Source organism: Arachis ipaensis, chromosome B2 (genome assembly GCF_059453495.1).
Source record: "Arachis ipaensis isolate K30076 ecotype BB chromosome B2, ASM5945349v1, whole genome shotgun sequence".
Lineage (NCBI taxonomy): Eukaryota > Viridiplantae > Streptophyta > Magnoliopsida > Fabales > Fabaceae > Arachis > Arachis ipaensis.
In genome coordinates this window covers 45,380,674-45,441,621 of record NC_142437.1, presented here as the reverse complement: position 1 = coordinate 45,441,621, position 60,948 = coordinate 45,380,674, and the positions used below count along the sequence as shown (strand labels likewise).

General features: G+C 36.9%; 2 non-coding genes across 2 annotated transcripts; both read left to right on the top strand.

Moving 5' to 3' along the window:
- The first annotated feature begins 16,590 nt into the window (after positions 1–16,590).
- Positions 16,591–16,677, top strand: LOC148573830 (small nucleolar RNA R44/J54/Z268 family). The gene has a single exon (XR_015906514.1). It is a non-coding gene; the product is annotated as a small nucleolar RNA R44/J54/Z268 family (small nucleolar RNA).
- A 347-nt stretch (positions 16,678–17,024) lies between these two features.
- LOC148573829 (small nucleolar RNA snoR122) lies at positions 17,025–17,104 on the top strand. The gene has a single exon (XR_015906517.1). It is a non-coding gene; the product is annotated as a small nucleolar RNA snoR122 (small nucleolar RNA).
- The last annotated feature ends 43,844 nt before the right edge of the window (positions 17,105–60,948 follow it).

Genomic DNA, 60,948 nt, shown 5'->3' with positions numbered 1-60,948 from the left:
AATCCAACACGGCCCCCGGCCCAAACAGCTAGATCAGCAACCAACTCTTCACAAACCAATCAATTCAAACACAATCACAATTAATGTGGTTCAAGCACAGTCAAGAGCAATTACAACAAGTATAACAGTTAGCAGTTAACATAAGTATTCACATAGGCAAACCAAATACAATATGCACACCCAAACAATATCACATAGATGCAAATGATGAATGCCTGTCCTACTGGCTGTGATATCACATTGTCGGTTTAATTGCCAACCCGACACATTCCCATGGGAATGTTGCCTTTCGATCACGTATAAATGGGAACCCTCTGGGATAACGTGCCCGCCACACGGTCTAGGATGTCAGTGCCTGCACACTCCTGTGATCCGAAAGGATGTAAGCGAGATACTTTGCCTCCGACCTCACATCTACACGTAAGCAGGATTAACCACCGTCCTTACGCGGGCACCGCAACCTCGACAAGCGGGATTAACCACCGTCCTTGCCAGGCGCAAACGACTTATCAACAATCTCGTCAATTATCAAATCTCTCAGCATAAGCGGGACGAACCCGGCCCTTACGCCTACCAAACAATAACTCATCAATCTTGATGATATCTACAATCAATCAGGCTCAAAATCTTAATTCAAAATCATTCTTGGCCCATTTACTTTTAGGTAACAAACGTAGTCAATTCACAGCTAGCCAAGAATCACTTTTCAAAACGGAGCCACTTTTCACATCTTTCCAATACTTCCAAAGATCTCAAAACCCGGCCAAGTTCAAAATCTCTTTGAAAGACTCAAAATCATTCATTTCTAAATCAAGATTTGGTCGTAAGATTCCTCAGCGGAGTCTCAAGACTTCAGGGGAGAATAACCTAACTCATTTCTTAAATTCCTTGAAAACCTCCGAAACTTTAACTTCTTGAGTTGAATAAATAGAATAGGGTTTAAACCCAAAACCAAATCATTTTTAAACCGAAAACCAATTTCATTTCATTCTTAAATCTGTTTCCAAGGGCTCGGGAAGTGTTTCAATTTTAATAAATCAAAGTTTCAGAAAATACTTCAAGCTCTTCCTAAATGTCGTAAAGTGAAATAGATTAATTGAAATCCACGTTTATTTTAAACCCATTAAAACCCCCTCCAAAATCTGTTTACGTAAATCAATTTCCAAAACATAAAAATTTCATATTTAAATTGATTTTTAAGGCATAATTCCTTTCTTAATAATTACATCCAAGATATAGAGATTTTCCTACTAAGGCAAGTTCAAACATAATTTATTTCTCAAATCTTTAAGTCAAAGCATAATTCATTCTTTTCCAAAATAACAATTCCAATCAAAATCTCAGATTTTCTAGAAATTTCGGCAGCATCTCCCCTAAAACTTGGACTTTGCCACCCTTTTCGGGTCCCAACAAAACCAATCATCAATCCTTTCTGACGGGTTCAAGAATAAATCAATTTCCAATAAAACAAAACTCAACTTTCAAATTATCAAAAATCATTCAAATCAACCAATCCAGAAATCTCCAATTTATCAAAATCAGACATTGTTACAATCAAACAAGCACCCATATTCATTCAAGATAAAACCAGACAATTCATAAGACTCACATAACCACCAGAAATACATTTTGTACAACATATCTATTTATAACAACTTCCACTTTAAAATGAATCAGTTTGTATAAAAAGCCCCTACCTCGATACGTTGAAATCACAACCCAAACTCGCTAACTGACTCCTTTCGTATTGACCCGAATCGACTGCAGTCAAAACCTCAGTTCCAACCTGCTTTCTCAGCAACCACAACCACTCTAATCGCAACATATAATAGCCGAGATTAACTCTCATAACAACGAATGCTACAACACCTCAACGTATAATGGAGCAGTAACTAGAGGGCTTTCAGATCGAGACGCTTACCGAACGAAGAAGGAACGGCTAAACCGAAACAGCGGCGGTCTCTGAACCGGCTTGGCGGCAGCCCGACAGCCACCTCAAACAGCAGCGGCTACTGGATTCCGACAACAACAACTGAAATTAACATGCAACGACAATGAAGCTTCCGGAAACCCAAAGGAAACGAAGACCACCTTAAACCCTTACCGACTGTGGCGTTCCCGGCGGCAGCAGCGGCGGCATGGAACTCCGGTGACGCAGCAGTAGCGCAAGCACGACAACGGCGAGGCCAGCAACGCGGTGGCGACAGCAGCTCCGCGGCGGTTCTCCCTCTCTTCTTTGCGAACGGCAACTGACAGTAGGGAGGGTGGATGGCGGCGGCGCAAGCAATGGGACGCGGCGGCGAACTCCTTCCCGTGGTGACTCCCTCGCGAGTCTTCTCTCTCTGTCCGATCTCTCTCTCTCGTCGTGCTCGCCGGCAGAGGCAAGATGGCGACGACAGAACCCAGGCGGTAGCTCTCCGGCGCGGATCTTGGCTCGCGCTCGCCTCTTCTCTCTCCTCCATGGTTGGCGATGGTGGCGACGGGAAGAAGCTCGATGGCGTCCTCTTCCTTCCCGCAAGCTTTCTCCCTCAGTGCGACGGCGTGGTGACCTAGCGGTAAGACGGTGCAACTCTGGAGTGGCTCCTCCCTCTCCTGGCGACAACAACGGCGACGGCGCTCCTCGCCGGCACCGCACCATCCCTCTTTCCCGATTCCTCACTCTCCCTCCGTTCCGACCTCCTGGCGGCGTCACGACGGCGGCGACAGTGGCAGTGACGCCCACCGGCGCCACCTCCTTTCCTTCCTCCTCTCTTTCCCCTCCGGTCCTCCCCCTCTTCTCTTTTTTCCCTTTCTATCTCTTCCTTTCTTCATTTTGTTTGCAGCTACTGCTGCTGTTGTTAGGGTTAGGTGCACTAGTGTGCACTGGGTCAGGGGAACCGGGTAACCGGGTAGGGTTTCCAGGGTTAGGGTTGTGTGTGTTGAGTTTTAGGATTAGGGTAAAATTAGGTACTAGGGTAATTTTGTAATTTCAAATAAAATAGGGATAATATGGTAATTGAAAATAAATTCTAATCCAACAATAATAATATATATAAAATACTATTTGATCATCCATTTTACAAATTATTTTTAATAAAATATTCAAATCCAAAAATTAGAAATAATATACTAAATTTTTTTATTTTCCAAAATAGTAGTATCAATATTTTAAAATATTAATTATTTAGTCCAAATCATATAAAAATCCTTATTATTTCACAACTACAAACTTTACAATTTAAATATATAAAATAACTCAATAATTATAAAATTATATAAAATCTTAATTTAAATAGCCCAAACTCATTATTTTTAGATTTCTAAAACTTTAAGTTGTAAATAGAGAAATACTCCATAAGTATAGAGTTTGGATAAAAACCTTAATTTATTTCAAATCCAATTAATCAAAACTACCTTTAATTACCTTCAATAAGATAATTTATGAAATTAAAAATATAAATAAATATATGACTTGAGATTAGTTCAAAATAGGACTTCTCAAAAGTTTTGGGTCTTACAAGGTTAGTTAGTCAGTAATTTAGTTTAGTTTTTATTTTATTTTCTCTTTTTCCTTATGAGTATTGGATTATTGATTTTTGTTTACTATATATTGCTGCTTATTAATAATTGAATGCTACCTTAGCATAATCATTGTTGTTATTCGTTGTTGGATTCCTTGATTGAGGTTATAATTTGTTACTTGGTTTTGAATTTTTCACGCTTAACCTTGTGAACACCAAGTGAATGACATTGCCTTCAAGCATTTTAATTCTTTTGAATTGCATGATTTGGCTACCATGTGATTTGAATCCTATCCTTTGATTAGGCAATTTCTTGATGGATGTTGATGTTGTGCATTTATCTTAATGCATCGTACTTCTTGATCATAAGCATCCATATGTGTTTAGCTTGAATGCTTTTATGCTTCTTTATCGCTTGCTTGGTTGTTTAGCCTATGAGTTTAGAGCATCTCAAGTACACTAGAATGAGTGACATGCATGCTTCTTTTGTGACATCACTTTTTATACTAGTGTGTGCTCTAAACCGCGCATAATTTAGAATTTACACGCCTATTTGTCCTCAATGTCACACTAATTCACTCACTAAATTCTAGTGACTTACCTCATTCCAACAAGTCACACTTCCTTGCTTTTATATTCTCTTATCTTATGGTGTTACTTTCTGTTTTTTATGATGTACCATAAGCAAACATGGAAGCGGAAGAAAGAACACGCAGCAACCGGTTGATCTACTAGCTGAAGGTGGCAACTCGGAGAGTCGTCGTACCCCCTTGCTCATCTATGAATGCACCGAGGACGGTGCAAACTTTTAAGTGTGGGGAGGTCGTCCGACCGTTCGACGTTCTTTGGTGACAAGATTCTAATCCCAACACTTTTGCATTTCATTTTTAGGTCTTTTAGAATTTTTAGTTTCATTTTCTTATTTTTGCATATGTATACATAATAAGCTTAGTCAAAATAATGAAATTTTTCAAGAATTTTATCTATTGGGCATCCCAATCGATTTGAGTGGAAATTTTTTGTGGAACTTGCTTGAATTATATATATTGTGGAACAAGTTTTTGAGCTAAGAATACAAGCTTGTGAGTTTTGAGCCTAATTGTGTGGTTACATCTTATAACCACTTATTTTCCTTCTTGTGTGCATTATTCTCTTTCTATGATTGTAATCTTTGATTCGTTTGATTCTTTATGTCCATTATTTGGTGTAGACATGCATTTATATGATTGAGGCCATCATTTTATTTAGCTCACTTACCCAAATAGCCTTACCTTTTATCTTCCATTGTTAGCCAATTTTGAGCCAACGATTAACCCACTTGTTCTTAATTTAGCACATTACAAGCCTAAAAGCAAAAAATAATAAATGTCTTAATTTAAAGCTTTGATTAGCTTAGGCTAGTATGTGTGTGTATCATTCACGTGTGGGAAAACTTGGGACATTGGTTGAGTAAAAGGGTAGTTTTGTATTTTCATTGAAAATATTGGGAATTGGGTACATGCTGATGTGTTAATGAAATGCAAAACTATATGCATTGATGCTTTTGTATAGATGTTATTGCAAAAAGAAAAAAATGAATGGAAAAAAAACAAAGAAAAATAAAAAGAAAAAACATATATATATATACCAAAAGAAAAAAAATAGAAAAAAAAATAAAAGTAATAAAAAGGGGACAGAATGCCCCAAGTGAAGCTCGATAATAATCAATGCATATGTGTAGTAATCAAACGAAAATGCATGAGTATGTGAAAAAGTGAAGAATGGGTAGTTAGGTTAGCACTTAAATTGTATAGGTTGCCATAGGTTAGGTGGGAAGTCTAAGCTTATCAAAGATTCAAATCTCAAGTCCACTTGACCAAATATGTATCCTACCTTGACCCTAACCCCATTACAACCTATGAATAAGACCTCATGATACTTGTATGCATGCACGGAATATTTGTTGATTGTTAGATGAAAAACAAATCTTGGAAAGCATGATTAGGGGAGAATTGAGTGAATCAACCCCAAACACTTGAGCGGATAGAGTGCAAACACTTCCGGTGAGGGTTTGATGCTTATTTACATGTTTTCACCTACAATCATCACTCTTCTTGCAAGTTTATAAAATCTTTAATAGCTCAATTCAATTGTGGTTTGGCTTGGTTGATTAATACCTTTAGCCCTTTGTGCTTATATTGATATTCTTGGGAATTGATTTATTTTGACCAAGCAATTGCATTCATGTAGATAGTTGCATATAGTTTAGGTTGTATATAGTTTATTTACCTTGAATAAATGTTGATACCCTTTGTTTCTCTCTTTGTTTAAGCATGAGAACATGCTTGGTTTAAGTGTGGGGAGATTGATATACCCCATTTTTAGGGTTTATCTTGTGCTTAATTTGGAGGATTTTATGACCTTTTACTCACATTTATTCAATGAAATAGTATGGTTTCATGATTGGCTCCTAAATTGTGCTTAAGTGTGAAAACATGCTTTTTAGACCTTTAATTTGATGATTTTAATTTACCTTTGATTCCACTAGATGCCTTGATGTGTGTGTTAGTGATTTCAGGTTGAAAAGGCTAGGAATGGATCAAAGGAATAGAGAGGAAAGCATGCAAAGTGGAGAAATTATGGAAAATCAAGGATTGGGAGAAATTCACTCCACGTGCACGCGCAGCAGATGCGCACGTGTGAAATGACGAGGTCGCAAGGCGACGCGTATGCGCACACGACGCATACGCGTGGATGGAAAATTGTCAAGCGACACGTACGCGTGACGTGCGCGTACGCGTCGATGTTTGCACGTGACCCACTTAAAGTGAATCCGCTGGGGGTGATTTCTGGGCTTTCCAGGCCCAAATCCAACTCATCTGTGATGCTATTTAAACCAAGGACTGAAGGGGAATCACATGTCTAGTTATCATATTTTAGTTTTAGTCTAGTTTTTGGAGGGAAAGTTAGTTTTAAAGAGAGAAGCTCTCACTTCTCTGTAGAATTAGGATTAGGTTAGATCTAGATTAGAATCTCTTAGATCTAGGTTAATTTCATGATTTGATTCACTTATCCTTTTGTAATTCTTCTTCTTCTACATCTCCTCTCTCTAGTTTAGCATTTAATTCTTGTAATTCTCTACTTTTATGTTGATGCACTTTTGTTTCTTCTATTTCTCTTTTAATGCAATTTATGATTCATGTTCCTTTATTGTTGAATTGCTTAATTTATTTTACTTTCCTTTTATGCCTTCCATGTGTTTGAAGAAATGCTTGGTTGGATTATAGAGTAGATTTTTCCCTCTTGGCCTAGGTAGAGTAATTAGTGACTCTTGAGTTATCTAATGCTTTTGTTGATTGATAATTAGAAGTTGCTAGTTGATTTGAATACCTCTAAAGCTAGTCTTTCCTTAGGAGTTGATTAGGACTTGAAGAATCAAGTTAATTCATCCACTTGACTTTCCTCCATGGTTAGAGGTTAACTAAGTGGGAGCAAGGGACAATTCCCATCACAATTGAAGAGGATAGCTAGGATAGGACTTCTAATTCTCATTCCTTGTCAAGAGCTTTTCTAGTTGTTAGTTTATTTTCATTGCCATTTACTTTTTTTGTTCCTTATTCCAAAAACCCCAAACATACCTCATAACCAATAACAAGAACACTTTATCGCAATTCCTAGGGATAACGACCCAAGGTTCCAATACTTCGGTTATTATTTTTAGGGGTTTGTACTTGTGACAAATAAATTTTTGTATGAAAGGATTATTGTTGGTTTAGAAACTATACTTGCAACGAGAATTTATTTGTGAAATTCTATACCATCAAAAATCTACTCATTATATTGACAACACCAGCATCAAACAATTGCGCGGAAAGGAAGTATCATAGGTGAAAGTAGCTTGGAGTCGGACTGGTATTGAAGAATATACTTAGGAGCTTGAATTGGATATGCGGAAGGACTACCCACACATCTTTTTAGGTAACTAAATTTGAATTTTGAGGGCAAAATTCTTAATTGGGTGGGTAGGATGTAAACCCCAAAAAATTTGTGATTAATTAATCAATATATTAATTTTTAATAAAAGAAATTAGAAATATGAATTTTATAGTTTAATAAGATAGAGCTAATTAAAATAAGAATTTTGACACGAATTTCAAAGAGTTTGGCCCAAGATTGGGCCAAACACGCTGAATCGGTCAAAACTGGGCCCACATTGGACCCAAGGCCCAACCCATCTGTCCAATAACTTAAGAAGAGTCAATCTTCTTCCTCCTTTTAGCCAAAAACATGCCGAAGCAATGCTCAAGGCAAGGGGAAGAAGAACAAACCCTTGGCTTTGATTTCAAACCACCATATCTTGCTACTCTGAGCTCCGATCGGTGCACTATTTGGGGCCACATGCCCGTGGCGTTGAGCTCTACAAAGTCCGGTAAATAATTTGGTAAGGAACTTTCATGTTCGTTCTCAACCTCTCTTTCCCTAAAATTTTCGAAATTTTTTACAGTGGTGTTGAGATTTTGCTTCCTTGATGTATTAGGACCCGATTAGCTTGAGAAAAATATTCAATCTTACTTCATTGGTGCCTGAACAAGGTAAGAATCCTAGAACCCTCGCTAGTTCTTTGATTAAGTGTGTTGGGTATTAAACTTTGGGTAGGTATATGTGATAAAGGTGTTAGGTGTATGTATATATGTGATATAAAGCAATTGGATATGTTGGAAGCTTAATTGGAAGCTTGGGATTTAGTGCTAGTTGCTAAAATTGGTGTTGAGGGCTTGCTTCTTGCCTAGTGAGTTGTCTTGGATTATACGAGAAAATTGGCCAAGGTATGGTTTATGTTTCTTGTATTTAATATATAATGTCTTGTGAAAACTTAGGTTAGATGACCATAGGATAGGTTGGAACACATGAGTATGTTGAATGTTTAGTGCTTTTGATGATATTGTTGTTATTGACTGAGTATTTGTTGGATGACTATTGTTTATGATGATACTAGGTTGTTAGGTGATGAGTTGATGATGGTGATATAAATAGATAAGAATAGGTGGTGGTATATTGATGATTTTGTTGACATTATTACAAAATTTATGCATATGGTTGTTTAAAATTGAGGAATGGTTGTATATGGTAACATGTGGTGGAGGTGATGTTGTAATTGGTATTGGGGTGCTGATTATATATATGAAGTGTTGAGGTTGAGTTTGATTTTTAATGAAAATAGAGGTTGAAGATTTTTGTGAAAATTTGATTTTTTTACCGTACTTCGGCGAGTCATAACTCGGCTTCCAGACCCCCAAATTGTTTCAAACTTTTTCATATGAAAATTGGGTTCGTGAGGTTTATGCTGTTTAAAAAACGGATGAAAAATATTTTAAAATGAAAAAGTTATACGCGTCGGAAGTTTGGAGTTCAAAACTGAAATTCTGCAGACTTAACCAATTTTTGACAAAACTTCTATGCATGCGTATGCATACCCTTCATACGTAAAGGGTCGTCTCTATTTCGCATGCATGCGTACATGGACGGGGTAATGCATACGCATCATGGACAAAAAGAGACCTATGCGTACGCGAGCATGGGGCTTCATACGCGAACGTATGATTCTGTCCAGCGTAAATGCGTACGCGGATCGGGTCATGCGTACGCACACCATGACATGCGTACGCAGAGCCCTGTTTTTCACCAAATAAACATTTTGTATTTTAAACCCAATTTTGAACCTCTAAACCTCTGTTTTCACTCTTTTAATCCTAGATCTTAGTTGTAGACCTAGTAATGAGATGAAGCTAGTAAATAGAGGTAACTTGGGGGTGAAGCAAGGTTGGAAAATTGATGAATTATATATTAAAATGTGAATGCTTGAAGTAAATGCGATGCCATGGCTGTAAAGAATGATTATGCAATGATATAAATGATTATGAATGTTTATTGGCTTATGCATTCAATTATCTGAGATATTAGTTTCCCTGGGTAAAGTACCGTGGCTTGCCACGACGTGTTCCAGGTTGAGACTCGATACTCTGTTGACCCTACGTCGTAAGGGTGACTGGCACGTATAAATTCCCAAGAAGGATACCCCCAATAAGCAAATTTTATATGAGAAAAAGCTATACATAGATTCTTGGGGATGCGCGATGGGGGATAGTCCAGGGTTTAGCAGCCAGACTTGTCGGGTTGGCTTAATAACCTACAGATGAGACTCATCAGCCATAGGACAGACATGCATCATATGCATATTGTTTGAATAGTTTGCTTGTGCACTATTTGGGAATGCCTAAGTGATTTTAATATGTTAATTGTTATACTTGCTATCTGTATTACTTGTATTCTATCTGTGTTTGCCATTGTTTGCTTGTTCGTCTACATGATTTCACCGAAATTGAAGGAACGGAGGAAAGACGGAGAGAGTAAGGTTTATAGTTAGGCTTTGGCTAGGAATCCTTAGAAAACCACCCGTTTATGGTTTCTGTTTTAGTCCCTTAAGTCTATTAATCCGAGTGTCGGCATTCTAGAATTGCCTCTGGCATTTCCGGGACCTTATATCTTATGTACGTGGCACCTTTACCATGCTGAGAACCCCCGGTTCTTATCCCATCGATATTGTTATTTTTCAGTTACAGGTTGAGAGGCACCTCGCTAGGCGTCTGGAGTTTCTGCAGCGAAGTGGATTCAATTTGGGACTTTAATTTTGGTCTTTTGCTATATATGTATAGACTCTCCTCATATATATATATATATATATATATGCTTTACTGTTGCACATCTTAGAGGTTTATGGAGAACTAGGGTTTTAAACATGTATTTTTTGGGTTATGGATTGTATATTTTGTATGTAAATATTCTCCTGCCAGCCTTAGCTTCGCAGGCTGAGTTAGGAGCTTATTATTTCGTACTTTTGACCCTATATTCCTACTTTCTGTTTAATTATGCTTATGAACCTTAGATTTCTTCGCACACAAGTAATCTTGTTTCTTGAGCGTTGCGCTTTTTATTTTGTGATTTTGCTTTATCCATTTTTCAAGGCTCCTCGAATACTGCATCATTTTCTATATATATATATATATATATATATATATTATTTTAGAGGTCGTAATACCACACAACCTCTATTTTACGACTTAAGTGTAAAGCTCTGTGTGATAGGGTGTTACAATATACATGAGTATTTGAATATTTAGAAAATCTATTATTAGCATGAAAATAATGTATTTTGAGAATTTAAGAGTATATTCAGTAGATAAATTATACATAAATGATACTAAGAGAATATTAACTTAGATATGTTGTAGAAATAATTCAAATTAAATCATAAACTAAATTGTATAAAGAAAAGACTAAAAAAATATATCAGAATTATCATCTAAATATTTTTGTTATAGAGTGAGAAATTTTAATAACAAATATATTATAACAAACATAATTTAACAACGATATTTTCTTAATATATTATTATCAAATATATTATTAAACATATATCTAATATAATTTTCTTATAATGATACAGTGAGAAAATTTTATATTCTAATAATATTATATTCGAAAATAATTAAATTACCTAATAATTAACATGATAAGTTTTTAAAGTACATTAAGATAATATAATAATATCTATAATAATATTATTTAGGACAATAATTAAAGGTTTAATGAATCAAAACCTAAGAAAAAATAGATTATTATTAATTAAATAAATATACATAATTCCTACCCATATTATAGCCATTCGACTTGGACCAGCTCCGCTGTTATTTTATCTGAATATTTAGCAAATCTATTATTAGCATGAAAATAATGTATTTTGAGAATCTAAGAGTAGATTCAGTAGATAAATTATACATAAATGGTACTAAGAGTACAGTAACATGGATATATTGTAGAAAATAATTCAAATTAAATGATAAACTAACAACATAAATTTATTAATTGGAAGTATAACTTAGAATACATGACAAAGAGTATTGATGAGCAGCGATTATAGATATATTTATAATATCTTCTACTCGTGTTGTTATATTAGTTGGACCACTCAATATAGCATTTTGTTTTCGTCGTTTAATACTCTCTCAGTAACAGGTGTTGCTGTATCTGTTCTTTGCTCATGTTTTGTCTTCGTCGTTTGGCATAATCTTGTCAAGTCGGTCAACTACTTCCACGTGAAACTTCTATTGGTATGTTGTCCACTGTAATTAATCAAAACAACCATATAAATATAGTTTTACACTTTTATTTAAGGACGAAAAATAAATTATATTAGGTTTTACATTATATGTAGGTGAAGTGAAAAGGATACATGAGAAGATAGATAAGAAATGAATGAAGTTTTTCTATTATGCAGTAAAGTAATTTGAGGTGTGAGAGAATAAGGGAATAAAGAGATAATTATAAAAGTTTCGTAAATGTATGAGATAAGAGAGAACGTGAATGTATGTGATAAGAGAGAAGAAGAGGTAGTGGGAGGTATGTGATAAGAAAGAAGATAAGGTAGTGGAATTTTTTTAACGTGAAATAACTAACATATAGTGGGGTACATAAAAAAGGACAAAATTGAAAAAAAAAATTTGGACACCAAATGAGGTTTTGCCATTAAAATAGACAATACATTCATAATTCTAATAATAGTAATTGTAATAAAGTCAATCGTTTGATAAAATCTATCAATACATATTAATAAAGTCTATGTTTATTAAAGTCGATTAATACTTTTATTTACATATTAATACGTATTAATCTAGAATGTCTTTAAAAGACGCAGCACATGAGAATTGTTTGTATGAACGAAGCAAGAATAGTTGTTGAAAACAATGGGAGTGGCAAGAATGAATGAAAAAATAATGAAATATTAGACAATGGTATATAATGGAGTTTGGATGCGTGGAGAGCAAGTAATAGATACCATGGGAAATATAAAAGGTTTAGACACAAGAATTGTATGAGCATGTATGTGCATTGAGTGACATGAAATCAACGTGCCAACAAATACAACATGAAATGAAACAGTAAAAAAGTATTCAGCAGGCGAAGAAATTTTAATGTGTAGCATAGATGATAATAAATACTACTGTTATTGTGCCTCATGTAGTATATTATTGGTGTCAATAGGTCCTATATGTTTCTTTGGAGTGATATTATTGAGTTGTATAATTATATTTGTTATTTTGTTGATAATGGATGTTACCTATTTTTTATGATACTGCTAAAGAGAATAGTTTAATAAATCATAAGATATTTGCTTATGCTTCCTTTCATGATTCGAATTGTATGAACAATCCAAGAAACTGTGAGGCACAGTAGTTGGTTAAAAAAAGTGACAACAAAAAAATGGATATGTTATCCTTATGAAAGTGTAAGAGGGGCTCCAAAAATGTGACACATATGCTATTATTTATTTTTTTTCACTTTCTAATTTCTTCTATCTTATTTTAATCCTGCCAACATAATCTGAAACTAATTTTGCAAATACTTATTTCACTAACAAATCAAAAAAGTTTACGCATAACTTTTTGCAAAATATTATTAATTTTGTCTTCTATAATATCATTTGTTTGGCATATGATACTGGTTATTTGATTGGCATATGAATGATGCAGTCTACACTTATAAATAATTTGTTAAAAAATTAATAGATTAATTTTCTAAACTATTAATTATGTTGAGTATTATATGTGACATCTAAATACATGAAAATTTGTTTATAATTAAATTAAATAAATTAATTATATTTCAAAAAAATTAATTGATTTATCATTGTTCATTTAACATATGGCACAAATTATTTGATTGGCTTATAAAGGACTCAAAAAAGTCTACACCTACTAATGATAGAGTAAAATATCTCACGCACATTTTATTAACTTCTTTTTTCTTTTTTAATCTGTTTTACCTTGGATAATATTATTTTTTACTGATTATTAGATTAATATATATATTAAAGATGTGGCAAGAAAAGAATTTTTGTTAAATTGATTTTTTAACTAATTTGAGGATCCAATAAAATAAAATCATTTTATTTTATTAGTTTTTCTAATTTGTTTTATTGTATTTTTTTTTACTTTAAAAACTTTAGGCTCTAAACATCTCAATTTAAATAATTTCAATTATATGATCAAAAAGTGGTTCGAAAAAATAGGTTTAAATTTGGTCAATTTATTGAATGTAACTAAAATAAACATATTAAAATATAATAAACAGAAAGTAAAATAATTACTAGAAGAAGAAAATGTTGCATAAATAATAGAAATAATTTGATAATATATAGACTAATTTAGACCATCAAAAGAAAATAAAATAAGTAACAAAAAGTAAGTATATAATTTTGTTAAAAAACTAACTAATATCATTTAACTTTAATTTTCACCTTTCCAAAAAAATACAAAAATATGAATCTTTAAGCATTTGATAATTTAGAAGTACTTATTGTAGAAAAAAAATTACAATAACAGAAAAAGTTAAAAATATTATGACCCACAAAAACTATTTAATAACAAAATTGAGTTTGTTCAAAATTGTACCAAAAAAAAAATGAAAAAAATTGAATTTTTAAAACTAATCACAAGGAATCACTACTATCAACTTATTAAATTTAAGTAATATTAAGTGATGATTAACATATGGCACAAATAACTATTTTTTATAAATAGTATTTATATGACAAACAAAATAGAATAAGATTCATAATAGATTATGAAAACTAATGTCATCCTTATTATAGTATAATCACATTATTTTAAAACATGAAAAATAAAATAATAAAGTACAAATTAATTAATGTGCACAATAAAATAAATATGAAACTTATATAGTGGTAATCAAATATGAAAAGCAATGATGTACTATGTAGCATCATAACTTTTAGCACGTCATGATCGTACCAAAAGTAGGAGTTACTAACCTGTTTTCCTTATTTACTACTTAATATTGAGCCTTTAGTTCCGTATCGTGTTTCAGTTTTATAGAAAATGATGAAAAATTTTGTTTGCTACTAATCAAAATCATATATCCAAGACCACCAAGTAATAATATTCACATAATTATTAATAATAATAAATATTATACAAAAGGATTCAAATAAAACTCAGATACAATTTCTATCCCCCTGTATAAAATAAAATCTTAAATAACAAAGGCGAGGGAATTCTATGGAAGCAACTCAACACATAAACTTAACTCAAATAAGACTAATAATCGCCCGCAGCTTCAAACTGAGTCTTCGAACCTGTGGCACTGAAAGGGTGGAAGATTTTGGGGTGAGAACAAACCACACATTCTCAATGGGAATGGGAATGCCGTAAGGGTGTGTGTGGTTGGGGGAATTATGGAACATTCCCAGGAAATTTAAGATGGGAATATGAAATTCCTATGTGTGGTTCAAAGTTGAAAAAAACATTCCAAGGTAACTTTTATTCCTTGGAATTGAATTACCACTCATTCAATTCCCATTTCCCCCTGGTTATCTTTCATTCCAATGGGAATGGAATGTAAATAATGAAACAAAAAGACTAAATTACCCCTATTATTTAATACTATATTTCACTTCTTCTTCATTTTTCTCTGGAGAACTAAACCCTAGCAGAGCAGTTTTTTCCCCCAAATCTGTGAGCTTTACCAATGCCACCAGCACTGGAGCCGGCACCGGCACCGCCGTTACTCTAATCAGAAGATTCGTCTCCTTCTCTTCTCCGATTCATGTTCGCACTGCTTTTCTCTGTGAATTTTTTTTTTTGAATCTTATATTAAAGTTTGAGTTTTTTCCCAAATCAGTGGAGGCTTCACCAATGCCACCGCCATCAGAGCTACACCAGCGCCACCGTTACCCTAAACGGAAGACTGGTTTCCTTCTCTTCTTCAAGTTCATGTTTGCATTGCTTATCTCTGCGAATTCTCTTTGAATCTCTCATTAAGGTTTAGGTTCTTTTTATGCTTTCTACATCATATTACACTAATTTCCTGCAATAGACTGCTAATTTGATTAGCTATTTTTTATTTTGCTTGATTTCGTATACGCTCTTTGTGATTATGTTGCATGCAAACAACATGTTTGATGATTTGCCTCAATAAAGAGTTTAAGCTTTTGACATATTTTTACATGTTTAATTTGGCTTGAATCTGACAAAAACATATTTTTACATACATGCTTAATCTTGTCTTAATTTGGGTTTCCGTGCTGTGTACTTCATGAGCCATGCTACAATGCACTACTAAGCTTGCATTACTATTGCTCTGCTTCTTTATCCTGTTGTCTTGATGAATTTTACATACTAGTAACAATATAAAGTTGTTTTGGTGACAATTTAATTTTCAGCTACAGGATCTGTGGGATCTAGTTTTCCAGTTTTAAAATGTATTTTGGTGTGCATGTTCTGGTATACTTGTATGTTCTGGTGATATTTGTTACAGTCTCGTATGATAGTGCAATGTTTGTTTGAAGTTTCTGTTTTTCTGAAATGGGTGTCTCCCATGATTTCTCACTTCATAGGTCAATGCTTGTGTCATTGAAATGTCTCCATTTGGTAATAATGTGTCTCTGTCTCTCTGTGTTTGTGTGTGTGCATTTTCAAGTAATGTTTGTTTTTCTTACTTTGCTTTTGGTAATTCATTTGCTTTGGTTTTAGTTCTTGATTGTCACTGTTAAAAGGGCTTCTGAATTTGAGTGGTTGGTCATTTTTTGAACTCTGTCATTTGTTCAGAGAAACGAGATTGGGTTGGTTAGAGAAAAATACAGTGAATCTACACCAGTGTTTCTGCTTCACTGATTCGTAAGTGTTCAGATCTGAACCACAATACATTATTCCTAATATACTTCGAGATTTAATTCCATGATATAAATTTTGATCTGAGGCACCCACTTTTCTTTCACTATTTTGTTTTTCCCCCTTTTTTTCACACCTTCGGAATAGGAAGCTCTATTTTTTTTAATCTATTTAGCAATGCATATTCTGCGTTATTGGATTTTTAAAAATTGAAACTGGCATTCTACTTGTGTGAAGAATTGAAGTTCAAGTTTTTTCTTTTTTTTTTCCATTTATTATTTCTCTGCTTGAATTATAATTATTTCTTTGAGGTATTGTGTGTGAAAAATCCATGTTTAAGCTTGCAAATGTAGTATTTCTTTCTATTCGCAAATGATGACAAATAGACAGGGACATCAGCACTCGAAGGAGAGTGATGACTTAGTCTAAAATGGGAATCTCTCTGATGCGTTCATATAAAATCTACAATCTGTTATTATATTTTTCGTATTAGCCATTTATTTCATTTAGGGATTAAGCATTTTGATTTTATATTGCATCCTTTGTAGCTATCATTGTATCACTCATTTTCTTATGGATATGGTTATGGCAATGTGTGTTTATTTATTTTGTTCCCTAATGTGTTAATTTTTTGCTGATTTTTCATTTGTCAATGAACCTGATGTTAAAATCTATTTTGTTTTTCAACATATGTATGTTATTGTTTTTTCTCTATTGAAGAACCCATCATTTTAACTTTTAAATCAATTTTCAAATTATACTTGGCCTTTGCTTAATGCAGACACCTTACTAGTGGTTTGGCCAATGATGTATTCTATTGCACGTATTATCAGATATATGTATCTGATGAAATCTTAAATTGTCACTACCTCTGAGGCCATCCATCTCGTATAGTTAAATCTTTTTACTGGTCTTTGTTATTTGCACGTGTTGTTAGCTCACTCCTGCTTACATTCCTCTGATTTCTTCTTCCTTGGTGAAGTCATTGTTGTTTTCTCTAACCATGTTGGAGATCATTTTGGTGTCTGGTTTCTTCTGAGCATTTTGGTGCCAAGGATGATTAGCAAAAGAACCATGGATGGAGCTGCTATTCAATGTGATACAAGCCTGATGATTGTAACTAAGAACGGAGATTTGAAGATTGCTTTTGTTGAAGTCTGACCACAGTTGGGCTCCAAAAGAATCTTATGAAATAAACCAATCTATGTTGGGGTAGATGGAGAGATTAACTTGCACAAGAAATGTGAAACCAATGGAGGAGAAGACATCACGCTCAATAATTGAAATAATTTTTCTATGTGTGAGGTTGTAATATTGATTTTATTTTGTTGATGTGTTTGTCTTCTTGTATAAGAGTTGTGCATGTATGCTTATTAGTGCTAGTAATTTTTTACTTTTGAGACTTCTTTGTAACTTTCATTTGCATAATAGTAATGCTTTTTTAGTAAATTAATTGTGATAATATTAATTTTAATTAAAGATATTTGTTATTAGGGGTATTTTAGTAAATTTAAAAAGATTAGCATCGATAATAATTTTAATTAAACATATTTTTATTAATGGTATTTTAGTAAATTTTTTATTAGAAGTATTTTTGTAAATTCAAAATGTAAAAAAATAATAATTTTAATTAAACATATTGTTATTAAGTGAAATTTAGAATCAATAATAATTTAACTAAAGATATTTGATATTGGGGGTATTTTAGTAAATTTAAAAAAAATTAGAATCAATAATAATTTTAGTTAAACATATTTGATATTGGGGTATTTAAGTAAATTTTAAAAAAATTTAGAATCAATAATAATTTTAGTTAAACATATTTGATATTGGGGTTATTTAAGTAAATTTTAAAAAATAGAATCAATAATAATTTTATTTGAACATATTTGATATTAAGGATATTTTAGTAAATTTAAAAAAATTAGAACCAATAAACAATTTAACTAAAGATATTTGATATTAGGGGTATTTTAGTAAATGTAAAAAAAATAGAATTAATAATAATTTTAGCTAAACATATTTATTATTAGCGATATTTTAGTAAATTTATTATTAGAGATATTTTTAAATTAAAAAAATAATGTAAAAAATAATAATATTTAATTAGCTTTATATTTAATTTTAGTCATTAATATTTTAATTTGAATGAGTAAGGGTAATTTTGACATATTACATAATATGACCAAAAAATTTAAACTCAACCAAACAAAAATTTAGTCATTCCTAGGATTATTACATAACATTCCAAGACATTAAAATTTATAACCAAACATAGGTATCCTATATTCCAAGTAATCTTATTCCTAGGCATTATATTCCTAAGAATGACATTCCTAGTAATAAAATTTAATCTTTGAACCACACACACCCTAAAAGTAATGAACATAATGCGAATAATTAACTTTCTAAAAAATTAAAACTATTTACTTTATATAATTAATTACCTTCTTTAAATTTTTTAACTTAAAGCAAATCTCAATCACAACCTCAATTTCCAATCATAGAGAAACAATAGCACAAGAAACAGATCAACACGCAAACAAGAAATAGCACAATCACAGAGAAATAAGATAAGCAAACACAATGAAATGAAAATGTACAAATAAGGATTATGCATGTCTAGTCCTATACAGGACATGAGCTCATGTGTCGGTTTGCTGCCCGATTTCCGACACTGGTCCTGAGATAAGCGTTTGTACCGTCATCCTTATCTCAGCCATCATCTCCTCCATGAGCGTTACATATCGTCGTCCTCTTGGGAGAAATTCCCTTTCGATCTCCAGTGAGCGTTACGCATCGCCGTCCTCACTGAGTCATCCTTATATTGTCAAGTGAGCGTTACGTATCGCCGTCCCCACTAGACAATTGGCACTAAGGTCCAAACATCATTCAATTTGTTTTCAATCTTTGCTCTCTACTCTACTGTGGTAGAGATTCCTTTAATTATCTCTCTTTTCTTTACTTTTCGTTCCTCTTTTCTTTCTCATCAAACCGAACTCAAAATATAACTTAAAACAAAATCTCAAAAGATTAGATTTAAAACTTTATACTTTTCTTAATAAATCGAATTCAAAATAGAATAAATCTTTTCTTAGCTAAATAAATCTCAAATAATTTTATTTTTCAAAACCAAATATTTTAAAAATAGCATTTCAAACAAAGTCTCAAATTTTATAAAATTTCAACAGCACATCGCCTGAAACTCGGACTTAGCCACCCTTACGGGTTCCCCCTTTCTCAACAATTCTCCAGCCCTTTTCTCAACAATTATCAAATCAGCAAAATTCTCAATAATCAACATATTTTATAGCCGTATAATTTTTTGGTAATTCTAAAATTATTTATAAACCCTCAAAATTATTGCTTCAGTTAAGGAATCAATTTTAAGAAATCAGTTTAGAAATCTAGGCTCAATCTGTTTTTGGTTCATCAAACCTTAATCTCCACAACTCACTTATCTTTTTCTCCACAACAACCAAAACAGCAAGGTTCTCAACCCATTCAGTTTAGTGACCAAAGTTATTGATAATATAACCAAAATTTATAAGCACTCATTCTCAATAGTTAGGAAACAGTCACAATCAAACCACCATCACAATAATTTCAAACTGAGCACAAGCCTAAATCAGTTTAACACTCAACACAATATTATTCAGTTAATTAACATATCCAGCAACCAATAATTCTAAAACAAACTTGCAACAATATCCATCATCATCAAACAAATCTCAATTTCACAACTAAATCAAGAAATCAGCGTAACCAGGAATTTGAGTAATTAATTACTTTCAAATAATTAAATCATTATTCATGAATCACAGCCTCAAATCAAAATCATTCTTAATACCACACTAATCAAAATTTCACAACCTCAATCCAAGCTTATCTCTATCAATTAATCACACAAAATGTTTATAAATTATTTGCAGTTACCTACTAAACCTTATTGGCATTCATAAATTAAAAAAGTTAATTTTGAAATACATCCCCTACCTCAATTAACCAAACTCAAGAATCAAACACGACAAACCCCACTTATTCCGAATTAACAGCAACAATGACAATGGCATTAGAATCCAGCAGTAGCAATAGCAACAACATCAACACCGAACAATAGATTATTCTAACCTAAATAAAAATTAACATGAAATGGATATTATGTGAAAATAAAACAAATTATCACGGTAAAAAAGGCAAAACAAATTCAGTCTCACCATGAAGATCAGCAAATCCTAATGGAGCAGGAGCGGGGTAGAATAGAGAATGGATCTGAGCTGAACAGGGCAGAACATGAAGCATGATCTCAGCAGTAGGAAGACGGCTCCACTCAAATTCTACGACGTTATCCTTGAGCTCCACTGTGAAACCCTTAATCAACTACAATGAGTCTTCGATGACGGCGGTAGGCACGACGTGACGGCAACTTCTTCTTGATAGTAGTGAGCTCGTAGCAATGACTCCTCCTTCTGCGTCCTTCTCTCTCGTTCATGTCAATAAAGAGCAACGATGAAGGTCCTTCTAGTAGTGGTGTGTGGTTCTGACGGCGACAGAGGCGCGGATGGCGGTGACGGACCTCTTCACCGATAGCGGTGGTGACTGGCGTGAGGAGGCGGCGGTCCCAAGCTTGCGACTCTCATCCTCCACGTCGCTCTCTCTCTCTCTCGCTCGTGAACTCTCTCTCCTCACGGCTCTGCTCCTCGATTGCGACATGGCGGGGGTGGCGGCGTGACAGATGGTGGTGATGGCGTAACAGGGCCCGACGAACAAGCCTCTCTTCTCTCGGATCCCAGTCTCTCTTCCCTTTCTTTTTTTTCTTTTCTTTTCCAGGTTCCAACCGTGTGTGTGTTAGGACTTAGGAGTGAAAGGGGGTGATGGTTGAGGTAAGAGGCGGTGAGAGTGAGTGAACTTGTCACATTGAGGGATGCACGAGTGTGGAGGAAGAGGGTTACGTGTGTGTGTGGGTTGGGTAGAAGGGATTAGGGTTAGTGAAATTAGGATTTAAAATTAGGGATTTAGGATTTGAATAGAGTTTTAATTTAAAATCATATTTAATCAAAAACCCAAATCACTAATTTCAATTAATTAAAAATATCTAATTGAAATTGAAATTTGTATAAATCCAAATTAATTTAAGACTCGAAATCTCATAACTTTGGTTTGTTTCCTTTTTAGTAAAAGCAACTTTCTAAAATAAAACCATATATATAAACATAAATAATTCATTATTTATTTTCTAAAAACTTGAGGTCTTACATCTCACTCCACTTATAAAAATTTTCGTGCTCGAAAATTGATACGAAACAAGAGAGGCTTATATTAACTATACTTTTTAAACATGATCAAGGAAGAGGCAAAAAAGGATCTTAGCATATATGCATATATACAGTTACAATTACTTGTATTTTCAGATGGTACAAAGGTATAAGGGTAGAAGTGCACAAAGCAGAAGTTACGAGGCAAGCTTGACACAAAATATATCATGGCTCAAGCATGTGATGACAAGGCAAGGCAGCGAAGGGTTACAAAACAGGTTCGGGTTAAAACAATGTGATTAACTTTCACAAACTAATCTCGTATCAGCTTCAGAGTTGCAACTTTCCAACTTCAACTTCTAACGTTTCCCAAACCCCACGATATGCGTTATCGATTAACTATTTCACCAACGATAACCCGTTAACTTTTCCGTACACATAACCATCAACATTAAGTTGGCAAAACTTAATATCAGCAGATATGCAACGGTAAGCTAACAGCATTAATCAATAGACAGTCATGTGCATAAAACTCTAATTCTCATCATTCAGACAAGACCTATAACATGACAGACACTCAGAGTATACAATGAAGCACAGGCAGTCCATTCCCAAGGCTCTAATCAGGATGAACTGCTCTGATACCATAATGTAATACCCTAACTTTTAGCACGTCATGATCATACCAAAAGTAGGAGTTACTAACCTGTTTTCCTTATTTACTACTTAATATTGAGCCTTTAGTTCAGTATCATGTTTCAGATTTATAGAAAATGCCGAAAAATTTTGTTTGCTACTAATCAAAATCATATATCCAAGACCTCCAAGTAATAATATTCACATAATTATTAATAATAGTAAATATTATACAAAAGGATTCAAATGAAACTCAGATACAATTCCTATCCCTTTGTATAAAATAAAATCTTAAATAACAAAGGTGAAGGAATTCTATGGAAGAAACTCAACACATAAACTTAACTCAAATAAGACTAATAATCGCCCGCAGCTTCAAACTGAGTCTTCGAACCTGTGGCACTGAAAGGGTGGAAGATTTTGGGGTGAGAACAAACCACACGTTCTCAGTAGGAAATGAGAATACCGTAAATGTAATTAATATAATGCGAATAATTAACTTACTCAATAAAACTATTTAGTTAAACCTTTGGAAATACTTTTTAGTTTTACTTTATATAATTAATTACCTTCTTTAAAGTTCCAAACTTAAAGCAAATCTCAATCACAGCCTCAGTTCCTAATCACAGAGAAACAATAGCACAAGAAACAGATCAACACGCAAACAAGTCACAACAAGACAAATAGCACAATCACAGAGAAACAAGATAAGCAAACACAATCAAATGCAAATTCACAAATAAGGATGATGCATATCTAATCCTATACAGGCCATGAGCTCATGTGTCGGTTTGCTGCCCAATTCCCGACACTGGTCTTGAGGTAAGCATTCGTACCGCCATCCTTATCTCAGCCATTGTCCCGTCCATGAGCATTACGTATTGCCGTTCTCATAGGGAACACTCCCTTTCGATCTCCAGTGAGCATTACGCATCGCCATCCTCACTGAGCCGTAACCTTTTTTTTGGTCTCTTATGAGCGTTACATATCGTCGTCCTCTTTGAGCCGTCCTTATAGTGTCAAGTGAGCGTTACGTATCATTGTCGCTACTAGATACTTTGCACTAAGGTCCAAACAGCATTCAGTTTCTTTTCAATCTTTGCTCTCTACTCTACTGTGGTAGAGATCCCTTTAATTATCTCTCTTTTCTTTACTTTTCCTTCTTCTTCTTTTCTTTCTCATCAAACCGAACTCAAAATATAACTTAAAACACAATCTCAAAAGATTGGATTTAAAACTTTATACTTTTTTTAATAAATCAAATTCAAAATAGAATAAATCTTTTCTTAGCTAAATAAATCTCAAATAATTTACTTTTTCAAAACCAAATATTTTAAAAATAGCATTTCAAATAAAGTCTCAAATTTTATAAAATTTCGACAGCATCTCCCCTAAAACTCGGACTTAGCCACCCTTATGGGTTCCCCCTTTCTCAACAATTAACCAGCCCTTTTCTCAACAATTATCAAATTCGTAGAATTCGTAATAATCAACATAATTTATAGCCATATAATTTTTTGGTAATTCTAAAATTATTCATAAACCTTTAAAATTATTGCTTCAGTTAAGGAATCAATTTTAAGAAATCAGTTTAGAAATCCAGGCTCAATCTGTTTTTGGTTCATCAAACCTTAATCTCCACAACTCACTTACCTTTTTCTCAACAACGACCAAAATAGCAAGGTTCTCAACCCATTCAATTTAGTGACCAAAGTTATTGATAATATAACCAAAATTTACAAGCACTCATTATCAATACTTAGGAAACAGTCATAATCAAACCACCATCACAATAATTTCAAACCGAGTACAAGCCTAAATCAGTTTAACACTCAACACAATATTATTCAGTCAAATTAACATATCCAGCAACCAATAACTCTCAAACAAGCTTGCAACAATATCCATCATCATCAAATAAATCTCAATTTTACAACTAAATCAAGAAATCAGTGTAACCAGGAATTCGAGTAATTAGTTACTTTCAAACAATTAAATAATTATTCACGAATCATAGCCTCAAATCAAAATCATTCTCAATACTGTTCATACCCTGGGTCGAGCTGTCTGACCCGGGTTGTTTGACGACAAGTCGACCAACCTCTTCAAGTCAGGACTACCCGACTTCTTCTCTAAGAGCTCGGCCAAATTACTACAGAGGCCCAAGAAGGCCCAAACAAAGGAACACAGCCCAAATCTAAAGGCAGCCAAAGCCTAGAAAGATAAAGGGCGGTTCCCATAAGGATAAGATGACTTCACTCAAAGATAAGATAAGATAAAATAATTATCTTATCTCCAGAAAGGTCACTCCACACCATTATAAATACACTGGAGCACCCAGGTATAACTCATACTCTGATTTTACCAAAAACCTGCTTAATACCCTTGCTAACTTAATCATCGGAGTCCCTTGCAGGTACCACCACCCTCTGGTGACAAAGGATCAGCAGATCGCCAGTTCAACAAGTCGGACACGACAATCCTGGCTGTCATTCACCAGCCGGACACGTCATCTCCGACCAGCAAAGAAGATCTCATCCGAGATCGACCTACAGTTTCAGGTAACCCTCAGAACATTGGCGCCGTTGCCGGGGAACCTGGAAGTCCTCCCATCCACATGGCGAACGACCATGACAACGATCACAATTCTAGTTTGGTAGACAGAACGCCAAACAAAAACACGGACACTACACCAGAAGATACTCCTCAACCTAACAAAGACAAGAATTTGCCAAATGCGAAAGCCATGGAGGCACTTCAAAACCACCTAAAACAACTCGAAAAAGAGGTGGAGCATCAACGAGAAGTTGAGAGAGACCTACGAAGGGAAGTTAGGTGACGCCGCGAGTTAAAGGACAAGCTCCTGAAACTCGAAGCAGATCTCAAGGCCAAAACTACTCAGTCCGGTCACGAAGACAGCTCCTGTAAGGACCAAAACTCATTCACCAAAGAGATCATGAGGACCAAAATCCCAAAGGACTTCAAACTTTCCGACATGACTCTATACGATGGCACAACAGATCCCGGTCATCACCTCAGTAATTTCAGAAGTCGAATGTACCTCACCGACGCCTCAGATGCAGTCCGCTGCAAAGCCTTCCCGACCACCTTAACAAAAATAGCAATTAAATGGTTCGACAATCTGTCCCCAGGTCTATCTCACGCTTTGACGACTTAGCCAAGAAGTTTTTGGCCAGATTCTAAATCCAGAAGGACAAAACTAAGCACGCCCCGAGTCTGTTAGGGATCAAACAGGGAGATCAGGAAAGTCTTTGCAGCTACATAGAAAGATTCAACAAAGCATGTCTAGATATACAAAGTCTACCAACAGAGGCAACCATTATGGGTCTCATTAATGGCTTGCAAGAGGGACCTTTTAGCCACTCTATATCGAAAAAATCCCACATCGCTGAATGAAGTGCAAGAACGAGCAGAGAAGTACATCAACATGGAAGAAAACTCTCGACTAGGAGGGACCTCAAAGTCCGAATTCTCCTACTCCTCCCGAGATAAGGATAAAGAGTCCAAGAAAAAAGAAGATCAGCATGGAGAAAAGATCAAGAAATATCACAATTACACCCCTCTTCGGGTGTCTCTCGTAGATGTCTACCGAGAAGTGTGCCATACTGAAAAGATACCCCCAGCTCGACCACTCAAAAGCAAAAAAGGAGGAGGAAATTGGGCTAAATATTGTGAATACCATCGAATCTATGGACACTCCACCAATGAGTGTTTCACCTTAAAAAATGTCATAGAAAAACTGGTAAGAGAGGAAAAATTAGATCGGTACTTAGCCAGCCGAGCAGACGAACCAAGAAAAAGAAAAAGGGATGAAGACGTCGGACGGACTGAACGACCACCTCGTACACTAGAGAGACATGTCCACATGATAACGGAGGATTTGCGGGATGAGGAATCTCTAAATCATCTCGCAAAAGACATCTTAAAGAGGTATATCATATTGAGGGAGGAGAAGAAGCACCCGACATCCCCACTATCACTTTCACTAAAGAGGACGCAGCCGGCATCATCTCGAGGCATGACGATCCCATGGTCATCACTATCATATTAGCCAACGCTAATCTCCACCGCACACTGGTAGACCAGGGAAGCTCGGCTGATATCCTATTCAAAACTGCCTTCGACAAACTCGGCATAGAAGAAAAAGAACTCAGAGCATATCCGAACAGCCTATTCGGGTTGGGAGACACTCAAATCCAACCACTTGGATACATCTCACTACACACAACCTTCAGAAAAGGAAACCAGTCACGGACACTCAATATAGATGGTGCACGAAATCACAATCGCACTTTTGCAATTTCGCACAACTAACCAGCAAGTACACTGGGTCGTCCAAGTAATACCTTACATGAGTAAGGGTCGATCCCACGGAGATTGTCAGCTTGAAGCAAGCTATGGTTATCTTGTAATTCTTAGTCAGGATATCAGTAATGATTCTCAGTTTTAATTGTAAAAAGTAAAAGAACATGAAATAAATACTTGTTATGCAGTAATGGAGAACAGGTTGAGGTTTTGGGGATGCTCTGTCTTCTGAATCTCTGCTTTCCTACTGTCTCCTTCTTCACGCACGCAAGGCTCCTTCCATGGCAAGCTGTATGTTGGTGGATCACCATTGTCAATGGCTACCATCCATCCTCTCAGTGAAAATGGTCCAAATATGCTATCACCGCACGGCTAATCATCTGTCGGTTCTCACTCATGTTGGAATAGGATCCATTGATCCTTTTGTGCCTGTCACTACGCCCAGCACTCGCGAGTTTGAAGCTCGTCACAGTCATCCCATCCTAGATCCTACCCGGAATACCACAGACAAGGTTTAGACTTTCTGGATTTCAAGAATGGCCGCCAATAATTCTAGCCTATACCACGAAGGTTCTAATCTTAGATTAGAAACCCAAGAGATATGCACTCAAGCTATTGCAGATAGAACGGAGGTGGTTGTCAGGCACGCGTTCATAGGTGAGAATGATGATGAGTGTCACAGATCATCACATTCATCAGGTTGAAGTTCGAGTGAATATCTTAGAATAGAAACAAGCATGATTGAATGGAAAACAGTAGTAATTGCATTAATCCATCGAAACATAGCAGAGCTCCTCACCCCCAACCATGGGGTTTAGAGACTCATGCCGTCAGAAATACAATATGAAGTGTAAAAATGTCATGAGGTACAAAATAAATCTCTAAAAGTAGTTTTTATACTAAATTAATAACCTATGTTTACAGAAAATAGGTAAACTAAGATAGATAGTGCAGAAATCCACTTTCGGGCCCATTTGGTGTGTGCTTGGGCTGATCATTGAAGCTTCCATGTGTAGAGACTTTTCTTGGAGTTAAACACCAGGTTGCTGCCTGTTTCTGGCGTTTAACTCCAGTTTTTATGCCAGTTCTGGCGTTTAACGCTAGAATAGGGTAGAAAGTTGGCGTTAAACGCCAGTTTGCATGATCTCAACTCGAGAAAAGTATAGACTATTATATATTGTTGGAAAGCCCAGGATGTCTACTTTCCAACGCAATTGAGAGCGCGCCAATTGGACTTGTTTAGCTCAAGAAAATTCATTTCGAGTGCAGGGAGGTCAGAATCCAACAGCATCTGCAGTCCTTTTTCAGCCTCTGAATCAGATTTTTGCTCAGGTCCCTCAATTTCAGCCAGAAAATACCTAAAATCACAGAAAAACATACAAACTCATAGTAAAGTCCAGAAATGTGAATTTTAAATAAAAACTAATAAAAATATAATAAAAAGTGAATAAAATATACTAAAAACTACCTAAAAACAATGCAAAAAAGCGTATAAATTATCCGCTCATCACAACACCAAACTTAAATTGTTGCTTGTTCCCAAGCAACTGAAAACAAAATAGGATAAAAAGAAGAGAATATACTATAAATCCCACAATATCAATGAAGCTTAGTTCTAATTAGATGAGCGGGGCTTGTAACTTTTTGCTTCTGAATAGTTTTGGCATCTCACTTTTTCCTTTGAAGTTCAGAATGATTGGCATCTATAGGAACTCAATTAAAATAGTGTTATTGATTCTCTTAGTTTAGTATGTTGATTCTTGAACACAGCTACTTTATGAGTCTTGGCCATGGCCCTAAGCACTTTGTTTTCCAGTATTACCACCGGATACATAAATGCCACAGACACATAACTGGGTGAACCTTTTCAGATTTTGACTTAGCTTTGCTAAAGTCCCCAGTTAGAGGTGTCCAGAGTTCTTAAGCACACTCTTTTTGCTTTGGATCATGACTTTAACCACTCGGTCTCAAGCTTTTTACTTGTACCTTCATGCCACAAGCACATGGTTAGGGACAGCTTGATTTAGCCGCTTAGGCATGGATTTTATTTCCTTGGGCCCTCCTATCCATTAATGCTCAAAGCCTTGGATCCTTTTTACCCTTGCCTTTTGGTTTTAAGGGCTATTGGCTTTTTCTGCTTGCTTTTTTTTCTTTTTTTTTAATTTTTGCCACTCTTTTTTTTTCGCAAGCTTTGTTATTCACTACTTTTTCTTGCTTCAAGAATCAATTTTATGATTTTTCAGATTATCAATAACATTTCTCTTTTTCATCATTCAAGAGCCAATAAATTTAACATTCATAAACTCCACTATAAAAAATATGCACTGTTCAAGCATTCATTCAGAAAACAAAAAGTATTGCCACTACATCAATATAATTGATGACAAGTCATCCTAGCCCATTTTAGCTAGTCTTTTTCTTGTGTTTTCATTAGAATTATGTACTTTCTTGAGCCACAAGCAAGCTAATTGAGTAGATTTTCATGTTTCCCTTGATTGAACCAACCATATATGAATTTATGCCATTTCATGAGGTTTTATGCTATATTTGTTGCATATTATGAAAGAATGAATATCTCATGATTTTGAGCATAGCTTTGATGAGTTTGGTTGATAAATGATAGGTGAAGAAAGCTTGGAGAAAGGTTGAAGCAAAGAGGAATGGCTAGGAGTGAAGAGAAGACAATGGAATAAGTGAAAATTGAACCAGGAAGCAAGAAGTTAGCCCCAACGTTAGCCCCCTAACTTGGAGGCTAACGCTGGCACATGAATTTCTCCCTGGCCATCCAACGTTTGCACCAACGTTAGCCCCCTAACTTGGAGGCTAACGTTGGAACTTGAGAGTTTCTCCCCTGGGCACCAACGTTTGCGCCAACGTTAGCCCCCTAACTTGGAGGCTAACGTTGGTACATGAATCACAAAGGGGGAAGGGCCAACGTTTGCGCCAACGTTAGCCCCCTAACTTGGAGGCTAACGTTGGCACATGAATTACATAAGGGAGAGAGGCCAACGTTTGCGCCAACGTTAGCCCCCTAACTTGGAGGCTAACGTTGGCGCCACTAGCACTAAGCAAGGCCAACGTTAGGGTCAAAGTTAGACCCCTAACGTTGGCTCCAACGTCCATACCAGAAGAATTTTGCTTGCTGCTATGAAAAGTTGGGGCCAAAGTTAGACCCCTAACTTTGGCTCAAACTTTTGGTCCAACTTTGGCTAACCTCAAAACCGGTTCAATTGGTTCACTTTGGTTCTTCTTCAAACTTCAAGAGCAATCAACCAAGGCCTCTTTCAACCCAATTCCACCAAGAACAAAGGCCCAACTCAAGGCTTGAAGATCATTTTTGAAAGTGTATAAATAGAATAGAATTCAAGTTATTAAGGGAGCTTTCCTTTTAGAATTTTCATAATAGTTTTGGGAGAGCTTTTGTTATTGAGTGAACTTTAATTTCTTGTTTTCATTGCTTTCAATTTTCATTTTACATTTGTCTTGGATCTTGGATTGGAGATTTGAAGAAATTCTGTTTCAATCTCAATCTTAGATCTCTCTGTTTCTTTACTGTTAATTGAATTCCATTTCCGGTTCATTGTTTGTCATCTCTTTTCTTTGCAATTTACAATTTCCTTGCTATTGTTCTTGTTGGATCTAGGAAGGCATTGAGATCTAGACTTAGTTTTCTAGTCTCTGGGTCCTGAGATCTGAATTTCTCATTTCAATTCCCTGTTTATTGCTTTTTCTGTTCATTTACTTTACTGCTTCAAGATCCGGTTCAATCCGAATTCCCTTTCCCTCTTCTGTTTGATGCAATTTAGTTTTTCCTTGTTTAAATTCTGCAAATCCATTCCCCAATTCCCTTTACGTTTCAAGCAATTTATATTCCTTGCACTTTAAGATTCCGCAATTTACATTTCTTGCACTTTAAGTTTCTGCCATTTAATTTCTTGTTCTTTAAGTTTCAGCAATTTATTTCTTGTTCTCTTTACTTCAATGCAAATTACATTCTGCAAGTCACAAATCACCCAACCAAATCTTGATTCGCTTGACTAAATCAACCACTAAACTAAAATTGCTCAATCCTTCAATCCTTGTGGGATCGACCTCACTCCCGTGAGTTTTTATTACTTGATACGACCCGGTGCACTTGCCGGTTAGTTTTGGGTATTTTGGGAGAGATTTATTTTTCCTCCAAAATATCTCATCAAGTTTTTGGCGCCGTTGCCGGGGATTGATTAGATTGACAATGATTAAGTGAGGTGGTGATCTAGATCAAGCACTTTTTCTTTAATTTTTGGCTAACCCACTAACTGTTTGAAGTTTTGCCTGAGCTGATAGAAACCTCATTCTAGCAATAGAGTGAAATTCCCTTGGCTCATCCTGCTGAATATGATTTTCATAGCTTGAAAAACAAACGAGAGGAGTGGTTTTCGTTCATTTCTCTCTCAAGTTTGCCAACTGTTTGATACTTTGTGTCAACTGATCCTTCAATCATATCCTGGCCTGAATATGCTCTATCTTCACTTGAATTGGTTGTGACTGTACAGATCATGGAAGGGAACTCAACAAATTCGAGCAATCATGGGAGTAATACCCCCACCATGGACGATAATGTAACCCATGGTTCGAAGCAACTATCCATAGCCATGAATGATGTTGCCCAATGGTTTGAAGCTTTTCCACAAGGAAGCATTATCGGATGGGAAGAACTGATGAATGGACTCCTAGTCAAATTTAACCCATCACAAAGAATTGTTAAGCAAGAGGCAGAAGTGCATCCATTAGAGAAAGAAATTGAAGGTGCTCGTGCAGTAATAAGCCAAAACAAGCAGATGCATGAGCAGACTCTACAACAATTAGATATGATGGCTAAAAAAATCACTGAGTTGAGACATGCTGTAGTACATACATACAACCTGACTCAAAGCTCATATGGGTGTAATCAAGCTGAACAAAGCTTTGGGGCCATTAACCATGAGCAACAAAGCTATGAGCAACTACAAGCTCCAAGCAATCACTCTAGTATGCTCCAGAACAGACCTCAGAATGATGTGTACAATCCACCTTGGAGAACTCATTCTAATGGGAGGGGGGTTGAGAACCAAAACCAAAGACCAAGGAACTTCAACTGCAACAATCCCAACTTCAAAAATCAACTTAAAACACACCCCCACAACAACAATCACACACACTTCCAACCCCGTCTTACCTCACCATTCGCTCAAAATGACCTTCATCAACCACCACAATTGCCACAACCACTTCCAACCTTTCAAAGGATCTATATTCTAGAAATGCTGATGGAGAGGTCCATCAAAATTCAAGAAATGATGGCAATAGAGCGGGAAGAAATAAAGAAGCATCAAGAGATGATAAGCAAGAACCAGGAGGCTTCACTCAGAAGACTTGAAAGGCAGGTGGAACAATTAGTGCAAAACCTTGCTGAATTGGGTGAGAAAAAGGGGACTTTGAACCCAAAGAGCCATGAAAAGGATGCTGTGTTGAAAGAGAAGGGAGTCATGGAGGAACACAAAAAGGCTATGGAAAGAGAAACAGAGGGAAGGAAGCCCATAGCAAGAGGAGGAAACCTAAGGCAACAGAAGCCTCAACTTCCATGAGCACAGAGTGAAGGATGTCAAGCTAGTGACAATAAAAGAGCGCTTGTTGGGAGGCAACCCAACCCGAGGTAGTTTTCTGTTCATAACTATTTTAATAAAAAGGTTAATTAGTTTTATCTATAATGCAAGAAGCTAAGTTTGGTGTTGCACACCAAAACAATCTAAAGGAGAATGCAGGATTCTAAGTTTGGTGTTTCACCAAAATCCCATTATAAAACACATTCTCACTTTCTGCATAATGTAGGCTTCAAGCATACTGGATGAACTAGTTAGCCATCTTGCTGTTTCCTAGTTTTCAGTTTTATTGCTTTTGAAAAAAGAAGAAAAAGAGTTTCACACATGGTTAATCTAATGCATTGGCAAGGTACTAAGTTTGGTGTTCCCACACCAAAGTAAGTACAAAGGCCCACAAATAAATCATGCAAGCTAACCATTTTTCAAGTGCTTGGGGAACAAGCAACTTTCAATATCATTGCAGAATGACATACAAGCTTTTGGAGGTTTGAACATCATCAAAAAGGAGAAAGATGAACATAAAGGACAGCAATGATGATGATGAGAAGAAGGAAAGCAAGTGAACTCCAGCAGGTTGTATTGTTAAGTCATTGTTTTGCATCAAATATTGCTGTAATTGAAAGTTGGATTGTATCCTTAATTGCCCTGCCTGTCTGCATAGTATAGTTTTATTTCTATATACCCCTGCCTGCATAGCATAATCTTTTTTTATAATTCAATAAGTAAGATGTTTGATCATTCACAACATTCTCATCTTCAAAACTTGTTTGCACTCAATTTCCAAGAAATGCATCACATGAAAGTTCTTTGAAAAGAAAGATTGAGGAATTAAACAATTTTGAGGCAAGCAAAAGATTAGGAGAAGTGGTGGTTCTAGTTGTATGACTATGTATTGAGGTTGCATGCTTGTGAAAACTTGCATGGGAGCTCATAGACGGGACATGAAGTTCAAAGAAGTATTGTGGAGATTCTCAAAAATCTATTGATCCAAGAAGCAGCAAACAAAACAAAAAGAAAGAAAAGAAAATGCAAAAACAAAAAGAACATGGCCCAAGGCTCTGAGCATCAATTACTAGGCAGCAAAGAAAGAAGAAACAATGACTCAAAGAGTTGGTAGCCTAGTAAAATGCTTGTGGTTGAGTTGTGTCAAAGAAAGAGGCTTGAGCAAGTAAATCCTTAGGGGTGCTTTAACACCTAATACCTTAAAACCAACTGGTTTAGGAGTATTGATTGAAAGCTTATCTAAAGAGCCGCTTTGAGACATGATACTTAGAGTCAAGGCCAAAGCACAGAAACTATAAGCTGCTTCAAGGTGATTACATATAAAGAGACCTCCATGATACCATTTGGATGAAAATCCTAAGACCTATGACTCCCAATATGCAAGGACTAGTGAGCACTGAAGCCCTTGCATGAGCATATGATTTAGAATTCACCCCACTGATACTTGATCACTTCACTCACTGCACTTTACAATTGTTCCTCAATCCATCTTAATTGAAAGAACCTTGGAGCATAAATCTTTTCTTGCTTAGGGACAAGCAAGCCTTAAGTTTGGTGTTGTGATGACAAGTCATCCTAGCCCATTTTAGCTAGTCTTTTTCTTGTGTTTTCATTAGAATTATGCACTTTCTTGAGCCACAAGCAAGCTAATTGAGTAGATTTTCATGTTTCCCTTGATTGAACCAACCATATATGAATTTATGCCATTTCATGAGGTTTTATGCTATATTTGTTGCATATTATGAAAGAATGAATATCTCATGATTTTGAGCATAGCTTTGATGAGTTTGGTTGATAAATGATAGGTGAAGAAAGCTTGGAAAAAGGTTGAAGCAAAGAGGAATGGCTAGGAGTGAAGAGAAGACAATGGAATAAGTGAAAATTGAACCAGGAAGCAAGAAGTTAGCCCCAACGTTAGCCCCCTAACTTGGAGGCTAACATTGGCACATGAATTTCTCCCTGGCCATCCAACGTTTGCACCAACGTTAGCCCCCTAACTTGGAGGCTAACGTTGGCACATAAAGATTCAAGGAAGAGGCAAAAGTTAGCCCCAACGTTAGCCCCCTAACTTGGAGGCTAACGTTGGAACTTGAGAGTTTCTCCCCTGGGCACTAACGTTTGCGCCAACGTTAGCCCCCTAACTTGGAGGCTAACGTTGGTACATGAATCACAAAGGGGGAAGGGCCAACGTTTGCGCCAACGTTAGCCCCCTAACTTGGAGGCTAACGTTGGCACATGAATTACATAAGGGAGAGAGGCCAACGTTTGCGCCAACGTTAGCCCCCTAACTTGGAGGCTAACGTTGGCGCCACTAGCACTAAGCAAGGCCAACGTTAGGGTCAAAGTTAGACCCCTAACGTTGGCTCCAACGTCCATACCAGAAGAATTTTGCTTGCTTCTATGAAAAGTTGGGGCCAAAGTTAGACCCCTAACTTTGGCTCAAACTTTTGGTCCAACTTTGGCTAACCTCAAAACCGGTTCAATTGGTTCACTTTGGTTCTTCTTCAAACTTCAAGAGCAATCAACCAAGGCCTCTTTCAACCCAATTCCACCAAGAACAAAGGCCCAACTCAAGGCTTGAAGATCATTTTTGAAAGTGTATAAATAGAATAGAATTCAAGTTATTAAGGGAGCTTTCCTTTTAGAATTTTCATAATAGTTTTGGGAGAGCTTTTGTTATTGAGTGAACTTTAATTTCTTGTTTTCATTGCTTTCAATTTTCATTTTACATTTGTCTTGGATCTTGGATTGGAGATTTGAAGAAATTCTGTTTCAATCTCAATCTTAGATCTCTCTGTTTCTTTACTGTTAATTGAATTCCATTTCCGGTTCATTGTTTGTCATATCTTTTCTTTGCAATTTACAATTTCCTTGCTATTGTTCTTGTTGGATCTAGGAAGGCATTGAGATCTAGACTTAGTTTTCTAGTCTCTGGGTCCTGAGATCTGAATTTCTCATTTCAATTCCCTGTTTATTGCTTTTTCTGTTCATTTACTTTACTGCTTCAAGATCCGGTTCAATCCGAATTCCCTTTCCCTCTTCTGTTTGATGCAATTTAGTTTTTCCTTGTTTAAATTCTGCAAATCCATTCCCCAATTCCCTTTACGTTTCAAGCAATTTATATTCCTTGCACTTTAAGATTCCGCAATTTACATTTCTTGCACTTTAAGTTTCTGCCATTTAATTTCTTGTTCTTTAAGTTTCAGCAATTTATTTCTTGTTCTCTTTACTTCAATGCAAATTACATTCTGCAAGTCACAAATCACCCAACCAAATCTTGATTCGCTTGACTAAATCAACCACTAAACTAAAATTGCTCAATCCTTCAATCCTTATGGGATCGACCTCACTCCCGTGAGTTTTTATTACTTGATACGACCCGGTGCACTTGCCGGTGCAATTGCCCCCAGTGATTTCTGGCCCAGTTTTCGGCCCAAAAAATACAGATTAGAGGCTATAAAGCAGGGGAATCCATTCATTCAGAGGAGGACTTGGATATTCACATAATTTTAGGTTTTAGATGTAGTTTTAGAGAGAGAGGTTCTCTCCTCTCTCTTAGGATTTAGGATTAGGATTTCATCTTCTTCTCAATTTCCAGGTTCAATGATCTTTTAATTTAAGATTCTTATATTCTGCATTTATTCCATAATATTTTTCCATTTAAATATAATATTTGTTTAATTGTTTCCAATTGAATTTTAACTACCATGTTCCCTTTTTACTTCTTTTATGATTTATGAAAATGGCATTCATATTAATTGAGTAGACTCCCAACTTGATTTTGGAGTTGATTATTATTTGGAGACCCTTGAGTTAGAATACTCAAGAATTAATTGGTAATTGGAAGTTGTTGGTTAGCACTCTAGTTACTACGTTAATCCTTCCTAAGGGAGAGGATTAGGACTTGTGAACAGAAGTTGGCTCCCAACTTAATTTTCCTTTATTTAGTAAAGGATAACCAAGTAGAAACAACAACCTATTACTATTAATCTTGAGAAATCCAACAAGGATAGAACTTCCGATTAATCTTCTCCGGGTCAAGGCTTTTAATTTAATTACATAAAATCTCTTATTTATCTTTATTGCTTTAATTTATAATTATATCTGTGCCCATTGCCCAAACTTCAAAACTCCCAATTTACAAGACTCATAACCAATAATAAGAACACCTCGCTGCAATTCCTTGAGAGACGACCCGAGGTTTAAATACTTCGGTTATCAATTTATTTAGAGGTTTGTTACTTGTGACAACCAAAACTTTTGCACGAAAGGATTCTCTATTGGTTTAGAAGCTATAATTACAACGCGACTATATTTTTACAAAATTCTAAATTAGCAGAAATCCGATCGTCAAAATGGCGCCATTGCCGGGGAATTGCAAACGTGTGCCTTATTATTGGTTATTGTAAATATTTACTTTTAAATTGATTTTTTCGAAAAAAAAATTCAGATTTTTATTTTAAAATTTTTTTATCTTATCTTATCTTAGTTTTAAATTTCAAAATTCAAAATTCAAAATTCAAAATTTAAATTTAAATTTTTTTAAAAAAAAATCAAACCTTTTCAAAATTTAAATCTTTTTTTTCAAATCTTTATCTTATATTGTTGACTTTTTCAAAATTCAAATTTCAAAATTTAAAATTCAAATTTCAAATTTCAAATTTCAAATTTCAAATTTCAAATTTCAAAATTTAAAATTCAAGAATTTAATTTTCAAATTAAAAAAAATTAAATTTCAAAACCTTTTAATTTAAAAACTTATCTTCTCTTACCTAACTTATCTTATCTTTTCTAATCAAATCTTTTTCAAACCTTTTCTCTTATTTTATTTTATTTTATTTTATTTTCCTTTTCTTGTTTATTTATTTTTGTTTTTAATTTTTATTAGTTACTATGAGTTCTTACCCCCATCGCTTTGAGTATGTATCTAATGTTGTTGCAAGGAATGGAAATTATAACAGGAACATGCATCAAGGTCAAAACAATCAGAGATGGAAGGAGCCACGAGGATCTGATCAACCCTTTCGGCAACAACACCTTCCACAGTACCACAGACAAAGACCATTCCACAATGCATGCCGAGACAATAGTTATGGTGGACCCTTTCGTGACAACCAACCTCCACCAAATTACTATAGTCAAGAGCCATTCCAGGGAGCGTACCAAGATGATGGATATGGTGGACCCCCTTATAGTTACCAACAAGGCCCACCATATGATTATGAACCGCCTCCTCAACACAACTCTGGACCACCATACTCACAAGCCCCGTACCACCAAACATCATCACATGATTCTAACCTTTATCTACCATATCAACCACCTTATGAGCCATATGAGCCATACATAGATCCACCCCAATTCCGACCCATTTACTCCCAAGGACCACCACCTCCATATACACCACATCCATATCCATAAATCCAAGAGCCTTATGATCCTACTTATGATATCCGAGCAGAACAAGAGTCAAGGAATCGTCTCAAGGAAATAATGGATCAATTTCAAGCAACCCTGCGTCAATTGGACCGAGCGATAAACCAAATAGCACCCGAAGCTTTCATGGCTAAGGAATCTCAATTTGAGAGCAAGGAATTGAAGTGTGCTGTGCAACAAGTGGAAAAGATGGAGAGTGATGAACCACCCTCTTATCATGAATCTTTCCTCCCAAATAATGAGCCCTCACATCCACTTCAACCTTCAATGCATGATACTATTGGTGTTCTTCTTCAAGGGCAAAGAGAAATGAAACGGGGAGTACTAGAATTTGCGACTGCCTTTACCGAGGTAGTAAATTGATTAGCTTCTCAACATCTGAGCACTCAAAGTACTCCCATGGCTACATGTGGAGAATCAAAAGAAGAGCGTAGCATGAAAGAGACACTAAAAACTCCGGTGGACAACGAGGAACGCTTTGTGTTGGAACAAGTGGAGGAAGCCATAACAGTTGTAGAGGAAGAAGTGGTTGAAGATTTAGGAGATGCTGAACCTCCGTTGGAATCTAGAATTGTAGAGTACCCCTCCAATAAGATTGAAATTGATGTCAAGAAGGCCAATGCACAACTTCCATGGCATATTCCTTATGAAGACTTGGATGGGATAGATCAAGAAGTAAGTTCCCTTGGTGATGAGAATCATGCATCAAGTCCTCCCAGTGATAAATCTACATCTGCAAACGAACTCCTTGAGTATGAAGACTCTTCTCTGATTGAGTCTGCAAATGATGTGGAAGTAGAAGCCCTTCGAAAAGGATGGACGGGAGTTGAGTACGCTTTGTCAAGAACGTTGGAGACTTATCCACCTAGGTTGTCGTCTACTCCTTCACTTGAGTGGGTAAAACTTATCTCTGTTCGTCTTCCTATCCCACTTGAGTACTGTATTCTTGAAACGAATGGCCAACTTAGGAACCTTTGTGGCATTAAGCGTAAGAAAAGAATGTCTAGTGGTTGGAGTTGCAAATCAAGGCTTATCAAGGTTGATACTTCAAGAGAAAGATGTAAGGGCTCAACTGGTGATAATTTGGTTAGATCTAAAAGAAGATTTTGGTACTCCGTAGAGAATTCAGAGTACTTGCCACCCGGATGGAACCATGATGATCAACTTGAAGACGGGTGCAGAAACAAGATTTGGGATCCAGTCATATATGAGGATCAAATTTGGGAGCTCAAAACTTGTGACAAACTCCATCAAAGCTTGAGAAATTTACTTGGTATTGATAGAGCTTATTAGAAGTCCAAGCATTGGTGGAAGTTTCAGGATGAGTTCAAGCACAAGCCGCCATGACAAGGAGCTCACCAAATGTCCAACTTAAGGACTTTAACTAAAAGTGCTAGGTGGGAGACAACCTACCATGGTATGATCGTTCCTTTTCAATTTTAATTTTATTTCGTTTTGTTTGTTTTAAAGTTTTGTTTTATTCTATTGAACCTAGAATTATTCATAACCTCCATATCAGCATTTGCATTCTGCATTCTGCATTTTTGCATTAAAAAAAAAAACACGCACGCGACGCGTTTGCGTCATAGGTGCCTTGGACACGAGAAGGAAAGAAACAGAGAGTCACGCGAAAGCGTGGCTGGAAGCGTGCCTTAGGCACAAACATGACCACGCGACCGCGTCGCTGACGCGTTCGTGTCGTTTGTGATATAATCTTCCCACGCGTCCACGTCACCCACGTGAACGCGTGCCCCGAAAAATCGACATAAAAGAGGTGTATGGCAGCAAGTTATGATGGAGTGGGGCTGGTACTGTGCTAGAGGCACAAAATCACCCCATGCGTACGCATCCCTGACGCGTGCGCGTCATTTCGCTTTTAGACCACCCACGCGTACGCGTGGGCGACGCGTACGCGCCACATGGTGAAAACAGATCTCACGCGCACGCGTGCCTTGCGCACGCACGTCACATCCCGATTTTACACTCCCTTCTCCTTTCTTCCTTCATTCTCTTTATTGCATTTAATTACTTTTCTTTCTTCAACAATTTTTCTCTTTCATACTTAGTTATTTATGGTTTCTTTCTTTTCTTTTTCTCCATGCATTATTTTATATTGGTGTTGGAGATTTATTTGGGTCATATATTATTATACTTGAGCCTTTGGATATCATCAAGAGTGCTTTGACAATTAATATTAATTTTTTAGGTTGCATGCATGTTCAGATTTAATATTTTCCCAAACATATTTTATATGCGTACCAAGTGTTTGTGAAAAAGCCCGTATGGTATTGTGCATTTTTAATTACCCTATTCTTCTACTCTACTGCCTCTTTTTCACAAAACCCTTGCAACTCTTTTTTTATTCATTGAAATTAATTGTCAATACAAACGTGATTAGTTTGTTATGAGTGATAATACATTTTTATTGATGCTTGATCTGTGCTACTCATGCCCTTGCGAGCATGCTAATCAACATCTTGCATCTACTTACCATAATATGCCCTTGCTATATTTCCATTGATGAACTGATTACATGTAGTCGTGACCATGTGTTCACGACATCCTTCTTTACCTTGGCATTAATTATCACTTGTACTGTCCTCCTCCTTGCTTTAACCCTTGATTTTACATGTTACCTTCATTTTTCCTCTTTAGGATGGCCACCAAGAAGGGTAAAGAGAAAGCTACTCCCAAACCACCGGCAAGGAAAGAAACAAAAAGAGCACTAGCTGCGGAGCCACCCATCCACTTGTACATCTTAGCATGCACCGAGGATGGTGCAATCTTTAAGTGTAGGGAGGTCGATACCGATCTCCATGGGTTAGTTATTTTCTTTTCAACACCAATATATTACTATTTGTTAGTTCATTGTTGCATTTGCATGTTTGATTGCATGTTTGTTTGATTTTATGTATTTAGTTACTACTTAGTTAAAGTATTTAATTTCTTTTCAAGACTCTATTTTATAACACTTCACTAATTTAAATTGAAAAAAATGTTTGTGTTAAATTTGTTTGAAGTTGTATTTGGAACATAGTTTAAAAAGCTAAGAACACACAACCTATGAGATTTTGAGTTTATTTATATGGTTACATTATTTAACCATAAATTTTAATTCTTGTGTGTTTTCTTCTCTATGATTGCAATCTTTGCTTTGTTCCATTCTATATGTCCACTATTTAGTGTATTTACATGCTTGCATATGATTGAGGCCATTGTTTGATTTTAGCTCACTTATCCCAAATAAGCCTACCCTTTTAATTACCTTTGTTAGCCACTTTGAGCCTTTTAAATCTCATTTGTTCCATATTTTACCACATTACTAGCCTTAAGCGGAAAAACAATTAAATATCCCAATTGAATCTTTGGTTAGCTTAAGATAGAAATTGTGTGTTAATTAAGTATGGAAAAATTTTGGGAACAATGGTTAATAAGGGAACATGTCATGATAAAATAGATGGGAATTTGGGTACCTACTCATGTGAAACTAGAAAAAAAAATTGAAAATCCATATGCATTGATAATGTTATGTTTACTTTTACTTTTACTTAAAAAAATAAAAAAATATTCAATAAATAAATAAATAAGGGGACAAAATTACCCCAATGCAAAGTTAAGTTAAAAAGATCAATGCATATGTGATAAAATTAAAAGAAAAGTTGATGCATGAGTATGAGATGAAAAATTGAGAATTTTGGGTAGCTAGGCATGAATTAGAATTATATAGAGTATATGTATGTTAGGTGAAAGCTTAGGTTAATTAAAGAGTCAATGTATAGCTCACTTAGCCATATATATACCCTCACCCTTACCTTATCCCCATTACAACCTTGAAAAGACCTCATGATATTTGCATTGGTACATTAAATACTTGTTGATTGGTTAGATGAAGAACAAAGTTTAGAAAGCATGATTAGAGAAGAGTAGAGTGAATTACCCTATACACTTGAGAGATTAGAGTGCCTATACACTACCAGTGAGGGTTCAATGTTTGATTCTATGTTCCCTGCTTTTATGAGCTATCTTCTCACAAGTTTACTTGTCTTTTATTATATGATTTGAATTAGTGGAATTTGAATTATTTTTGTCTTGGAGAACTTGTTTACTTTTAACCAAGTAGATAGAAACATCATAGCATATAGTTGCATTCATATACATAGGTTACATTTCATACATTTTACCATTCCTCTTCACTTTTATAGCTTCTCTTGAGCTTAGCATGAGGACATGCTAATGTTTAAGTGTGGGGAGGTTGATAAACCACTATTTCATGGTTTATCTTGTGCTTAATTGAGTGGTTTTTATTAACTCTTTACCCACTTATTCATACTATTCGCATGTTTTATGTTTTCCTTCCTGATTTTGTGCTATGATTGAAAACATGCTTCTTTGGCCTTATATTTGCTAAGATTAATCTTTTCTTATTATTATTCAATGCCTTGATATGTGTGTTAAGTGATTTCAGAGATTACAGGGCAGGAATGACTCAGAGGATGGAAAGGAAGCATGCAAAAATGGAAGGAATACAAGAAGTTGAAGAACTGCAAAGCTGTCAGCCCGACCCTCTCGCACTAAAACGGTCATAACTTGAGCTATAGAGGTCCAAATGAGGCGGTTCTAGTTACGTTGGAAAGATAACGTCCAGGGCTTCGATTTGATATATAATTTGCTATAGTGGCCGTACAGATAGACAACGCGAACACGTGCTCTATGCGGACACGTCGTAGTTACAAAAATCAGCGTGGCAGATTTCGCCCCCAGCGATTTCTGGGCTGTTTCTGGCCCAGTTATTGGCTCAGAAAACACAGATTAGAGGCTATAAAGTAGAGGAATCCATTCATTCAGAGAAGGACTTGGATATTCACATAATTTTAGGTTTTAGATGTAGTTTTAGAGAGAGAGGTTCTCTCCTCTCTCTTAGGATTTCTCTTAGGATTAGGATTTCATCTTCTTCTCAATTTCCAGGTTCAATGTTCTTTTAATTTAAGATTCTTATATTCTGCATTTATTCCATAATATTTTTCCATTTAAATCTATTATTTGTTTAATTATTTCCAATTGAATTTTAATTACCATTTTCCCTTTTTACTTCTTTTATGATTTATGAAAATGGCATTCATATTAACTGAGTAGACTCCCAACTTGATTTTGGAGTTGATTATTATTTGGAGACCCTTGAGTTGGAATACTCAAGAATTAATTGGTAATTGGAAGTTGTTGGCTAGCACTCTAGTTACTACGCTAATCCTTCCCAAGGGAGAGGATTAGGACTTGTGAACAGAAGTTGGCTCCCAACTTAATTTTCTTTTATTTAGTAAAGGATAACCAAGTAGAAACAACAACCTATTACCGTTAATCTTGAGAAATCCAACAAGGATAGAACTTCCGATTAATCTTCTCTGGGTCAAGGCTTTTAATTTAATTACATAAAATCTCTTATTTATCTTTATTGCTTTAATTTATAATTATATCTGTGGCCATTGCCCAAACTCCAAAACCCCTAATTTACAAGACTCATAACCAATAATAAGAACACCTCCCTGCAATTCCTTGAGAGACGACCCGAGGTTTAAATACTTCGGTTATCAATTTATTTAGGAGTTTGTTACTTGTGACAACCAAAACTTTTGCACGAAAGGATTCTCTGTTGGTTTAGAAGCTATACTTACAACGCGACTATATTTTTACAAAATTCTAAATTAGCAGAAATCCAATCGTCAGGGATCCTGTGGGGTCCACAGATCCTGAGGGGTCAAGGACTTCTCATCCCTGCTCCATTTAGGCGTGCAAAACTCCCTTAGAGTGCAATTCTGGCGTTAAACGCCAGGTTGCAACCTGTTTTTGGCGTTTAACGCCAACTTTTCTTTCCTTTCTGGCGTTTAACGCCAACTTGGTGCTCTGTTCTGGCGTTAAACGCCAGCTTGTTGCTTCTTTCTGGCCTTAAACACCCAGAATGGTGCCAGACTGGGCGTTTAACTCCCATTCTGCTACTCTTACTGGCATTTAAATGCCACTAAGTCTGTCCTCCAGGGTGTGCTATTTTTGATGCTGTTTTTGATTCTGCTTTAATTCTGCAGCTGTTTTTATGACTCCACGTGATCATCAACCTAAAGAAAACATAAAACAAAAATGGAAAATGAAATGAAAAAGTAATTAACATAGATAAATAAGATTTGGTTGCCTCCCAATAAGCACTTCTTTACTGTCAATAGCTTGACATTACTGAGCCTTATAGTTTGCAATGTCTGCAAACCACGGAGCTTCCTGAATAGCAAACAATTGCTCATCCAGAAAGGTTTCCTAGATCTTAGTAGGAGGGAGGGACGCTCTTGCTACTGGTTCTATCCGAGACAGGTGATCAGCTACTTGATTCTCTGACCCTTTTCTGTCTCTTATTTCTATATCAAACTCTTGCAGAAGCAACACCTATCTTATGAGTCTGGGTTTTGAATCCTGCTTTGTGAGGAGATATTTTAGAGCAGCATGGTCAGTGTACACAATCACTTTTGATCCTACTAAGTAAGATCTAAACTTGTCAATGGCATAAACCACTGCAAGTAATTTATTTTCTGTGGTTGTGTAATTTTTTTACGCATCATTTAAAACACGGCTAGCATAGTAAATGACGTGCAGAAGCTTGTCATGCCTCTGTCCCAATACTGCACCAATAGCACGGTCACTGGCATCACACATTAATTCGAATGGTAATGTCCAGTCTGGTGCAGAAATGACAGGTGTTGTTACCAACTTAGCCTTTAGAGTCTCAAAGGCCTACAAACACCCTGTGTCAAAGACAAATGGTGTGTCAGCAGCTAGTAGATTACTCAGAGGTTTTGCGATTTTTGAAAAATCCTTTATAAACCTCCTGTAGAATCCTGCATGCCCCAGAAAGCTTCTGATTGCTTTAACATTGGTGGGTGGTGGTAATTTTTCAATCACCTCTACCTTAGCTTGATCCACCTTTATTCCCTTGTTCGAAATTTTGTGCCCAAGGACAATTCCTTCAGTCACCATAAAGTGACATTTTTCCCAATTTAAAACCAGGTTAGTCTCTTGGCATCTCTTCAGAACAAGTGCTAGATGGTTAAGACAGGAGCTAAATGAGTCTTCAAATACTGAGAAGTCATCCATGAAGACTTCCAGAAATTTCTCTACCATATCAGAGAAGATAGAGAGCATGCACCTCTGAAAGGTTGCAGGTGCATTGCACAGACCAAAAGACATTTTTCTATAAGCAAATACTCCAGATGGACATGTGAATGCTGTTTTCTCTTGGTCTTGAGGATCTACTGCAATTTGGTTGTAACCTGAATAGCCATCCAAAAAGTAGTAGTATTCATGACCTGTTAGTCTCTCTAGCATCTGGTCTATAAATGGTAAAGGAAAATGATCCTTTCTGGTGGCTGTATTGAGCCTTATGTAGTCAATATACATACGCCACCCTGTAACTGTTCTTGTGGGAACCAGTTCGTTCTTCTCATTATGAATCACTGTCATGCCTCCTTTCTTTGGGACGACTTGGACAGGGCTCACCCAGGGGCTATCAGAAATAGGATAAATAATCCCAGCCTCTAGTAACTTAGTGACCTCCTTCTGCACCACCTTCTTCATGGCTGGATTCAGCCGCCTCTGTGGGTGAACCACTGGCTTAGCATCATCCTCCAATAGGATCTTGTGCATGCATCTAGCTGGGCTTATGCCCTTAAGGTCACTTATGGACTACCCAAGAGTTAGTGCTGGAATCCTGGAATCTATTCTGACATTTCGCCGAACGCCACTTTTCTTTCATTCGTAGTTTGTTGCATATTTTACAGTTTCTGTTCAAATTAGGCTAGCTAGAGATGCATGTTTGTAGTGGATTCTAGGTGGTTAGGTAGCTAGGATGTAGTTAGTGGATTTAGGCCTGATAATTGCGCCGTACTTGTTGCTTGTTTTACCTATTCTGCAATTTTAGTTTGGCTGTGATGTTAATACTGTTCATATGTTGTTCTTCACTGTTTCATGCTGCTGTTCCATTGCTCTTTCATGATTCATATTACTTATGTCTATTTGTAGCTTTATTTTAATTTCTATGAACTGTTCTGCTTGCTGTTTATTACCCGGGAGCATCCAATTTTAGCCAGAATGCTGCCCAATTTTTTGCAAATTGTTTTATTTTCATTCCTGTTTTAGTTTTGGCAATTTTAAATTTTGTATCACTTCGCTATACCCAAACCATTTCATGGACGCACGGGCCAGCATTCTTATTCCTTTTGATTTCCTGGTTAATAAATTGCATTATTGATGATTAGATTTTAATTTTTGCTACTCAGGCATCTATCTGATTATCATCAACAACCTGATTTTCTTACTTGAATATGAGTTGTCTGTTGTTTAAAATTGTGAATTTATTGTTACTTAGGAACCATTTATCATGCCACTCACTTTAACATACTTTCTCCTAACTCACTAATTTCCACTTTCTAACTTCTTTTTCAATCCTAACCAATCTAACTTTCAAACGTCTCTTTTTGGTTTTTAACTATTTACTTTACCTTTCTAACTCAAGGCATGATTCTTGTTTTTCCTAATTAACATGAATTCTACTTATATTACATTTTGGATTGCGATTTTTCATCTCGGATTTCTAACTCAAATACAATCCATAATGCACATATACTTAACTCATTTCATCATTCTACTGCTCTTTTGCCACTATGTGCTTATATTGCTATTATTCTATTTGCCTACTTATTTTCCTGCTTTTGTTCTTCAATTATATCCTAGATTTCTATTTTTCAGGATGTTTGACCCTCAACGAAAAGAAAAAGGAAAAGGAAAGTCAACAACTGGAAAACAGAAAAGAGGTGAATCCTCTATGTCTATCCTGGACATTATGCATGATGACTCCTGGCGGGAGAAAAACTTTACCCCGCAGGAGAAGGCTGACCAGCTCCTCCCTGCCAATGATCCAGTAAAATTTGCAAATAGATACTGTGAGCTGAAGTATCCAGTGTTTGCCACCTCCAGAAACTTGTACCTGGAGAGAACTCTGAACATTCTAGATGAACTACAACAGTACACCTCCGATCAGATAAGACAGAGAGGCTGGTTCTTCTTGGAGAGAAACTTGACAGAGGTCAATGCTTCCTAAGTCAGGGAGTTTTACTGCAACTATTTCAAGACTACCCTAGATGCAGTGCACCTCAGAAGGAAACAGATATTGGTAACTGAAGAAGCCATTGAGGATATTCTGCAGCTTCAGCCTAAGTCAGATCAGCCTGACGGTTACCAAATGGCTGAAAAGGACATGCACTATCTGAGATTTGACTGGGATGCTGTCAAGCAGAGGATGGCCCTTGATCCTAATGTCCCCTGGGTCATGGGAAAGAACAAAGTAATGCCTAAGGAAATCAAGCTGATGTATCTGAATGATGAGGCTCGGCTCTAGCACCAGATCCTGAGCAACTTTGTTATGCCAAGCACTCATGAGACGAAGCTGCCTGCTGCTATGATCACCCTCATCTGGTGTGTGATGGAGGGTAAGGACCTGTATCTTCCACGATTCATCCGGTATTACATGGCCAGGGTCCATGTCAGAGGCACTCTCCCTTTCCCATATCTGATTACCCAGCTCGGCCGTCGAGTTGACGTGCCTTGGGAGCTTGCTGATGAGAAGCCACCTGCTGCAGACTGCAAGAAGATCATTCCTCACCGCAGGAAGTTTCAAGCTTTGGGTTACAGACCTCCATTCCTCACCGCTTCAGCTGAGGCGACAGCCACACCTTCAACTGTGCCTTCTTCTTCCACTGCTGCACCAGCCCCACCCACTGCACCTCCACCTGCCTCAGAGCTTGTTTACCACCTCGTGCACCGCTTATTTCAGCAGCTGGACCAGATGGAGCACCGCAACCGGCGGCGATATGAGAGATCTGAGCATCGCAACAAGCGACGCTATGAGCACCTCAAGTTGATGATCCAATCTGGCGGCAACATACCCTCCGAGCCTGACACACCATCAGAGCCATCTGAGAAGGAGGTGGAGGAGCATGAGGATGAGACACATGCACAGAGAGAGGCTGAGCAGGCAGGACCGGAGCAGGCTGCGTCACAGCAGGAGGAGCCACACCAGATTCAGGCTGCAGACCCAGAGATTCCTATCCAGTCAGCACCCCCACTGCAGCAGACAGATCCTCCTACCCTCATCCAGTCTGCAGACCTTCAGGCCACCTCAGAGACTCCAGCAGCCCATCCTTCCAATGATGACACTCCTTCACACCCAGCTTGAGTGAGTATTGAGGACGATGCTTTATTTTAAGTGTGGGAAGGTCGTCATCCCTGGCGTATTTTTTTGGTGAACCACTACAGACTCTTTTTTTTTATCTTATTTTATTTATTTTTCTGTATCTTTATCTTTATTTTTATATTTATTTTTCAGTACTTATACATTGTTCTTTTGCTATATTTTTATTTTATTTCCACATTTTGCACTTTAGTTCATATTTTAGCCATTTAGTTTGGTTTGCAATTCTAAACCTATTAGTTATAGAATATGTGGATTAATTAGTATAGTTTACCCTTTTAGCATATGATAGTTTGGTTTAATTGAAAATAAAAAGGAAGTAAACTAGAGACTTCAGTAAATTAAAACAATCCACACACCTTGTATATATAGCATTACATGTTAGTTAGTTAACAACATTTCATCAAGGAACAACACTAAGATTTTAAGGGCCACCCTAAGATTTACATTGAGAATAATGGGAACTCTTAATTTTTACTTGCATGACATGTATAACTGATATATGATTTTTGAGCTAGTGAACACACAACCTGTGAGTTTTGAGCTTAATTGTATGGTTACATTCAAACTATAAATTTCATTCCTGTGTGTTTTGCCCTTCTTTTTCATTCTGACGTTCTTTACTTTGTTTTAATCTATATGTCCAATTATAGAATATAGATACATACCAGGAGATGATTGAGGCCATCATTTGAATTTTTCCTCACTTATCCCAAATCAGCCTACCTTTTACATCACCCTTGTTAGCCCCCTTTGAGCTTTTTAATCCCCTCTTGTTCTATAAACCACATTACTAGCCTTAAGCAGAAAAACAAAATAAAAATCCCAAGTTGAATCCCTGGTTAGTTTAAGATAGAAATTGTGTATTATTTAAGTATGGGGAACTTTATGGGAACATGGGATGATAGAAACAAAGTAGAAATTTAAAGAATAAGATGTTTCAAAATAAAAATTTGGGAAACATGCTCATGTAAAATCAAAACAATTGAATTATCATGTGCATTGATTGAAAAAAAAATTTCCAGTATTTAAATAAGGGGATACAAAAATTCTCCAAATGCAAAATAAAAAGAATCAATGCACATGGGACAAAATTAAAATTAATACATGAGTTTGCAATACAAAGAGGGAAAATTTGGACAAATAGGTTAAGAGACTTTGATTTATAAAGTATGTATGTTAGGTGAGATCTTAGACTAATCAAGGATTCGCTTATTAGCTCACTTAGCCTTATACATATACCCTTACCTTTACCTTGGCCCCATTACAACCTTGAATAAGACCTCATGATTTTTGTATGTCTGTATTCTATAATTGTTGATTGGTTAGATGAAAAACAAAGTTATAGAAAGTAAGGATAGAAAAAGAATAGAGTGATTAACCCAATAAACTCTAGGACTTTAGGGGTTGACTAGGACTTTAGGTATTAAATTCTTATAACTCTAGTCTTTCCTTAGGGGTTGACTAGGACTTTAGGTGTTAAATTGATTTATCCACTTGACTTACCTTCATAGTTAGAGTTTGACTTAGTGGGAGAAAAATATAATTCTCATCACCATTGATAAGGATAACTAGGATAGGACTTCCGAATTTTCATACCTTGCCAAGAGTTTATTTTACAGTTATTTATTTATTTTACTTGTCATTTAAATTACTTGTTCCTTACTTTCACAACCCCCAATTTACATAACTCATAACCAATAATAAGAACACCTCCCTGCAGTTCCTTAAGAAGACAACCCGAGGTTTAAATACTTCGGTTATCAATTTTAAAGGGGTTTGTTACTTGTGACAACCAAAACGTTTGTACAAAAGGATTTTCTATTGGTTTAGAAGCTATACTTACAACGCGATCATATTTTTGTATTTCTTTACCGATAGAAAAACCGGTTCTGGCAGTTTTTATGCCAGTTCTGGCGTTTAACGCCATAATAGGGTAGAAAGTTGGCGTTAAACGCCAGTTTGCGTGATTTCAACTCGAGCAAAGTATGGACTATTATATATTTCTGGAAATCCCAGGATGTCTACTTTCCAACGCAATTGAGAGCATGCCAATTGGACTTCTATAGCTCCAGAAAATCAATTTCGAGTGCAGGGAGGTCAGAATCCAATAGCATCTGCTGTCCTTTTTCAGCCTCTGAATCAGATTTTTGCTCAGGTCCCTCAATTTCAGCCAGAAAATACCTAAAATCATAGAAAAAACACAAAAATCATAGTAAAGTCCAGAAATATGAATTTTGAATAAAAACTAATAAAAAGTGAATAAAATATACTAAAAACTACCTAAAAACAATGCCAAAAAGCGTATAAATTATCCGCTCATCAATAGACTACATCGTGGTCGATGTGAGTTCAGCCTACAATGCCCTAATAGGTCAGACAATGTTAAATTAGCTTGGCGTAGTAGTCTCAACTCCACACCTGTGCATGAAGTTCCCAACCACAGAAGGAATAGCTACGAAAAAAGCAGATCAGAAGATAGCATGCCGCTGTTACAACGAAAGTCTAAACCTCAGAGGCGGAGGAGAAAATTTCCACACCATTGAACTTGGAAGAGTTTGAGGGCGGGAAGAACTTTGTCCACAACTCGAAGGCAAAATAGAAAAAGTCCAGATCGGAGATGCCCCAGACAAAACAACCAATATCGGCACAATCCTAAAAGGAGACATAAAGGAGTCACTCATACAGTCCTTAAGAGACAATGTCAACCTCTTTGCATGGAAGGCTACAGACATGCCAGGCATAGACCCCAAGTTAATGTGCCAAAAGTTGGCAGTTTACCCAGGATCTCGGCCAGTACAGCAGAGACGCAGAAAGCTCAGACCCGAACGATCACAAGCTGTGGAGGAGCAAGTACAAGCTCTACTAGAGGCAGGATTCATAAGGGAAGTCAAATACCCGCTATGGCTAGCTAACATCGTCTTGGTGGAAAAATCAAATGGAAAGTGACGGATGTGCACCGACTACACTAATCTCAATAAAGCCTACCCAAAAGATCATTATCCACTCCCAAATATCGACGCCCTGGTGGATGCCTCCTCCGGATACAAATACCTTTCGTTTATGGATGCCTACTCGGGATATAATCAAATCCCAATGTACCCTCCTGACCAAGAAAAAACCTCGTTCTTAACCCCGAAAGCAAACTACTGCTACATTGTCATGCCATTCGGACTCAAAAACGCAGGAGCCACTTATCAAAGACTAATGAATAAGGTCTTCGCGGACCACATCGGAAAAGTCATGGAATTTTACGTAGACGACATAATAAAAACACAAAGTGAAGAGTCGTTGTTGTCCGACCTCACCCAAGTGTTCGACACTATAAGAAGGCATGGCATGCGACTTAACCCGGCAAAATGCACCTTCACGGTAGAAGCTGGTAAATTCTTGGGTTTTATGCTCACACAAAGAGGAATCGAGGCAAATCTGGATAAATGCCAGGCTATACTTGACATTAAGAGTCCGACCTGTGTCAAAGAGGTACAACAACTCAATGGAAGACTGGCAGCCTTGTCCAGATTCCTAGCCGGATCGGCAATAAAATCTCTACCCTTCTATGCCACTCTACGGAAGAGAAAGAGGTTCGAATGGACAACGGAGTGCGAGCAGGCCTTCCAGGACTTCAAAAGGTTCTTGGGACAACCACCTATTCTAACTCGACCACAGGAAGGAGAACCACTTGTACTATACCTCGCAGTAGGAAACCGGGCCATAGCCTCAGCACTGGTCCGAGAAGACAACAACGGACAACAACCTATATACTTCATTAGCAAAGCGCTACAAGGGTCCGAACTGAATTACCAAGAAATAGAGATGTTTGCATATTCTCTCATACTAACATCTCGACGACTTTGCTCGCATTTCCAAGCCCACATCATCAGGGTTCGGACCAATCAGCCCATAAAAAGAATCTTACAGAATACAGACTTAGTAGGAAGAATCTTGCAATGGGCAGTCGAGTTGTCTGAATTCCACCTTCAATATGAAGCTCGGATAGCCATTAAATCACAGTATCTGGCTGACTTCCTTTCTAACTTTACGGACACCCTAGAAAACCCTACAGAATGGACTCTATACGTAGACGGTTCTTCAAATAAAACGGGAAGTGGCGCAGGCGTGATACTAGAAAGCGACCAGAGAACCCAAATTGAACTTTCCCTCGAATTCGGTTTCCCCGCTTCAAACAATCAAGCCAAATATGAAGCACTACTAGCTGGTTTGAAGCTGGCCAAGGAGGTTGGAGCTCAAAAGCTTACCATCTTCAGTGACTCACAAGTAGTCACCTCACAAATAGCAGGGAGCTATGATAAACCATTATTTTATGGTTTATATTGTGTTTAATTGTGTGTTTTTATCAAATCTTTACCCACTTATTCATTAAATAAGCATGCATTTATAATTCCTTCCTGAAAATACTTTACAGTTGAAAACTTGCTTCCTAGAGACTTTTAATTTTGTATTTTAATTATCCTTTATTCTATTCGATGCCGTGATCTGTGTGTTAAGTGTTTCATGCTTTATAGGGCATGAATGACTTGGAGATTAGAAAGAAAGCTTGCAAAAATGGAAGGAACACAAGAAATTAAGGAGATAACCAGCGAGAAGTGACGCGGATGCATGGCTCACGCGACCGCGCGACATAGAAGAAATTGTAGTGACGCGGACGCATGGATCACGCGACTGCGCGGATTGAAAACTACACCAGTGACGCGAAGGCGTGGACGACGCGCACGCGTGGCAAGGCAAAACGCTGGATGACGCAAACGCCTGGATGACGCGATCGCGTGACATGTGCGATCTGCAGAATCTGCAGAATTTGCTGGGGGCGATTTTGGGCCCTATTTTGACCCAATTTTCGGCCCAGAAAAGCAGATTAGAGCCAGGGAACATGCAGAGACAAAAGGGAGAATATTCATTCTGCATAGTTTTAGTTTTAGATCTGATTTTACCTCTCCCCTAGGTTTTCTCTCTACACATTCATAGTTCTTAGGATTTTGATTTTATTGCTTTTTGGATTGGGACATTGAGAAGAGTTATTACCTCCGTCAAGACTTCGTCATTCTAATTTGTTTCCTTACTTGTCTCTTACTCTTCCATGTCTTTATTTATTCAGAATCACTATTGGATTATTTTTAGAATTTATTAATACAAGAATCATTTTTATTTTTAATTGATCTTTTGATTATTATTTATCATGTCTTTCTTTATTTCCCTTTCTTATGTTATGGAGTTTACATTCATAATGAGCGAGAAGTTCCATAACTTGATTGGGAGTTGATTGAAAGGAGACCTTGAGTTGGAATACTCAAGAGAAAAATTGTAATTGGGTTTATTGTTGGATTGTCCTCTAGTCACTGACACTAATCCTTTCCAAGGGGAAGGATTGGAACTTGTGAATAGAAATAACTTTCCAACTTGCTTGACTTTCCTCTACCTAGTAAGGAATAACTAAGCAAAACAACCTTTAATTATCAATTAATCTTGAGAGTATTCCAACAAGAATAGGGCTTCCAACTAATCTACTCCCAGTCAAGGTTTTTATTTAAATTACATAAATTCTCTAATTTAATTTCATGTTTATCAACTCAAACCATTTTTGAAAATATCTGATTAATAAATTAGCACATCTTTCTGCAACTCGTTGGGAGACGACCTGGGATTCATACTCCCAGTATTTTAATTTTAATTTTGTGACAACCCTTCTAAATTGATAAACGGATTTTTGGTTGGTTAAGAACTGTACTTGCAACATATCTCTTATAACAATTTTTTAACTCGCCAATTTCTGTCACGTCAAGCTACCAAGCCAAAGATCCCACCATGAAAAAGTACTTGGACAAGACCAAGAAAAATCTCGGACAACTTGGGAAATATGAGGTCCGCCACATACCCCGAGAACAGAATGCTCGAGCTGATGCACTCTCAAAATTAGCCAGCACCAAATCAGGGGGCAACAATAGAAGCCTTATCCAAGAGATGCTGTAGAACCCGTCAATCTCGGAAGAAGAAAAGGTCCTAGCCATAACAAGTCTGGATCAAGGATGGATGGCTCCTATAATTAATTACCTCAAAACAAAAACACTCCCTACAGATAAGAAGGAGGCAAAGAGGTTAAAATAGGAAGCACAATACTACACCATCATAAATAATACTCTATATAATAGAAGGATTTCAACACCACTATTAAAATGCGTGCCTACTTCCAACACAAAAAAAGTTTTAGAAGAGGTACACAGTGGTATTTGTGGCAACCATCTCGGAGCACAGGCAGTTACCAAAAAAGTACTCCGAGACGGATTCTATTGGCCGACTTTACAAAAAAAAGCAACAGAATTCGTGAAGACATGTCCACCATGTTAGAAACATGCCAACTTTCACATTGCCCCGCCAAAGGAGCTCATCAGCATAACCTCACCCTGGCCATTCGCAAAATGGGGACTCGATCTTTTCGGACCCTTTCCTCAAGGTTCAGGACAAGTCAAATTTCTCATAGTAGGGGTAGACTATTTCACAAAATGGATCGAGGCGAAACCCCTAGCTAACGCCACTGCTCAAAGAAGTCGAAAATTCCTATATAGAAACATTGTCACAAGGTTTGGGGTTCCATACTCTATAACCACAGACAATGGCACTCAATTTACAGACGCAGGCTTCAAAAAGCTGGTGGCCGATCTGAATATAAAATACCAATTTACATCCGTAGAACACCCCCAGGCCAATGGACAAGCAGAAGCTGCCAACAAAGTCATATTAGTCGGGCTAAAACGGAGATTACAGGATGCAAAGGGAGCCTGGGCCGAAGAGCTCCCAAAAGTCTTCTGGGCATATCAGACAACTCCACACTCCACCACAAAGGAATCACCCTTCCGGTTAGCTTACGAAATGGAGGCAATGATCCCAGTGGAGGTCAAAGAAGGGTCGCCCAGAGTGATCCACTACAATGAAGAGGCCAACTCCCAACTTCAAAGGGAAGAACTCGACCTACTTCCAGAGATCCGAGAAAGAGCTTGGATCAAGGAAGAGGTATTAAAACGTCGAATGGCTTCAAGATACAATCAAAAGGTAGTGCCGCGAGGTTTTGCCGAGAACGATCTCATCCTAATCCGAAATGATATCGGAACAACTCGACCTGGAGAAGGAAAGCTAGCAGTAAACTGGAAAGGACCCTACCGAGTCATAGAAGTACTTGGAAAGGGCTACTATAGACTGTCTGAACTCGAAGGGCGAGAGCTTCCCAGGTCATGGCACGCTTGCAACCTACGAAGGTATTATAGTTAGAGGTAATAAGGATCTTAGGATAAGGTGAACTCTTTTTTCTGAAAAGGTTTTTTAATGAGGCACCAGCCAAGATTCGTAAAATACCTAACTTAGAGGAGTAAAACTCTCACATGTATATATTTGCATATTTTCTATTTTGAATAAAGTTTTTCAGATTTTCTACAAATCCTTTATCAAGACGCATTAATCTGAAACGCAAAAAATTCATCGCTCGATTATAAAGCTACAAATCGGAAGAAAGTGAAAATCAAATTTACTGCACGATCACGGTCAAGACCAACAAAGATGAAAACCAAATTCATCAAAAGGTTGACCAACAGGGATCAAACCCAATTTATACGAAATTGGCAAAGATGAAAAGGCGACAAAAACAGAATAATGCAAGAAGTTATCGAAAGTGATCCATAGAAAGGACCTGACGAGGTCTTAATAAAAATGGGTTGCTAAAAATAACTTAATAGAAGAAGTCGGACTAGTCGACCACAAAAACCAAAGTTATAAAAAGTAAATCCCTGGAAAGAGGCATGGCCAGCCCTAAAAAAGAGGATTGCTAGAAATAACTTAGAAGGGACCGACGTGATGAAGTCGACCCAAAACAAAAAGTTATAAAAAGTAATCCCTAAAAGAGACCTGACAAAGGTCCAAAAAGAGGATTGCTAGAAATAACTTAGAAGGGACCGACGTGATGAAGTCGACCCAAAATAAAAAGTTATAAAAAGTAATCCCTAAAAGAGACCTGACAAAGGTCCAAAAAGAGGATTGCTAGAAATAACTTAGAAGGGACCGACGTGATGAAGTCGACCCAAAACAAAAAGTTATAAAAAGTAATCCCTAAAAGAGACCTGACAAAGGTCCTGATGAGCGGATATTTTATACGCTTTTTGGGGTTAATTTCATATAGTTTTTAGTATGTTTTAGTTAGTTTTTAGTTTATTTTCATTAGTTTTTAGGAAAAATTCATATTTCTGGACTTTACTATGAGTTGTGTGTTTTTCTGTAATTTCAGGTATTTTTCTGGCTGAAATCGAGGGAGCTGAGCAAAAATCTGATTCAGGCTGAAAAAGGACTGCTGATGTTGTTGGATTCTGACCTCCCTACACTCAAAGTGGATTTTCTGGAGCTACAGAACTCAAAATGGTGCGCTTCCAATTGCGTTGGAAAGTAGACATCCAGGGATTTCCAGCAATATATAATAGTCCATACTTTGCTCAAGGATAGATGACGTAAATTGGCGTTCAACGCCAGTTCTCTGCCCAATTCTGGCGTCCAGCGCCAGAAAAGGATTAAAAGTTGGAGTTCAACGCCAGAAATGGATCCAAACCTGGCGTTGAACGCCCAAAACATCCTTATGCATGTGAAATGTTTAAATCTCAGCCCCAGCACACACCAAGTGGGCCCCAGAAGTGGATCTCTGTACCATCTGTCATAGTCTACTCACTTTTTGTAAACCTAAGCTACTAGTTTAGTATTTAAACAACTTTTAGAGACTTATTTTGTATCTCATGACATTTTAGATCTAAACTTTGTACTCTTTGACGGCATGAGTCTCTAAACTCCATTGTTGGGGGTGAGGAGCTCTGCTGTGTCTCGATGAATTAATGCAAGTATTTTTGTTTTCCATTCAAACATGCGTGTTCCTATCTAAGATATCCATTCGCGCCTAACTATGGAGAAGGTGATGATCAGTGACACTCATCACCTTCCTCAATCCATGAACGTGTGTCTGACAATCACCTCCGTTCTACATCAGATTGAATGAATATCTCTTAGATTCCTTAATCAGAATCTCCGTGGTATAAGCTAGATTGATGGCGGCATTCATGAGAATCCGGAAAGTCTAAACCTTGTCTGTGGTATTCCGAGTAGGATTCAGGGATTGAATGACTGTGACGAGCTTCAAACTCGCGAGTGTTGGGCGTAGTGACAGACGCAAAAGAAGGGTGAATCCTATTCCAGCACGATCGGGAACCTCAGATGATTAGCCGTGCTGTGACAGAGCATTTGGATCATTTTCACAAGAGGAGGGGATGTAACCATTGACAACGGTGATGCCCCAACACACAGCTTGCCATAGAAGGACGTGCGTGCGTGAATCAGAGGACAAAGGAAAGCAGAGGTTCAGAAGACAAAGCATCTCCAAAACTCCAACATATTCTCCATTACTGCATAACAAGTAACCTTTAACCCATGCTCTCTTGTTCATTCGTAATTCAACTGATAAATATAATTGACTTCCTGACTAAGAATTGCAAAATAACCATAGATTGCTTCAAACCAACAATCTCCGTGGGATTCGACCCTTACTCACGTAAGGTATTACTTGGACGACCCAGTGCACTTGCTGGTTAGTGGTACGAGTTGTGAAAAGTGTGATTCACAATTCGTGCACCAAGTTTTTGGCGCCGTTACCGGGGATTGTTCGTGTTTGGACAACTAACGGTTTATTTTGTTGCTTAGATTAGGAAAAATTTTCCTTTTTAGTTTAGAGTCTCTTATTATTGTCGTGTTAAAATTTTAGAATCCTTATTTTCTCTTTTAAAATCTTTTTCAAAAATAATTTTTCTATTAAATCATGTGCCAAACTTTAAGTTTGGTGTTTTCTTATTGATTTTTCTGTGTTTTTCGAAAATTTTAGTTTGGTTTTCTAAAAATTTTAAGTTTGGTGTTCTTCCTTCATGTTCTTGTGTTCTTGTGAGTCTTCGAAGTGTTCTTGAGTTTTCCTTGTGTCTTGATCTTAAAATTTTTAAGTTTGGTGTTCCTTGGTGTTTTCCCTCCAAAATTTTTGAAAACTAGGAGCATTAGATCTAAAAAATTTAAATCTTGTGCTATTTTATTGTTTTTCTCTTTCCTCACTAAATTCAAAAATATCTTTTCTCTCTATTTCTAAAACAAATTTTCAAAATTTATTTCTAAAATTCAGATTTTTTTTCAAAATTTAAAATCTTTTCCAAATCATATCTTTTTCAAAATAATATTTCCTAACCACTTCCTCTCTCCTCAATTTTTCAAAAATCTTCACCATTTTTATTTATTTTTATCTTATTTTCAAAAAATAAATAAATAAATAAATAAAAATATTTTCTCTATTTTACATCATCTCCCTTTCTCCATCATGGACCTAAGCGAAAATGAACAATCCAGGAGGACTCTGGAGTCATATTCTAACCCCTCTACTGCTTCATATGGGAGTAGCATCTGCATACCCTCCATTGGAGTCAGTAGCTTTGAGTTGAATCCTCAACTCATTATCATGGTGCAGCAAAGTTGCCAGTATTCCGGTCTTCCACAGGAAGAACCTACAGAGTTTCTGGCACAGTTTCTACAGATTGCTGACACAGTACATGATAAAGAAATAGATCAGGATATCTACAGACTATTACTGTTTTCATTTGTTATAAAAGATCAAGCTAAGAGGTGGTTGAATAACCAACCTAAGGCCAGCATAAGGACATGGAAACAGCTGACAGAAAAATTCCTGAATTAATACTTTCCCCCAAAACGGATGACACAGCTAAGGCTGGACATCCAAGGCTTTAAACAAGGAGATAGTGAATCTCTTTATGATGCATGGGAGAGATACAAAGAGATGCTACGAAAATGCCCTTCTGAAATGTTTTCAAAGTGGGTTTAGTTAGACATCTTCTATTATGGGCTTGCTGAAGGAGCTCATATGTCTCTAGATTACTCAGCTGGTGGATCTATCCACATGAGAAAGACAATTGAAGAGGCTCAAGAGCTCATTGATACAGTTGCCAGGAATCAGCATCTGTACCTAAGCAGTGACCCTTCCATGAAAGAAGAGGTTAAAACAGCAACTGCTGAACTCAGTCCTGTAAAACAAGCTGCTGAATTCAATCAGCAATTGGACTTTCTAACAAAGCAGTTAGCCGAATTCAAAGATAGACTACAAGAGACAAGGATGGCTAATATACATATGGACGAATAGTTTAAGCAAACAAAGCAGCAGCTATCAAGGCAAATAACAGAAGAATGCCAAGCAGTTCGACTAAGAAGTGGGAAAACATTAAATACCCCACCTCAAGGCAGCAAAAAGCTAAGAAATGAGCAAACCACCCAAAATTCACCTGAGGACAGTAAGAGCCCAGGGAAAAATAATTCTGGAACTAAAACGCCAGAAATTTGGTGGAAGACTGGCGCTTAACGCCCAGACCATGCTCAGGACTGGCGTTCAACGCCAGAAACAAGGCAGAACTGGCATTCAACGCCAGAAATAGGCAAGGATCTGGCGTTGAACGCCCAACATGGGCAAGATCTGGCGCTGAACGCCTAAAATGGGCACATTTCTGGCGTTCAGACGCCAGGAACAGACAAGGAGTTGGCATCTAACGTCACTCCAGTTTCTAACCCTGGCACTCAATTGCCAGTGAGGGATCAAACACACACAAATGCTGATAACAACCCCTCTAAAAAGGCTTCTTCAACCACTTCTGTAGGCAATAAACCTGCAGCAACTAAGGTTGAGGAATATAAAGCCAAGATACCTTATCCTCAAAAACTCCAGAAAGAGGAGCAGGATAAGCAATTTGCTCGCTTTGCAGATTACCTCAGGACTCTTGAAATAAAGATTCCATTCACAGAAGCACTTGAGCAAATACCTTCTTATGCCAAGTTCATGAAAGAGATCTTGAGTCATAAAAAGGATTGGAGAGAAACAGAAAGAGTTCTCCTCACTGAAGAATATAGTGCAGTCATTCTGAAGAGCTTTCCTGAAAAGCTTAAAGACCCTGGGAGTTTTCTGATACCATGCATATTAGAGGGTAATTGCACCAAGACAGCTTTATGCGATCTCGGGGCAAGCATCAACTTAATACTTGCATCCACTATTAGAAAGCTTGGTTTAACTGAAGAAGTTAAACCAACCCAGATATGTCTTCAACTTGCTGATGGCTCCACTAAATACCCATCAGGCGTGATTGAAGACATGATTGTCAGGGTTGGGCCATTCGCCTTTCCCACTGACTTCGTTGTGCTAGAAATGGAGGAGCACAAGAGTGCTACTCTCATTCTAGGAAGACCCTTCCTAGCAACTGGACGATCCCTCATTGACGTCCAACAGGGGGAAATAACCCTGAGAGTCAATGATGATGAGTTTAAGTTGAACGCTGTCAAAGCCATGCAGCATCCAGACACATCAACAGACTGCATGAAAGTTGATCTTATTGACTCTTTGGTAGAAGAGATCAACATGGCTGAGAGTCTCGAATCAGAGTTGAAAAACATCTTTAAAGATGCTCAGCCTGATTTAGAAGAGTCAGAGGACATGAAAGAGCCTCTGAAAATTCTTCTGGAAGAAGAAAAACCTCCTAAACCCGAGCTCAAGCCATTACCACCATCCTTGAAATATGCATTTCTGGGAGAAGGTGACACTTTTCCAGTGATCATAAGCTCTGCCTTAAATTCACAGGAAGAGGAAGCACTTATTCAAGTGCTAAGGACACACAAGACAGCTCTTGGGTGGTCCATAGGTGACCTTAAGGGCATAAGCCCAGCTAGATGCATGCACAAAATCTTATTGGAGGATAACGCTAAACCAGTGGTTCAACCACAGAGGCGGCTAAATCCAGCCATGAAAAAAGTGGTGCAGAAAGAGGTCACCAAATTACTAGAGGCTGGGATTATTTATCCTATTTCTGATAGCTCCTGGGTGAGCCCTGTCCAAGTCGTCCCAAAAAAGGGAGGCATGACAGTGATTCATAATGAAAAAAATGAACTGGTTCCTACAAGAACAGTTACAGAGTGGCGCATGTGTATTGACTACAGAAGGCTCAATACAGCCACCAGAAAGGATCATTTTCCTTTACCATTCATAGTCCAGATGCTAAAAAGATTAGCAGGTCATGATTATTACTGCTTTTTGGACGG